The sequence below is a fragment of the Vicia villosa genome, linkage group LG1 (genome assembly GCF_029867415.1).
Source record: "Vicia villosa cultivar HV-30 ecotype Madison, WI linkage group LG1, Vvil1.0, whole genome shotgun sequence".
In the NCBI taxonomy this organism is placed as follows: Eukaryota; Viridiplantae; Streptophyta; class Magnoliopsida; order Fabales; family Fabaceae; genus Vicia; species Vicia villosa.
In genome coordinates this window covers 87,400,016-87,472,104 of record NC_081180.1, presented here as the reverse complement: position 1 = coordinate 87,472,104, position 72,089 = coordinate 87,400,016, and the positions used below count along the sequence as shown (strand labels likewise).

Genomic DNA, 72,089 nt, shown 5'->3' with positions numbered 1-72,089 from the left:
GAATGGTTCACCATTGAATTCCATTTGTCTGATCCAACATAGTTTGCTAAATGTAGAAGTATTCGGGATGCTTTACTTAACCCAAACTTATTTTTACGATATTTGGCCCCAAAGAAGGTGTGAAACTTCTATGTTACCAGCCTAACTTGGTGTCGCGCCAATTTGTTTTATGCCCAATTATGCCCCGCTGCTTTTACATTTGAAAACTTGGCTTTTGTCTTTGGTCAGCTACCTTCGACGAGGATTAATGTGGTGATCATATTGCACAGCATGTCAGCAATGTGCCCATTCTCACCCCTCTTACTTTCCATCCATCCTTCTTATGTACTCATGAATTCAATACATGGTAGCTCAAATATTATTCAAAATCATTTGGTTCAGTCACCTCGTTGACCCAACCATTACTATAAATAACGCTTCTAACATCGGACGCAAAACGCGTTTTACCTCGCCATTAGAAGCGAGGTAAACAAGGTCTTCATAAAAAGTAAAGACTTATCACCTTGGTGTTTAAAACATCGAAGTCTAATTTTATTAGTGTATGGGTTCGAACCCCGACTTTTGCACTTTTATTATTTACAAAATCTCGCGCCTATTTTTATCTCGGTTTATTAAGAAAAACGAGGGGTTATTAGTTTTTATAATAAAACTCGTTACATTGCTTACACGGAAAATTAACAAAATGATCTGTTTACAAACTACAGTGTTTATCCAGAATATTACATTTTTTATACAGAAACAATTAATTGTCCATGAATATCATATGTTGGATATTCAATCCCTTGATATTCTCCAAACAAAAGAAAAGGTATTCGCTATGGCTTTTGCTTGCATTTGTTTCTGATATGAAGAAAAAGGGTTAGATATATAATTAAAAAATTTATGCTCAAATAAATACTAAAGAACACAAATCTTAAACCCAAATAGATTGCACAATCAACAATTTTAACAATTTGCAATTGAAAGTAAATGTGAGAGATAGAGAGAGAGGGAGGACACAAGGATTTATTTAGGAAGTTCACTAATTCGTCCTTGCTATGGCTACGACTTCCCCCCAATTCCTGAGATAATCAATCTTACTTTGCAAAAATCTTTTACAAGAAAATATAGCAATCCAACCCTACAAACCCTATATTTGTCGTCGATCCTAACTCTTTCTCTTCCCTTGATCTTGAGCTCGATGAAGTAACCCAATAATACCAATTGATCCTCCAGTTACCGCTACTTCTTTGACATAACCACTTTCTTTTAAGCTTTCACTCAACTAAATCCAATTGCGATTTATCGTGACCCAAAACTCCCAAACGATCCTCTAGTTATCGCCACTCCTTCGACAGAACCACCTTCTTCAAAGCTTTCACTCGGCTAAATCTGAATTGCGAAGTCTTGTGCAAAACCCCCAAACCAACACCTTGATCTTGGAGGATAAACCCTAACTGGTTTTTCCCAATTAAACCCCCAAAGTTTCTCAAGCCAATTTACAATTCAACAACCTAAATTGGATGTTATCAATTTAATCTACATGGCACCCAACAAGATTGATTATGTGTAATTGTTGTGTGTATGCATAGATGATTGAAGATGAAGAAAACTCTTTGTATGTTTATGGTTTCATCAATTTTGAAATGATAGAGGTATGCGGTATTTATATGTGTGCAAGTTGGAGGGAAAAAGGAAACATGAGGTTTAGAAATAAGAATGCAGATTTTTCAAATTTTCCCAACATGTGTCGACACATGTAAGTCATGTGCAGACTCATTTTGACACATGTGTTTACACATGAAGGTCATGAGTCGACTCATAGCAGTAAATTTGCTGTTATGTATTAACCAGAAGAGTCTCATGAGTCGACTCATATAAACAGAAGCTACAAGCTTTAAAATTGATCCACATGTGACGACTCATAAAAGAAAAATTTCTTCTATGTGTCGACACATGCATTACAAGGCCTACAGGCTTTAATATGCATCCACATGTGATAACTCATAAACTTGATTTTTTTCATGAAAACTAATTTTTATTATGTAGAATCATGTGGTATCTTTTCGAGACCATTTCTAAGATGTTTTTATGTTTCCTAATGTTAAGATGCACATCATGACTCAGATGATATCGTTCCATATACAAAAACGCTAAAGTATCCTAGTTTTGACATCTTGCAAAACATCTAATGGGAAAGTGCACTCACAAGAAACACCCCATAATTCATCGAGATACCAATTCTACTCAATAATAAGATCATTAAACTATTTCTTAAGCTTCCCCCTCTTTCAAAAAGACAATTCAGTAATAAGGCTTCCCCCCTGTCCGACAGCCTTAAACGCCAGAATGGATGATGCTCAACGAGTGTGGTAAGCTAACTCCCCCATTACACGTGTCAAGCTTCCTCTAAAATACCCAAGAAGTAAGTGTAGTCTTCTTTAGAAACCAGAGATTGAAACTCCATATTCGTCCTTGGGTCAGGATAAGCTAGCAACACATGATTTGACTCCTCTCGGATAAAAGTATGCTCTCTTATAGATTGAGGCTGAAGACATGTATTACGAGGCCTCTTAACCTGTAGGCGTACCACAAATAGATGCTTCCCTAGTGGAAGAGGTACATAGAATGTCGTCCCAGAGAAAAGCAACCCAAATATCCTATCTTAATCTCCATATTTCCTTTTTTCTCTTCGTCGTATTTGTACAATTAATAAATAAGATAGAAGAGAAAGGGTGATTCAAGAAAACAAACCTAGGGAAATAGGGCTTTGTACCACTTATAGAATATGAGTTTAAAGATAGTGCACTGTCAGTGTAAATCAGTTTTACACATACAACCAATCAAAATGTTTTAATTTGTCATGTAATTACAGTTTTTTAAAATTAAAATTGGACTTTATTCTGATACATGTCTCTCATTGGTTGACAGTGTAAAAATATTTACACTGTCTGTGCATTTCCTTTTTTCCCATAGAATATTCTCTTTTTCTCCCCCTTTGATTTGGTGTCTACCAACTAGTGGGTTTGAATGAGCCTCTTCATTTATTTCCTTAACAAAACGTCAGATGAAATGATGCCATCAATGTAGCCAAAATCCCTACAAAAGGCTACTGACTGGTTCTTTAGATAAAATTCTTCATGAGACAAGTCTCATTCCTTGTAAAGGTATGTGTCATACCCCAAAATTTGCCCATACATTTTCTCCTGCACAAAATCAAATCAAAACACAAAGCTCCAAAATACACTCTCCTATACAAGGCCCTGAATTAGGGTTTAGGTCATTCAAAAGAAAATCATTGAATCAATAGCTCAAGGTGGAATCCATAGGGTCACAGACATCCCAAAGTATCCCCATGTAAAGTTTCAAGTCAAACAGAGCAAATTTGGTCCCTCAAATCCTGATTAGGTCAACAGTCATTTCAAGTCAAAATACAGTCAAAGTTCAAGATACTTGGTCAACAACATCCTCATAACCCTAAAATCATCATTTGATCAAGGGTTGATCATGATGATGCAAGGAAAGATCAGAGAAGTCAAAAGTCAAGAGTTACTATTTTGGGCATGAACTGAAAAAGTCAACCAAACTTTGAAAATTCACCAAATATTCATACTTCATCAGAAAAATTCCCACCAAAGCTCATTTTGAAGGGAATTCATTCCTCTATCCAATGGTCCAAGAAACAGAGCTCATAGGTCAATGGTTTAAGAGATATGGCTTCATACATTATAGGTCCTTTTCAAAAGACAACAAAAAGACATTTTTTTTAAAGGTCATAAAAGGAGAATGGAAAATGATTTTGATACGAGACCAAAGACATTGGTTAGAGGATTCTCTAAGGTTTCCAAAATGTCTTAGAACACTTCCATACCTCAAAAATTGAGAGAGATAGACTTTGTCAAAGTCGGACCATTTTGGAGGGAAAAGTGTGAAGAAAAAAGATTCAAATTGAATTTTTTCTGCAAAGAGGCCCAATGTTTCTTGACCCAAACTTCATGCTTATGATACCCAAGGCCCTAAACTCATTTGCCACGATTTATTGATTAATATTGGATTTTTTATTGAATTTAATTCATGAAAAATATAATATAAATCATATAATTGAAGGAAATACAAGAAAATTTGATTTGGTGTTGATTTTAATTAGAATCAATTATCAAAATATGTCTTAATTATTGCCAAATTCGTGCAAGGGCAAATTGGTTGGAAAATATGGAATTTGGATCAATTTTAGAAACATATTTCAATCATATTTCCTAAAATTTTCAATCAAAGATTCACTTGGATTTTCTTCAAATTTGTTGCCCTAAATCATTCACATATAAGTACATAACTCATCAAAACCCTGGGGGGACGATTTTTCTACAGCTGCAAGAGACCCAAACCGAGTCCAAGAAATTCCAAGAAATCTCAAAGTCGTTCTCGGAGTTTGAGGACAACTCAAGGCATAACAAGTGTTCCAAACGACTCCCTGGACACTACTGAAGGTTCTCCATCCATTCTACAAGCCTGCAACGTTCCAGATCCTTCACAATTTGTCACGGTTTATCCTTTTAAATTTTTGATCGAATTCATACAAACATGCATGATTAATCTGTTTTGAATGTGTGTTTATGATTGTGAACATGTTTCGATGAATTCTGGGCAGTTTGATTAAGATTTTAGTACATGTACGAGTACTTGCCATTGTTAGGGTTAGTACTCTCGATTTGGGGTTTTCTTCTCTAAGTAAAATTAGCCCAAACTATGTAGTTTATCTTGTTCAGGGAGGTTGGACGAACACACCTATATATTCGCGATTTATTTCTTTTGCTTGTATGCAATTTTATGTGTTATAGGTGAATTGGCTACGGAGGAAAGCGCATGTAATTCGTAGCAAAATCATGGGAGGAATTGCAGATCTCGTGAGGAAGATGAAGACGTGTCCATGCGCTATTGGTTGATTCAAAATCCGCGCGCGTTTTCCTTAATAGCCAGGGTTTCTCTATTGTTTCAACGCGTTTAGTTATCAGCTTGGATAATTGGTTGGGTTGGCAAGGAGCGTTTTAAGTGACCCTGGGTGAGCCGGTTCGATCCCCAGGTTCTTTTCTTTTATTTTTCACGCAAATAGCCTACAGATCCAGTGTGTGCCATGCGTACGCCCTCTCCATACTGCCTCAAGCTGTCACCATCAGATCCTGCTATCACTGCAATCCAACGCGCCAGAAGTGAGGGTTCATCATGGTCCACACAGCTTAACCACACCGAATCAGACCAGCTAAGTTTTTAATTTTTTTTTTATTTATAATTACACAACCAATTTTATTTATGAATATATATATATATATACTTTATTTTATTTTGTTTTCTTCTAAAAATCTTTTCATAATAAATAAATAATTATTATTTTTATTATTTCTCTTTTACAATAATTAATTATTTACTTATTTTAATTAAATAGTTTATCTCATAATCCAAAATATTCAATTTAATTCATAAAAATCCATAAAAATTCATAAAAAATATTTTTGCGCTCGATTTTATTTTTCTTATCTTGATTAAATTAATTAGGTCATAAGACCAATAATTAATTTAAATCGTTGGCATTTTCTTATTTAAATTCGTACCCAAATCAGGGTTTACGAAGATCATGCCATACACTAAAAATCTTCTTCTTCTGTGCCTTTTTCAGGGTTATCTTTTCAAACGCCTTCCGACTACGCGCCTGATTCAAAAGCCAAAGTTAAGTACTCAGTTTAATTTAATTTAAATTATATTTGATTTATATTTTAAATTAGGGTTTGTCTCTCCTTCATCCCTTTTCTGCCTTGCCTTTCAGGGTTAACCTTAAAGGCGCCCTATTAACCATATCAGATCAAATCGAATCAAAGCTAAGTACCCTCGCCTATTTGATCACTGTTTTTATCTTTATTTATCTACTCTTTATTTTTTAGGGTTACCCCCGCCCGCCTTTGAATTAGTCATACACTCACCCAATTTTGTTATTTATTTGCCTTTTCAGGTTTATCAATTGCCAAAGCTACGTCATTGGTAACCCTAAACCTCATTTTATTTTATGCCTTTTATTATTATTACTTGTGTCAAACCCCATTGGGGATCCGCTGGTTTCATTGTCCCCTTCCCCTTTATTGCTTTATATTATTGCGTGGTTAGTAATCTTAGGGAGTGCAAGCCTTAAACTGAATTAGAATAACTAATTAAAAGATAAATATCTGAACATAACCACGTGATTGTTGCACACACGCACCCTTTTGGGATAACCTCTCTGTTGCCTGTTGCCTTGCCTGTTGCCTTGTGTTTTTTTGCAGAATAGCCATGTCCCTCGAATACGAGGATACCTCAGCCATGTTGCCTCGATACAAATAAAGGTCATAAGTCCCTAATAATGCTGCCTTCGATACACTGATATGACCTCGACCCTCGGAAGTTGCCCACGAATAAGGCTGAGGTATCTTCTGGTTGCCTACGAAAAAGGCTATTCTGATCCTTCCTCTTAGACTACCTGCCTCTCTATGGCATGGGTCAGTCTTTGGGCGAACGATAACTCGACGACCCTTCAACCTCCAAACGAAAGGCTTCCTGCCCTCTTATGGCAAGGATAGACCCTTTCATTCTGAAAGGCTAAAAAGAGACCTATCATCTGAGTTTAAGGTAATTGCCCCTAATTGCCTTGCAATGCTCAAACTTTTATTCTTTCTCATAATTTTTCAAAAGGGCAATGCTCATTTACGAGCTAAAGTCCCTATCTCTTTCATCTACATTTTCTAAACAAACGAGCAAGCAAAGCAATTAAGAGCCCATGGAAAACCATGGATGCAAAGGGTGCCTTACACCTTCCCTTTGCATAAATTACCCCCCGAACTCAGATTTTCTTTAAAAGGTTTTTTTTCTGTTTCTTTTTGCCTTTCCGAATTTGTTTGGATAAAATAAAAGTCGGTGGCGACTCTTGCTTAACCGCGACATTTCGATTAATAAAAAGTCAGTTCACCGTATTACAGTATGACCTTGCCACCTTCAAGAAATGGCTTTGGCTCCAATATTTGCGAAATAAATCTGTACACACATGTGGAGGATTGGGTTTTAATTTGGATATATTTGCATGAGCTTCCTCATTAAGACATGTGATTAAGAAGAAGCAATCCTTAAAACCTTTAGCGCTGTTTGAGTAAGTCTCAAAGTATTTAATGTCCCACCTCAAGGAAAGAAAACCTGAACCGTTTGCATAATTTGGATTTTTCTAAGTTTAAAAAGATGAAATAACAACGTTATTATTAGCGTTCCCCCTTGTACTCACATCAATGCTAAAAAAGCTTGATGAATGTCCTGCTCACGGAGTGATCTTAAGAGGGAGAAATCAACAAGTGGTTAACTACGCTAACTTTGAACTCATTGAAAATGGAGGCGAAAACCTATGAGACTGAATAAACATTCATGGAAAGGGATGTCACACTAATCATATTGACTACATATTCTCTTATCCTCATTAGGAGGGAACATTTCACATTCAGATGAAAGATGCACATCAATCGGAGTATGATCCAAAGTACCCTAACGGGCGAAGAATATGTGTTACAAACCCTTGTCCTGCAAAGCATAAATAAGGGCTTGGGGCAACTGTTTTGCACCGTCCACAAGACCCAAAGAGCAAAAGCCCAATAATGAACAACAGAGCATTGAATGCACAACAAATAGACTATTTCTTCTCATTGAACAGGTGATCCTTTGCATGAATGTCTTGCCAACCGTCCATATCAATTTAACGACTGACTACATCTCCTGCCTTATCACACACATTTAGTTGTCAATCATTTCTCGTATTTAAAGAAGGAAACACACAATTTCTCAATTATTTAAATTATATCTCATTCAAAGTCACTTTTTACTCTCATACTGATTTGAATATTGGAGTGCTCATATTGTGGGTCAGTCCCTCTCCACCGTATCGAAAGCTTAAAACCACCGCAACAAGTTCTCCATCCTCACTCTACGATCAACTCTGGTTCCACAAGATATTCTTTATATTTGTCATATAAATCTCTATGGCTCTAGCTTGAATAACTTCTTGCTTTTATTTAAAAAAAGATTACAAAAAGTGTGATGCACTATTTTAATTTGTTCTCCTTATAAAAAAAATTATATACTTTTTTTTTTTTAAAAACAAAATCTATATACTTTCATAGCAGCCGGCCTTCCAGCAGTGGAGTAATCCATATAAAAAACGTGGGCCCAAATAAAAATCAACAACCCAATAAACTAACCCCGTTGCAACATCCAAACAAAACTAGACCACATACATTTAACTCCGTCAATTTCTAACACCAACTAGCACCTTCCAAATTGCAATTTCTTAATTTCTAAGAATAACCGCCCCGAAATACTAAATTTCGCCGTGCATAACCAAACACGCCAACAACTTGCACCGAATGACCCGTCATCAAGACACGTGTCACAAATCTAGTGGTGAAGATTTCAACCCCTTTTGCTATAAAACGACCCCATCGCACATTCATCATATCACAGTTCAATCTCAAACGAACAAATTCAATTCATTTCTTCGTGACCTAACTTCTCTTCAAGGTACTTCCCGTTTCTTTCTTGATTTTCTCTATTCGATTTTGCGCTCTTTCTCAAGATCTTAGATAGATCTTTTAGAAATCGATGTAATAAGAGTTTTGTATACCTTAATTGTTCATGAATTTTTTTCAGATCTGATCTTAATTTGATGAATTTTGTTGTTTTACGAATCGAATAAATTGGTTTTTCTTTCGAAACTGTACGGATCTGATTGTTAGAAGATGTTTTTGTTCTGAATTTGTAAATTCAATTCGAAATTAAGCTTTGTATGAACGAAATTAATAGCGATTGTACGTAATTCTTCAGATCCGTTTGTTGAACGCTGGTTTTGATCTGTTACTTGTTATTCAAATCCTAATTATGATGTTTGGATTCTGATTTATTTGCTTCTGTTGGTTTTGACTTTCCAGATGCAAATATTCGTGAAAACCCTCACCGGAAAGACCATCACCCTCGAGGTCGAGAGCTCCGACACCATCGACAACGTCAAGGCTAAGATCCAGGATAAGGAAGGAATTCCCCCGGACCAGCAACGTCTGATCTTCGCCGGAAAGCAACTCGAGGACGGCCGTACTCTAGCTGACTACAACATCCAGAAGGAATCCACCCTTCATCTCGTCCTCCGTCTCCGTGGTGGTATGCAGATCTTTGTTAAGACTCTCACCGGAAAGACCATCACCCTCGAGGTTGAGAGCTCCGACACCATCGACAACGTCAAAGCTAAGATCCAGGACAAGGAGGGAATTCCCCCGGACCAGCAACGTCTGATCTTCGCCGGAAAGCAGCTTGAGGACGGCCGTACTCTAGCCGACTACAACATCCAGAAGGAATCCACCCTTCATCTTGTCCTTCGTCTCCGTGGAGGTATGCAGATATTCGTTAAGACTCTCACTGGAAAGACCATCACCCTTGAGGTCGAGAGTTCTGACACCATCGACAACGTGAAGGCTAAGATCCAGGATAAGGAAGGAATCCCTCCGGATCAGCAGAGGTTGATCTTCGCCGGAAAGCAGCTCGAGGATGGAAGGACCTTGGCCGACTACAACATCCAGAAGGAATCAACTCTTCACCTTGTGTTGCGTCTTCGTGGTGGTATGCAAATCTTTGTGAAGACTCTCACTGGTAAGACTATTACCCTTGAGGTGGAGAGCTCAGACACCATTGACAACGTTAAGGCTAAGATTCAGGATAAGGAGGGTATTCCCCCAGATCAGCAGAGGTTGATCTTTGCCGGAAAGCAGCTCGAGGATGGACGCACCCTTGCGGACTACAACATCCAGAAGGAGTCTACCCTTCACCTTGTGTTGCGTCTTCGTGGTGGTATGCAGATTTTTGTGAAGACTTTGACTGGCAAGACCATCACCTTGGAGGTGGAGAGTTCTGATACCATTGATAATGTTAAGGCTAAAATTCAGGACAAGGAAGGTATCCCACCGGACCAGCAGAGGTTGATCTTTGCCGGGAAGCAGTTGGAGGATGGAAGGACCCTTGCTGACTACAATATTCAGAAGGAGTCTACCCTTCACCTTGTGCTCCGTCTTCGTGGTGGCTTTTGAGATGTTGTTGGTGTCGTGTTTGTGATGTTGGGTTATTTTGAAATGGTATTTGTGAACTGTTGATCATATTAGGGTCCTATATTGAGGCCCGTTAGAATAAATTTGGTTTGATGTACTGTGATCTTCTTATGGCTTATGTGAATAATTAGTACTTTACTTTGATAATGGATTTGTGTAATGGGTGCTTTGTGTTTTTATTTTTATGATGTAACTCTTGTATGTTTGTTAATGTGGGAAGCATATAATATAAATTTCTATTAATGATAACTACTTCTATTTTGTTTTACGTATGCTGAGTCATACCTTGCTAGATGAAAATGAAAGATTAACAATTCTATGTTATCTATGGAAGCAGATATGAACTTGGATACTAGACAACTCTCATCATGAAAGTATTTATTTGATATACTTGTTGGCAAATAACCTTCCACAAGATTTGTAAAATTATAGTAAACCAACACAGCTAAAATGCACCGCCAATGGAGGGCTAAAAGTGAATTTTATTTATTTCAACAATATACTACCATACATATATATTTTCAAACAAACTAAAATTTGTGGAAGTAATAAAATTGTTTATTTGTGTTTGATCTATACCGGGCAAATGCAGCCAACGAAATAGATTGAAAACAATCATAAGATTCCTTTGAGTAATAAAGAAGCCCCCAAAATTGATTTATGCGACTTATAAAATTGTTGGACAATATAGTGGAGAGCTCTAGCCAATTAAAAACGGAAAAATAGCGAGCAAAAAACTGAAAAAATTAGTGGAGTCTGAGTGGAAGATACCCCAAGAGGCCAAATTGGTCCTACTGAGAAGTCTGTCCTTAAGAAGCCGCCAAGTGAAAAGGATGTTAGCAGAATTTCTAAGTTAAGTCTTAAAGTAATGAGCAATTGCTGACACTCGTTGATAGAGAAAATGATAAACACTTGCCCATCTACCAAGTCCACATGCCTAAAACATTAGTCTTGAAAAAAAAAATTAGCCATATAAGTGTTACAATCAATCAATGTCTCCAATTGAATGGGTTGCCTCTAAGTTTGTTCAGTTTTATGGTAAATGTTTACTCTAAAATTTCCCGATCGAATAAAGAGGTTATGTGAGCTGATCTTTGCTATTGTACACTTAAGTTTAGAGGGGATATTTGGTATGTCATGAGTGACTTTAACTCTGCTTCCTTTCCGGGTGAAAGATTAGGTTGTTTGGTTTTTTCTAATTCTCTCTCTCTATGATGGATTTGGTTAATCTTCCTCTTCTATACTGGAAGTTCACGTGGTTCAAATCCATGGTGGTGCTGCTAGTAGCTGGATAGGATTCTTGTGTCTTACAGATGGTGGAATCTTTAGGGAATGATTTTTCAGTGGGTTCTTTCTAGCCTCTAGGATGTGTCTGATCATTATCCATTCATCCTCAAGTATTTTAATCAATTCCGGGGTCGGCACCTTTTCGTTTTAACAATCATTGGTTAAGTCATGGTAGTTTTTCTGAGGTTGTTTTTGTGGAACTTTGTTTTGCAAATAATACGCTCTAAACAAAACATTTTTTTTGATGATGACAATTATGATAAGTCAAGTATGAACGAGCAAGCGGTTAAAGAGGCAAACCTAAGTATTATGGTTTGATGAACTTGACTATCCAATGAAGGCAAAATAAATGGAAATAATCTAAAATCTCATTTCAAGATATCTCAAGTAGTATCAACATAAAGAGAAGTCTTTGACAAAAATTTGTAAAAAAGGAGTAATCTTCTAATTTAGTAAGTGATTAAATATATGTAAAATAAAAGGACTTTTTGGTAAAAGCACAAGGTAAAAACACACACACTAAAACTAATTTTCAAAATGATTTATCAAAATAAAAATACTTTGAAAAAAATATGGAATTTGTATCAAACGAATTAGGAGCAGTCAAAATGTGGGAAATTTTTTAACTTTTCTAATCGATTAGAACATATGTCCAATTGATTAGAAATGCACAAACTTAAGGCTCGAGCTAGTTTGAACGTGCATTGATTCTGTGCAACGGCTATATATCTTAAACTTCTATTTTGAGAACTTACAAATGTAAATTTGCACCATCTAATCGATTATTAATATGGTATAACCGATAAGATAACGATAAAATGCATTGATTGCAAATTCCTTTTTGAGCCTATAAATAGAGGCTTTTTTTCTCATTCCAAACTATTCAGAATCGTGTTTTAACACTTTCATCTCTCTCACACTCTCTCTAAAGTTTTATTTAACTCTCTCTCACTAAATGTTTTAGCCAAATACTTTTGTGAGAAAAGTTCCTTTGTGAGTGAGGATATATTTATAATTTTGGAAAGGGTAGAATTGTAAAATTCACCAAATGAATCTATCTAGTGATTTATTTGTGTTATAAGCTCATCCTATAAAAAGTTTATGTTTGGAGATTATGTGATCAGTCCTAAGTTTGGTTGAAGATTTAGCAGTATTAAATCTTCACAAGTTCTTGGTCAACCCGATAAAAACCAAGATAGGTTGAAGCTCAATCCGGTATTAAAAACTTCATATGTTCGAGACCAGTCTGGTCAAAATCTCACAGGTTTTTGGTTAGTCCGATTAAAACCAAGGTATTAAGCTCAAAAATTTTGGAACTTGAAGGCTAACCGCTCCAAGGTCCGTGTTTGTGAAAAGAAGACTAACTGCTTTAATCCACCGTAGGGAAGGAATTTTGACCATTTCACTTTCAACAATATATTGAAGAAAAGACGCAAACTCCCACATCCATCGTCTTATAATAATTGGTTGAAGATCAACCATCATTTCTTTGTATAAGGGGGTTCATAAGTCTTTCCTACTAAAATATCTCAACTATTATTGGAAACTCTCAAGATTAATTCTTGGGACAGAAGTAGGTCCTTTTGATTTGACTGAACCTCGATAATTCTTGGTGTTCATCTCCTCTTGTGTGTGAAGTCTCAAGTTCAACAATTGACATCAGAGCCTAACTCTTATTTAAGGACTAATCGTCTCAGGAGAAAGATGACTTTCAACACAAAATATTTTTTAAATAAACCACCACTTTTTGAAAATAGTAGTTTTTATATTTTACAAGCTAAATTCAAAAATTTTCTCCAAAGTTTAAATAATAAATTGTGGAAAAACTCTATTTTTTTGGACCGAAGAAGAAAAAAGAGAAATATAGATATAAATCTCAAAACCAAGCATTTTATAATAATGTCTTTAGATGATAGTAAAAAAATTTATGTTCGCCATTGTAAAACCGCCAAGAAAATGTGGGATAATGTGGAAAAGATATATGAAGTTTATCCAAGTATCAAACAAGAGAAGATGAACACACGAGGCGAAAAAGATGTAGATATTAGTCATGGATGTTTTTATAAATTTATAAATATAAGAAATTTTGTTGGAAATTGTTTTACTGAGATATCTAAGCTTAAACTAGTAAATGAGAGTCTTCATGAATTTAAGCAAAAATCAAGAAAGAAAGAAATTATAGAGAAGATGGACGAGTTGATTCAACTAATCAAAGATGAGGGAATCCAAACTGAGGAGTCATCATCCCTATCTTGCTTCTATCATACAACTCATGTGCAATCCTTCAAAAGAACATGCTCATTAGTTGAACAATCTTTAGAATATTCAACATCAAATGAAGGATCCTCTTGTTTAAGGAACGATAAAAAAGATGAAGAAATTTCTTCAACATTTGAACAAATCAGAGGATGAGAGACACCAACCTCATGGAGAAACATTAAAGAATCTTCTTCTAATGAAGAAGATAAAATATGCTCAAAGTCATCCAACGAGGGAGATACTTTTTCAAGATTGGAAGGATCTACGAAAATAAAGATCTCATAGAAAAGAAGTTTCCAATATATAAATGCACTCACTATGGTATGGGCACTAAAGATGAAACCTTAAGTGCTTTGTGAAGGTTCAAGAAACACAAGAAAGGGGGTTTGAATTGAGTTTCTAATATAACAATTGTTTGCGTAGCCCAAAGACAAGATCAACAATGATAAAAATACTCAAGGATTTTTATACTAGTTCACTGTTAACTAAGTTAATCTTGAAATTTTGGTATTCATATCTCAGATTTCCTAAGAGATGTCGAGACACTGATCTCTGAAGAATACACAATGATAAGCTATACAATAAAATAGTGCAGAAACTTAAATGAACATGGGAAATTGTTCACCTAGTTTGGTGTATAACAACACCTACTCAGGGGGCTACCAAGCCAGGGATAAGTCCACTGTGATAGTATCAATTTTAAGTTTTATGCAAAAACCTCCAGTTCACACGTAAACAACCTCCGGTTTACAGCCTTCTCACCTAATCACTACCCAGGCTATGTTATACTTCTACCTAAGACTTACCTAGGTACGAGACCCTTCTCAATCCCCCTCAATCACAACTGTGATAATCAATTTCAAAACTTTAGAAGACACATTTCCAAGACACACAATCACTCAATGCTTAAAAGCTTATGAATGATCAACAAAACTTACAACTAAAAAAACGTGCAACTCTTCTATCAAGATGATAATAGAGAGGCTCACAACTCATAAGACTACACAAATACTAACACAAAATATAATGTAAGTTCCACGCAACAATTAGGTATGTTGCTTGCTGTTTAAGATAATCTTCTGGATTGGATTTGGGCTTCAAACTGCAGTAAGGAGACTGCTAAAAATTTGCAAAATCTTCTCCATAAAGATAGGGATTCAATTATTAGTTTCCTAAATATTCTCTGTATTTAGAAACTAATCATACATCTTGAAAACAGGCATAATCTTTTTATCCCTAAATAGCGCCACATAGGATTACACAATATTCCAAAATATTATGCACCTGTAACTAAATAAAAGTCTTCAAAGATCCAGCTGTACATATCAGTCATGTTGTCAGATGATCCTGCATAGGGCATCTTACTTGACATATCTCTTCAGTTGGATAGAACTTCTTGTTCAACATGTTCCCTCTATAAGTTAGTTTTACCAAACATAATGTCAACCATAAAAATAGATAATTAACAAATCTACTTCACTCGCTAGAGTGAGTTCACCTTCTCAATAAAGACTTAATCCACTAATCAATCAAATTACAACTTAAAGACCAACTTCCAATGACTTCTCTTGAGGCTAATGACTAAACCTAGTCCCCCAAGGAATACAATCTCAAAAAAAATTGTCAATGACTTATCGAGGCTACAGACTAAACTTAGTCCCCCAAGGAGTACAATTAGAGTCACAATACAAAGTTTGTGTGTTTACAATGATGCTTCTCAACAAGCTGATACACAATATGAAATTCAGACTTTACACTCAAAAATAATATACAATGAAAAGCTCTAAGTGTAGTGAGTATTGTATGATATCTCTCTCTTTCTCTTTGTTTCATATCGTTTCACACAGAGATTTTCTCAACGATTATTTTCTCACAAGTGTACACAATTTCTTTACAATACTTTGTTTTTCTTCAAATTTCATTTTCCTCTTTAAATATATGATGAATAATACTGCTGGAGAATGAAATTGAAAGATGATGAGTAGTACCGTTGATGAGTGGAAATGGAAACTTCATCAATTTTATAGTTGTAGTAGTGGTGCAGAGTTGAGCAACAAAACATGGATATCCGTTTGTAGTACAGTCCTTTAAGTATTCTCAGCATATTTGTCCTTTTATATAAACATTTGATTTTGCCGCTTGAATGTGCTATCACCAATAATATTCTTTCCCTAATTATTCTCCCAATCATTGGCTTCGTATTTGTGTTAATTTGAAGCTTGATCAGAGTTCAGAGCCTTGTAGATTTAGATGTCAGAGTCTAGAGAAAATGAGGCTTGAGATATCAGAGTGAATCTGGCTTGATGATTCAGATGTGTTGTCTTGATAATTTAGATGAACACTTTTTTATATTTAAACTTTGATTGTTCAGAGTCCAGAGTTTGCTTTACTCAGAGTTCATAATTTGTTTGACTATAGTCCAGAGTTTGCTTTGTCCAGCTTTCTCCAAAGTCCAGAGTCATTTTTTTCCAGTTTCAAATTCTGCACACTTAATGAAACGATTAATGTACAAAATTATTCTCCATACTTTGTTATCATCAAAACTTAAGGAATACAAATGTAGAATCAAACTTGTTCCAACATTTTGTAGGTATGCTTTGCAGGTTTTGTCGAGGTTATAATGGAGCTCCTTGCCGACTCTTTTAGCGACGAGGTATTAGTTTACGTGTCAGAATGCCTTAATGAACTCTGGATTCACAATTTTCGGGAGAAGTTGGACTTGTCAAACACCGGTGATAAGGATGAAGTCGTCTTGGAGCATTTTGTCTCGGGCGAGAAAGCCTGCATGCATCAACCTCCAGATGTCCCTCTAGCGAGTACTTTTATTTTTATCCCCGACTTTATTGAGGATTTTGACATAGGAATTCCTTTTACCATCTTCTAGTCCGATTTGGTGAAAGCGTTAAACGTCGCTCCCTCCCAAATTCACGGTAACTGTTGGACGTATGCATGTGCTTTTGAAGTATTATGTTGGGGTCTAGATATTATGCCTATTATTGGCATATTCTTTTCATTTCATAAATTATGGGATAGTTATAAAGGTGGATGGGTGTCAATTAACGCCACGTACGGTCGAGCTATGTTCTCGCCCTATACCTCTAACTATAAAGGTTGGAAAGACAAATTTCTCATGGTGAGAGGGGGCAATCACTGCCCTGAGGTTATGTATGACGAAGGCGATGTGCATCGCTTTCCTATTTATTAGACTGGAAATCATGTTCTGTCATGGGTATGATCAGGATAAACTGAGTGCCACTAATAAAGAGGCAATTGAATTCCTGGAAATTTTTCGTACCATGTGGGTCCGTGATATATTCAAGTATCAGGACGACCGAGATAAGTTTGTTAAGTTTTTCGGTATATGAGCATCCAACACTTTATTTATTTTTTCTTCCTCCCATCCTTGTTGCTTTATGCGGACAAAATGACTAAACTCATTGTTGCTGAGAAGAAAGCGCAAATGGATGAAGCTAAAGCTTGCTAAGGTTTGAACCTACCTGTGCACCACAACGCCTCTTTAGGCATTCAGACCCGGGTTGCCAAACAGAAAAAAGGCGCGAAGGAAAATCTAGCGAAGTCTACCCTTACAGGTGGGCAAACATATCCCAACGCTCCAAAGCCACCTCCCGCGAAGAAAAGAAAAAAGGATGCGGGAAAGAAAGTTCCCATTTCTAGCGCTTCAACATTTATTGATCTGGAAACCGTTGACTCAGTTAGAGACAAGGAGGGAAAGGCGAGTGAGGATTCCTCCATTGCTAAAGGGAATTCAAAGACAGACTTATAATATATGGGTTCCACCATTTCTTCAATCTTCTCGTATTATGAGAGAAATGAGAAAGAGTGTAATTTTTCCAACTTTACCCAATCATTATATTATTAACTTATATAATGGTGTAATAACTTTTTTAACTAAAAGATATTTTTGTCTTTTTAAAAATAATTACATTTCTTTCTCTTTTATTTCTCTCATACATCTCTTATATTAAATAATACATCAAATCTATTCTATTTTCCACATTCTTTGTCACATCTTTCTCTCTTTTCATTTTCATCTCACAACTAATCACACCCTAAGTATGTTAAGTCACATTCATACCGTTCAACTAGTAATGCAACTATTTTTACTTCATTTTACACATATGCCAAATCAAGGTATAAACCTGATAACTTTATACAATATAGAAGCTCATTGATCAATCATAACACTTTATCTTTCTTATCAAACATAATTAAACCTAATTATTTCTTCAATTATATAATGTATTTATAATACTTTAAGAAATTTCGCCTAATTATAACTAGATCAAAGGATACTAGACTTATGATAAGAATAAAAATGCTCATGCATTCATTTTAATGCTTTTTTTAGTAGAACTATAAAACATCATACACAAATTATATTTGAACACATCAATCACTTCATCAAACACCTCGTACACATGCAATTATACTCAAATATCTAAAAAATTATGATTTTGCAACAATCAAACTTTAACTTTAATAATTTAATTAAAATATCAAACAATATTTAATTTAAATAAACAACTACTCTATGGAAATATTAGATTATCTAAATTACAAATGTAAATTTTGTTTAGCAAATTAAACATCCAATTGGTTGAATTTTCTAAAAAAAAAACACATGTAGATACAAAAACAGGGCAAAAACTTTCATCAAATTTGTAACCAGAATTTTTACTACATTACTAAATCAAATTTACAAATTTTAATGTCTATCGTATAAATTAAGGGTGTTCAAAAATATAGTTAATTGATTATATACTTGAACTGAATTGCATTGCACCATAAAAAAACTGAACCATTTAAATGATTAATCAACTAAACTATTTGATTTAAACAATTCAACTTCAGTTTAAAACCGGTTCAGAACCAGTTTCAATTTATATATTGGTTTAATTATATAATTAGTTTCTCATGAAAAAAAATAAAAAAATCAATTAAGAGTAAAAATAAAATTCTGAAAATAAAAAAATAATTTTTTTCCAAAATGTTTAAAGAAAAAAAACTTTTTTTTTTGTTTTAAATAGAAAACTATTTTTCACTAAAAACAAAAATAAATTTTTGTGACAACTTATTACATTCAAGCCATCAATCCTAAGAGAATACTATTTTCTTAGATAACTATCAGAAAAAAAATCATTATCAAAAAATTAAGATATAGAGCAAAAAAGGTTTGATATATTGTAGTACTAGACTTGCGATTTAGAATATTAGTAGAAGAAAAGTTACGAACAGAAGTACCACAAAAGTCCAAGTAATGAAATTTGGACACATTAAAGAGGAGTATTCATTTTGCGCACCAAGTCTCTGAGGAAGAAAGAAAGAAAGTACTGAGAAAATGTCAAATAGAGAACAAGGGCCATATATTATTGGAATACATCATTATAATAAAATATACAGCAATGCTATACTTACACCGCCGCACTCCTACACTGTATTTGACACCGTATTACCGACAATATTATTTACCGTCCGTATATGAACAGTGACATATTAAATTAATATATATATATATATATATATATATATATATATATATTTTACATTTTTTTAAAAATTATTTTAAAACTTTTTTTTAAATATATTTTTTTAATAATTTTTTTTACTGTTTTAAAAAAATTATTTGACAATACCTGCAGATTTATTTCCGGATTTACCTGCATTTAACATTACTTGCGGATTTATCTAAATTCGTAGGTAAATTCGCAAGTAAATCCGCAGGTATTGTCAAATTCGTAGGTAAATCCGCAGGTATTGTCAAATCCGTATATAAATCCGCAGGTATTGTCAAATTCGTAGGTAAATCCGAAAGTAAATCCGCAGGTATTGTCAAATCCGTAGGTAAATCCGTCAAATATTTTTTAAAAAAACGTAAAAAAAAATATTAAAATTTTTTTTAAAAATAATATCAATTTAATATTTTACTATTTATGTACGGACGGTGAATAGTGTCGTCCGTACATGAATAGTACGTCCGTATCATACGGACATACAGTGTAGTGTATGTTTGGAGTGTAAGAATAGCATTTTTGTAAAATATATATATATATATATATATATATATATATATATATATATATATATATATATATATATATATATATATATATATATCGTTACTATAAAATATATATGTATCTCGTTACTGGAAAAAGAATGGGATGTGAGGGCGGTATATATTGAAAAAAATCTATCAAAAAGAAAACGTCTGAAAATTTCTTTTTAAAAATAAATCAAATTTTCAAATAATTTTTTTCCAGAATTTATTTTTTTTTGAAAATAAAAAAAGTTACATTTTGTTTTTAAATAAATATTTTGAAAATTTTGTTTTTTAATATATAAAGTTTAAATTTTTTATCAAATTAAAAAGTTTGGTTTTAAAAGAGTTCAAATTATAAAATTGGTTTAAAATTATAAACTGGTTTATAAATATAAACGGGTTCTAAACTGATTTTAAATTGAATTGAAATCATTTTAACAGTTAATTGAATTTTTATTAAAGTGGTTATTGCAAACTGAATTGAACTATAAATATGGTTTGATTCAATGCAGTTCATGAACCATGAACACCATAGTCTAGTTTCCATACAGGTAGTAGTGTAAGTCTCATTTCAATAGTACAATTTATGAATCAAACTTTATGGATAAAATACTGATAGGGTGTCCGATTACAAGTTTGAAGAAATCTAATATTTTTCATCTCTCCGTCACTTACCCAATTGATTTTACTCCTATATTTTTCAGTTCAACGCACAATCAACTAGGGGTGTTCGCGGTGCGGTTTGGGCGGTTTTTACTTAAAAAATCATCCGAACCGCGAGAGAAAAAAATGTGCGGTTCGGTTTGGTTCGGTTGGCTTTTAAAAATAAAACCGAACCAAACCAAGCCAAACTAATGCGGTTTGGATTGGTTCGGTTGGTTCGGTTTTTTTACAAAAAAATTATTGAGCCATACATACATATATAGATGACAACATAACTTTGTATTTAGTTATTTATGCGTTATCAAATAACAACAAAATTCATCATATTTGGATAACAGCTTTTCATGAAATATACAAAAATAAAATTAGATAAAAGTGAAATAAAAAACATAAAATAGTAGCATAAAATAATAGAAAAAATATTATAATGAAATAGAAAAAAAGAGGAGATGAAAAATTAAAGAAGATGAAAAAGAAAGAGCAGAAGAGATGAGAGATTAGATAAGAAGAGGAACATTAAAAACGTAATTCCAAGAGAGAACAGTAGAATAAAAATAATAAGATAAAAAAAAAGAGAACTTAAAAGATAAAAGACTAGAAAAGAAGAGGTGATATGTACTTGAAAAAGAAGATAAGAAGAAGACGCAATACCACTAGGAGAGATTTAAGAAGACTTAATCTGAAACTTTAAGTGTGAGGAAAATAAAATCATTTGTAATTGTAAGGCTAAGGCATAATAGGTTTAAGTTTGGGTTGGATATAAGTTAATTGAAGTTTGGGAGTTGTAGCATAATGCGGTTTGGTTTGGTTTGGTTCGGTTTGTAAAATACAAACCGCAAACCGAACCGAACCGTGCGGTTTGTTAAAAAATGGCCCAAACACATCCGAACCAAATGCGGTTTTTTGCAGTTTTGGTTTGGTTTGGTTCGGTTTTGCGGTTTTCTATTGGGCCGGTTTGGTTTTGAACACCCCTACAATCAACATAATTTTACAGTGGAAGGTTAACATTCGACTAGAAATAAAAACTTTAATATCACTAACCATATTCCATCAAAATCAAGTATACAAAAATAAATAACATGTATTAATATAAATTTTTAAGAATAAATATGCATAGGTCAGATGCTACGATATCTGTGTCCGGTCCATTGAATAAATATGATATTTATATCCGCTTCATATCCGTGTAAATATCTGTTAAACGGTAATTTGTGGGTTTTAAAATATTCACAGATATTTACTGATATCCTTAGATAACATTTTTTTCTAAACTGAGTAATGTGAAATATTTTCTTCAAAAAAGATTTCAAAAATAAAAATAAAAAGACAAGATGTAATAAATTAATAATTTTTAAATAATTTTTATAATTTATTAACGGATACAAATATTCGAGAACATGAGTGTCATTAAACCTGCAGGTATAGATTTTTATACATATTTTTATTCGTAGATATACGCAGGTACTGATTTTTTTATTAGTAGATATATGCAGGTACGGATTTTTTTTTCAATCCCTAGTTCTAATCTTCGTAATCCCTAGTTCTAATCTTCTTAAACAAAAATTCCTAAATTCTAATTTCACTGACTCTTACCCAATGCATGAGAAATGAGAGAAGGGAAATCCACCTTGATATATGATGAGCAAATTCCTATCTTCTCTTCAATTTCTCCTAATCTTCCTTAAGCCCTAATTTATTTGTATCTTTTTTTTATGGTTATCTTAACCCCAAAATGATTTAGCTAAATAAAATACTTTCATGCATGTAAATTAATTTGTCAACTTAGTAAAGAATTTGTAAGAACGAGTAGTTTGTGCCAATCCTTCAAACTTCTTTAATTTTTCTTTTATCACATACTAATGTGAACATTTTCCACCAAAATCAATACATTGTTCTTAATATATCTATGTCCCCCATGATAATAAAAACATGATTGAAGCTTAAAAAAAAGTCGTCAACAAAAACAAAATTAAGATTCCATAGAGTAAGAACTTCTCATAAAATGACAATCGAAATACAAAAGGAGAAACTCATTTCTTCAGACTCCCAAATAAATTCACAAAGAACTCTGGGATGCACACAATATCATGCATTTTCTCTCTAACCATATAATTTTATCCTTTCCTCTTTGCAATCTGAATCTGCCCAAACCTGTAAAATTATAATAGAGAAACTTCATTATGAACACGCAACATTTAGAGGAAGCCTAAAGATAAGCAATTAAAACAAGTCATCTTTAGGACAAAGCAAATCCTCCAACGTTGAAGTCTCATTCCCCGTATCTCAATATGCAATGTGAACAATTATTGCAATAGTATTAATTTTTTTCTCCTCTATACTTGATTTCCATAATATCCCTGAAATATCATGGAATGATCTAATGTCAGAAAATGTGTTGGGAGTTAATGCTCTAGTCGTTATGATAGGAGGTCCATACTTCTCTGTTGGATTCATACCCCAGAATAATAAAGTCCGAAAAATATCTATCAAAATAAATCAATTTTGACCAAAAGTCTCTCATTTGTTCTGGTCCAAGTTCAGTTGGTTTTAGCAAGATAATCAAATTCATAAACGCTCAAGGAAACAGGAATTTAGCGCTAAAGGCGCAGTGCTTTTAGATCCAGAGTTAACATTCAATCAGTAAATTACATATGGCACAGAAAATAGAAAACTAACAAATTCTCACAGTATTTATTTTTTACATCTTCAGTCAGTGTTAGCAACACGCCCAATTAGACTATATTGATACAAAGGGAATGCTATTATGCACCTAGAAGATGCAGAATGAAGCACAGACTCCCTCCCTACACATTGCTTTGCTTGTAAAACTTGGTGTCAAGAACTTGTTTGCCACACATCGCACAAACTCCTGCAAATACAAAACACATCCGGAATTGAGTTACGGACTTTCATGATACAGTATAGCAGCAAATTCAAAACATCTGAACATGAATCACCTTTTGAGTAGGCACAGGTGTGACAGTACTTGCCATCCTGGTGCATTTGCTGCTTGCAAATGATGCACTTGGTAGTTCCATAAGGGGTCCATCTGCAAGGAATTAATTTACAATAAGAACAATCTTCAAGTAATAAAAAATATGCAGAGTGTGTGACAAATAACAAGTTACAATTCACCGAGAAAAATGAGCCTTTTAAACAACAGGTCCAGTACAGTATATAATTGGACAAAAAACTTGCCAATGGTATCGAGAATCGTGTATTTAAGTACAAGAGTAAATGCCTATTCCACAACGTCACTCATTCTTAACCCACAATCTTGACAATTTAGACGGATGTTGAATACTGATAGTCATTATTACTTTGATATAAGTGCACAACTAGGAACAAGCTATGTGCACACATGCAGTAACAAAACATGGCATATAAAAAGATAAAAATGTATCCTAGCCATTCTAAAATTTGAGCCACGTAAATCATCAAAAATATTTTCCAAGATCCGACTCAATGTCTCAATCAAAATACAGATATCCAATTTTAAATATGCTCTAGTAACAACAAAAAGAAAACATAATGTTTGTAAGGAAAGAAAACTAAATTGTAGGGGGTAACATGAAGAGGGAAGTGACCATGGTGAAGTTATGGGAGAAATGTCAATCCTCGCAATGAAAAACGCATTATATAAAATGCATGGTAATAGCAGATATATAGTTGTATTAGCACACAGAAAATTTATTTACAGAACCAACTATCAAGTGCTAGTGACATCCAACAATTGATTAGCTTGTGCAAAATACTCAATCAAAATAGCTACCTAGCTCTCTATCACTAACTACCACCTAAAAACATTAGGTTTCTTTCATAACTTGTACAATACAATCAACCAAATCAAACCAACAAATAAAAAATATATTGTTCCAAAAAAGAAGTCAAAGGTGTTATGATACCAGTAGAGAAAATGCCAAGTCATCAAATCAAAGTAGAGTCAACAACTTGGTTAGAGAACAGGGACACATGTCAGCTGATTCAATCATGCACAGCTCCGTATAGCTTTATCGGTAATACTATAACCAATTCTATCATGGAACATGATGGTGCTATTGTTTACTTTAAATTCAGAATGCAGTTTGCAGGAGTCCCTTGCTATGAATGTTCAAAAATGGTTGACGTGTAAAATTAATTGGTCGAACAACTATTTTGTGCAAGCCTTTTTGTTGTTATCGATGACAAGCCTCATTAATATATCTTGTAAGGAGATGTGATTGTTTACATGTTCTTCTGTTTTGACTATCATTCATCTAATTAGCATATAGTTTGGGTTTCGAAACTATTGAAACTAACAAAATTTGAGCTTATATCAACCAGATGACAAAAAATTGCAACTTTATCACCAATTTGAAAGCTAAGATACAAATTTTAAAACAAATAAACAAAAAATTGAAGGTTTAAGTTAAAGGGAACCTGTTCTTCTTGGAGAGGAGTTTATTCTCGTTGATTTTGCGGCCACCGTTCTCAGTAGTATTGCTGGCTCCTTCTTTCCATTTGTCTGGTACTATCACCTTTGATAATTTCTTCTGACCTGCAACTCAGAATTCAAATTATCAAAACTCAATTGAATTTTCGACAGAGAAAAAAATATGAATGGATTGAGGAAAAGGATGAGAAATTTACATTTTTCGCAGACCATTGAAGTCGCTAATGGTTTAGATTACTGATTTGATTGTGAATTTTGTGATTGGAATATCAATATTTTGGATCCCAAATCGGAGAAAAACCCTATACCCTTTTCTGCTATTCCGTGTCGTTTAATCTGGAACCTTTGTGGGATTCCAAAACGACAAGGCTTTTGTAAATATGCAATATTTATTTATTTATTTATTTTGTAAAATCGGCGATTTATTGGATGAAGATTTTAAAATCTTTTACAAAACGTTTTATTATATATATATATATATATATATATATATATATATATATATATATATATATATATATATATGGGAACGACTCAAGTGAGAACACTTGGTTATTATGAGAAATGAGAACAATGAATCACGACCATTAAATTTTCATCCAGTCCAATAAAATCAATAGCTAAATTAATGTATTAACATTCTCTCTCTTGATGAATCCAATGGTTGATATTTCTTACTCTCATCTCTCATTATAAAATGCTTTCACTTGATATGTTCTATATATATATATATATATATATATATATATATATATATATATATATATATATATATATATATATATATATATATATATATATATATATATTTTAGCATATCAAGTGAGAGCAATTTTTTAATGAGAGATGAGAGGAACAAATATCAACCATTGAATTCATCAAGAGAGAGAAATTAATAGCCACATTAATGTATTAACATTCTCTCTCTTGATGAATTCAATGATTGATATTTGTTCCTCTCATCTCTCATTAAAAATTGCTCTCACTTGATATGTTATATATATATATATATATATATATATATATATATATATATATATATATATAGCATATCAAGTGAGAGCATTTTATAATGAGAGATGAGAGCAATAAATATCAACCATTGGATTCATCAAGAGAGAGAAATTAATAGTCACATTAATGTATTAACATTCTCTCTCTTGATGAATCCAATGGTTGATATTTATTGCTCTCATCTCTCATTATAAAATGCTCTCGGTTGATATGTTCCATATGTTAATGCATTAATGTGACAAGGATTTTCCAGTGAAAATCTAGGATGTTCGTATTTCCTTGAAGGCGACAAGGATTTTCTTGACAGGAGTCCAACGTATTCATATTGCCTTAAGAGATGGAAAGGATCTTCTTATGGAAATCCAACGCACTTGTATCTCTTTGAGAGACAATAAGGATATTCTAGCGGAAGTCCGTCGTATTTGTATTATCTCTAGAGGCGAAAAGGATATTCCCGTATAAGTCTAATGTATATGTATTTCCTTAAGAGGCGACAAGGATCTTCCTATAGAAGTACAATGTACATCACAATAAAAACCAAAACATTCTCATTGGACATAAATATTCAAAATTTTGTATATAGGTGGGCAAAGTGCCTCATGTGAATTCATAAGTAACTTAACTATAATAGTATTGCCACAACACCGTGTCGCCCTCTTGCATTTGTCTTAGCATTACCTTGAAGTTGTATCTCCTAACCGTTCTTTGCTTGGCGGTGAACTCTTAAATGTGGGCGACGTCTCTTGCTGTATTGATCAAATCAACAACGCACTTTAGCCCTACATAATTCACTTCCTAGTTGAAAGTAGAACGACTTTATGAAGGCATGTCGATCTCAACAAGTAGTATTGCGTCCTCCCCATATATCATGGTAAAGGGGTTTCTCTGGTAGTCGAGTGGGAAGTGGTATGATATTACCATAATATTTCATGGAGTAATTCATCCCACAATCCTTGGGTGTCATCAAGCTTCTTTTTTATCCCTTTTAGGATTACCTTGTTCGCCGACTTTTCTTTCCCATTGGCTTGTGGATGGACGACAGAGACGAACTTCCTTCGTACATCCAACTTGCAACAGAAGTCAATGACCAAGGTGCTGGAAATTTGTGTCCTGTTGTTGGAGACAATAATTCCTGGGTGCCCAAGCCTGCACATAATTTTGCACATAGGAAAAGAGAATCTTGATCCCATCACTATGGCAAATTTCTAAGAAAAAATGTGTCATACACTTAATATGCATGCTGTAATAATTAAGTGATATTTTAACTGTTTGAGTTCCCAATTTCTCAAGAAAATGATATATATATATATATATATATATATATATATATATATATATATATATATATATACACACACAGAGAAATGTAAATATATGGTAGTTTTTTCATGTAGATACAGTTAGAATCCATATAGTTTTCTGATATAAATAATAGAGAAATACATTGAAAACCATTAAACTTAATAACATGAATATTAACAAAACAACCGATGACAATCATGCATGAAAAAAATACAACACTGATGACAAAAATTTAAAATAAATAACATTAAGGCAATGATTCATTTCATGATTTCAACAATTAAATGTTGTAAAATGTATTTAAGATACAATAAACATGATTAACACAATAGTTAAAGTTGAAAACATTAAAAATTGATATTTCCAACTACAATCAATTCAACAATGAAAAATAAATTGAAATAAATCAGGTTCGTAATCATTCATTAGTAATCTATGTCTTTATCTTCTTGGGCGGTTTGGTTCTTGATAATTGAGTAACTCCAAGTATGTCTCGATCTATATCTTCATTGCTAGACACAACTGATACCGATTTTGCTGGAGTTGAACCACTGTTATCATCAGGGTCATTTTCTCCACATGCAGAAATAGAATGCTACAAAAGATGCATAAATACAAAAGGTCGTAATGGCAAAAATATATATACTAAATAATTGTAAAAAAGTATTATACAAAAAAAAAACAACTTACAGATGAGAAATCAACATTGTCATCACTTGCATTGACATTTGCAGACTGGGATTTAGAATGATTCTGAAAAGCACTGGATGTAGTTATGATTTTAAAACTTGGATGAATAATTTTAATATTGGCAACAACTATAGACAAAAAACTACACTTACAGTTAATGATCCAAACCTATCTTCAATTTCATGAAGCTTTGAACTTTGCAGTTTAGATTGATTATTATGATATCCATTATAGCAATAAATTAATCACAATATTTGAAATAATAGTAATAATCAAAATAGATTACAAAATACATGTTTACTTATTATATCTCTCCAAGGATGAAATTATTTTCAACCTCATTAACAAAAGATTCCTCTAATTCGAGTTTAAAAACAAAAGCCTGGCTAAAAGTGGGCTGAACTTTAACTCTCAAAGCCATTCTTTTTTCAATAACAGATCCAATTCATCCATATATACCATTGGATCATCCTCTCATGCCTAAAGAGTTAATAGATTATAGTTCTTACTGTATGCTAAAGATATAAGTAGAGTGAAATACATAGATTTAACTTAGAATTTACATACCTCAAGCATTATCGTGTGCAGAGGCACAACAGTCTTCCCAATATTATTTGCACAGTTAGAATCCCAAAATACAAATCGATATTTTGAATCACCATGGTTGCACCATATCTCAACTTTGTACCTGGAGTAATAAAATCTTACATTATAAAAAAAACAATTTTCCTACATCTATAAAATCAATGAACAACTTTATTAACCTGGGAATTGGACGATCAACATTTATTCCACATCCACATTTAAAAGGATTGGTAGGATTATGAGCCTTTAAGGAGCACTTGGTGCAACCATAGTAAAACCATTGGTATTTTGATATTGTAAATTTTAATGTGGTTGCTACGGTAACGTAAAAAGTGTCATAATGGAATACAGAAACTATGATTCAGTTAAAGGAAATTTTAATGATAAATTGTAAACGCAAATTATTTTAAATATACCTGTTTTAGTTTTGCAAAATCAGTCAAGTACATACATTTTGCGTTATATAGGAACTTCTCCATAGGTGAACATTGCTTGCCACCGGAGATATTAGAGAAAGACTTTGCAGACTGTGATGGTTTCTCATTCTTGTCAGATAGAGGCAACCTTAAACGACATAGGGAGACAAGCAAATTATAACAAATTTTTTAGAATGCATGATATAATTTGAAAAGGACAAAGAATACATACTTTGATAAAAACTCTTTTATGTCAGGAATGTCTTCATTGATAAGCAACTTCGATCCACTCCAACCATTTGAAACTGTGGAACATTTTAATATGTAATGTAAGAAAAAAGAATTATAAAAGAATTAATATGAATAACATATTAAAGGTTCTCCATGCAATTACCTTGGGAATACTTTATCATAGGATATGTTAAAATAATGACTATTCCTCCACTATTTATATCATTATTGTAATAACTTATAAACTTAGATCCATAAGTTTCCCAAAGACTACAATTTAGAACATTGCCACTACATCAAAATAACATGAAGGATTAATTTTTGATAAAGTTGAATCAACAGGAAATAAACAACATAACACAATACAATAAAGTTGAATTATATATTCACTTCAAGTCTCTCAGTTTCAACGGCACTAGGGGTGTTCAAAATCAAACCGGCCCAATAGAAAACCGCAAAACCGAACCAAACCAAACCAAAACCGCAAAAAACCGCATTTGGTTCGGATGTGTTTGGGCCATTTTTTAACAAACCGCACGGTTCGGTTCGGTTTGCGGTTTGTATTTTACAAACCGAACCAAACCAAACCAAACCGCATTATGCTACAACTCCCAAACTTCAATTAACTTATATCCAACCCAAACTTAAACCTATTATGCCTTAGCCTTACAATTACAAATGATTTTATTTTCCTCACACTTAAAGTTTCAGATTAAGTCTTCTTAAATCTCTCCTAGTGGTATTGCGTCTTCTTCTTATCTTCTTTTTCAAGTACATATCACCTCTTCTTTTCTAGTCTTTTATCTTTTAAGTTCTCTTTTTTTTTTATCTTATTATTTTTATTCTACTGTTCTCTCTTGGAATTACGTTTTTAATGTTCCTCTTCTTATCTAATCTCTCATCTCTTCTGCTCTTTCTTTTTCATCTTCTTTAATTTTTCATCTCCTCTTTTTTTCTATTTCATTATAATATTTTTTCTATTATTTTATGCTACTATTTTATGTTTTTTATTTCACTTTTATCTAATTTTATTTTTGTATATTTCATGAAAAGCTGTTATCCAAATATGATGAATTTTGTTGTTATTTGATAACGCATAAATAACTAAATACAAAGTTATGTTGTCATCTATATATGTATGTATGGCTCAATAATTTTTTTGTAAAAAAACCGAACCAATCCAAACCGCATTAGTTTGGCTTGGTTTGGTTCGGTTTTATTTTTAAAAGCCAACCGAACCAAACCGAACCGCACATTTTTTTCTCTCGCGGTTCGGATGATTTTTTAAGTAAAAACCGCCCAAACCGCACCGCGAACACCCCTAAACGGCACACCGACCTTTTTCCCGCTTGATTTATCCTGAATGCTATTAATCTCATAAACTTGACCAATCACATCTGATACATAAAAAATTAATATTAACAACAATTAAATCAGATACAAATTGAAAACAAAAAATGCAAGTCTATAATCACTTTTGAAGTTGCCTTTAAGGAAGTCGGCAAAATCTTTGAAATAAAACTTCATAGGCGGCATGTTGGCAATATCAACAGGTTTAATTGTTGTTCCACTAAAAAAATTGAATTTCTTCAAATGATCACTAAATTTCCATTGGAAATCATTATCATAGACATTGCCATTATTAATGACATAGGTCCTATTTTCCTTGAGCAGATCCTTCCACTTTTGTGTATGGTCATGACGAATCAAAATTTAAATACGACCACACTGCCAACATAATCAACAACAGATAGAACAAATTTCAAATGCATACTAATAGAATTAAAAGAAAAAATCAATTTTTGATATATACCTTTGCATCCATTTTAACCATTTCAATATGCTTTACACCCTTGCGTTAATTATTGTCCAAACGTCCAGGATTGGAACATCAAGATGCCATGTCTCTTTAGAATCATTTATATCATTAACGCAGTCGAGTCTTCGAGATATATTGGCATGCATACAAAAAATAATCAACAACAAAAATACTGTGAAAACTGATGGAAACGATTCTACTATAAAAACAGGAAATACTGATGAAAAACAATGAAAACTAATGAAGAAATCATCAACAACAAAAATACTGATGAAACTAAAACGATAAACTGGTGAAAATACCGAAAAAGAGTCTACAAAAAATCACCAACAACAAAAATACTTATGAAAACTGATGAAAAGTGTCGAAGAAATTAAATCCATAATAATGTGACCGAAAAAAAGAAACAAAAATCAATCTATAAGTTGTAGAGGAACCATGTAGATCATACAATCCAAATAACCGAAACAAAATATACAAACAACAATCATGTTATAAGTTGTTGTGTTTGTGTATTCCATGGATGAAACAACATGAAGAAGAAATACGAAAAAATGCATCGTACATAACTTATTGTTCAGCAATGGAGGTTGAGAAACTTCCTCATCTTGGTCATTCTTATAGCAGCCAGCATGAGCAAATGATGTGCACTGGTAAAAGATTGACTTTATATTTTACATGGCTGAATGATAATGATTTAGGGCCCGTTTGTTTTGGTTTTTTTTTTTTAAAAAAAATGATTTTTATAGTGTTACATAATTTTGTGAAAAAAAAAATTTACAAAAAACTTTTTATAAAAGTTTCAAATGAAAATTTTGTTTGAATAGTTATTCTTAAAATGTGATTTTAGGTATTTTATCTATTTATGGAAAAAAAATTGGATATCAAAATTTCAAAAAATCACTTAATTTTGAAGCTATTTCAAATAGATTTTCATAAAAATCATTTTTGAAATACAACTTTTTAAAAAAATTGCGATTTTGACTAAGTTTTGGTCTTCAATAATGTATGTTTATGTTTACGATGTCAAAATTAACATTTCATTTTAGAAAAAACTAATATATAAAAACTTGTAATATTTTGAAAAACAATTTTGAAAAAATCTATTTTCAAAAATATAAAGAAAAATCCATTTTTTTAAACCTGAAACAAACAGACCCATACTTTCACGCGTGATACAAAGTATTGGGTAAGCCAATACTAAAAAAATGCAAAATGAATATATAATTAATTACTCCCTCTGTCCCAAATTATAAGAGAAAATTACTTTTTAGATTCATTGAATAATTAATGTATTTGGTCTATATAAAGACCAGATACATTAATTTTTCAATGAATCTAAAAAGTGATTTTCTCTTATAATTTGGGACGGAGGGAGTATATTGCAACTTATAATAATTATCAATATAAAAATGAGTCAACTGTCTTTAAAAATCTTCTTATAATCAATTTTTAATTAGACATTAAGGGAAGAAAGATATGCATTAACTTTCTTACAATCAATAGAAGGCTTGTTTTGTAAAAAAAATAAAAATAACAAGGCTTGTCACGTCATTTTATTTTAGAGTTAAAAGGTAGTGCACTGACAGTGTAAAATTGTTTTACACTGTCATCCAATAGAAAACTATCAATTAGCCATATCATTAAATTATTTTTTAAATAAAAAAGTGGTTTAATTGAATACATGATGGTGATTGGTTGACAGTGTAAAAATATTTTACACTGTCAGTGCATCACCTCTTTTCTCTTTATGCAAAGTACAATTCTATGGCTACTACTACCATGTTTTTTTCTCTCCCTTAAATGCGAGATACTCCTTTAAATCCAATGTATTTATTGATATATGCGGGGAAATCACAAACAAATAATACCCATGTAAAAATAATACCCATGTAAAAGAAATGTCTCCGGATATTCTAAAATGAGTTTAATACGTATGTATTAATAATATAAAATAATTTTACACAATCATTTAAGATCATTTGTAATGGAGATGTTGAATATATTTTTCCATAGTTAAATGTTTGTAATGGATTGTTGAATGAGGTGTTGAAAGTAACGTGAATTAATTTGTGTTGAAAACATTCAATAAGTTGAATGAGAAATGAGTGTGCACTTACAATACTTTGCAAAATCTTATTAGTTCTTGTCATTGTTTATATTTTATTCCACCATAATTATTTGGAGTAAATTATTTTATAGAAATTAATTATTTTATTTATTTTTATTTTCACCAAAATTCATCATTTTTTCTTCTATAAATAGTGCATTGGTTCATTTGATTTGGACAAAGGAAAAAAAATCATTTTTTCTTTCTAATTTTCCTATTGTGCCTCCAATAAATTCTTGTTTATGAGTTGAGTCTATTGTAGTGATTAAGTTATGTGTTTAATTTTAGGTGTGTTGTGCGTTTAGTGTATTGTATTATATTTTAAGTTTTTTGTATTTTTATTTGTTTTAATAATGACTATCTCTAAATCTCGTCTTTTATTACTTGCAAATAAAAAAATTAATTAAGAATATAAAATTAGAAAAAAAATATTAAATTAGAAGAAAAAAAATTAAAATAAAATATTTAAGTCTTAATTATTTTAATTTAATTTCAATCAATTTAATTTCAATCAACAATTGTTATTAATATGTAATCACAAAAACATAAAAGAAAATAAAAATATGAAATAAAAGTGGTGGGGTACAGGGATGTGAATAGGCTGGGCCGAGTTAGGCTTTGCTAAGCCTGAGTCTGACCTACTAAAAACTTCAAAGCCTAACCCTGACATGTGGCCTATCATAGGCTTATTTTTTCGGCTTGAGCCTGACCTTAGGCATGGCAACGGAGCAGGTCGGGGACGGTTTTTACCTCCCCCAAACCCAAACCTGAATCTCCAATCAATCCCCGTTACCCGCCCCAAACCCATACGGGGATGGGGAATTAAAACCCAAACCCGACCTTAACGGGTTCAGATTGGGTTTGGGTATCCCCGCCCCGCCACCATGTATTTCGTAAAATTAATTTTTTAATAAAAATATTTACTTTTTCAAAAATCAAATTACATTACAAATAACAAAATAAAACAATCTCAAAAAATTTCATACATATATTTCAAATATTTAAAATAATAAATACAAATCAAATTATTAAAACATTAGCCACATATTTAATAATATAAATTATGAAATATAAATAATAATGTGCATATTGAAATAAACGGGGCGGGTTCGGGGACGGGTTCGGGGTGGGTACTAGTATCCCCATTACCCGACCCATCCTCATGTTTTCTAACCGGGGAAAACCCAAACCCAAACCTAGTCAAAGCGGGTTTTCCTCGTCAACTTCGGGGCGGGTTCGGGTGGATACCCGTGGGTCTGGGTTTTATTGCCATGTCTACCTGACCTAGGTTAGCCTATTAGCTTGGCCTATATCATTTGAACACATGTAAATAAATAATTCAACTAATGTTTAAATATACTAGATAATCAAAATTACAATGAAGCTAAATGATTGTTTACATTGACTTATTCGAGATTACATAATAGCATAAGTTTTGTGAGCTTATTTATTTATGAGAACTTATGAAAATAACTTATGACATTATTCATAAGGGTTTTTCGACTTATTTTCACAAGTTTTTCAAGATAAGTAAATTTACTTTTGTATTTTAATATAAAGTACAAAATACAATATAAAAAAATTATTCGCATTTATTAACATAAGTCAGCTTGATAGACTTAAAAGGTTTTTTTTATGGCCTGCGGCCCAACCTACTTAACTAAATAGGCTTATAAAAAAGCTTAGGCCTTTTCTACTTAAAAAAATCCTGGTATGGCATTGGTCTATGTAAGCTAAGCCGTAGTCCTCTGTTAGTTGACGTGGCATATCCCCATCCCTAGGTAGGATGTTGAATTTTATTAAACAAAAATCATTGTAGTGGGTAAAAGTTGAACGAGTGTTGAATTATTAGGTGGAAGAGAGAGAAAATAATGTGGAGTGTGATGAATGCAAAGAGATGTAAAATTTATTTAAAACTTTTGATACTTTAATTATACGAATGAATAATTATTTTCATATTATTTTATTTATTGTTCAACAAGAGTAATTTAAACTTTTTGCTTATTTTTCAAGGTAACAAGTACAGGTAAATTAACTGATATAAGTAAATGCATATTTAGTAGTACTCAATATGATTTAATATCTAACGGACTTCTTATTTTGACAGAATGACAATGAGTTAATATAAAAAAAAATAAAAAATGACAATGACTATTATAAACACATATTCAAACACTAGCGACTATATTCGGTTAACAATATGGTTATTTTGAACTAATTTTAATTAGAGGTTATCTATCTTTTTTTTCAAAAATAATTGTATACATTTAAAATAACAATACGAAATTAAATATTAAAAGATTGTGATAAAAATTTAACATCAAAATGTTAAAAATATTTGATCTACAATAAAATTCCTACCAAAGTGGGCCTCATCAGCATAGGAGATGAAGGAACCCATATTATTATATCGAGATTGAAAGAGCAGCTCATTAGGCTTAGAATCCCTAAACTCACTGACTTAATCTTTTGGAAAAGATGCTAGAAGCAGCAGCAGCGGCCATTCCATTGCCTGTCTTGCCGGAAGAACTCATCGCCGAGATCCTCCTGAGGCTTCCGGTGAGGTCCCTCCTTCAATTCAAGTGCGTGTGCAAATCATGGAAAATTCTAATCTCCGGTTCCCACTTCATTAAAAGCCATGCTCGAATCTCAACCTCGGATCCAATCATGACCAACCAACAATTGATGTATTCCTTTGGGAAACTACATTGGGAAATCGTATCTTATCCATTGAAGACATTATTCGAAAGTCCATCAACCCTTATTAAACATGGTACCTTCGGCTACTCGGAGAAGGACTTTTATCGTATTATAGGTTCATGCAATGGACTCTTGTGTGTGATTGATGGCTTTCCATTGAGTGTCAGACTGTACAATCCTTCTCTCCGGTTCATATCCAAAAACTCTTCGGCGGCATATGTTTCACATGATTGGTTCATCATGAGTTATGGCTTTGGATATGATCAAGTTAATGACAAGTACAAGGCGCTCCTAGTTATAAGATGTATACACTATTATCAAATTTTGACCAAACTATACACCTTTGGTCAAGATGATTCCTGGAAAACAATTCCAAATTTCCACTATGACGATCCTCTATGTATTGGGAAATTTGTGAGTGGCACTCTGAATTGGATAGTTTCTAGTAAAAACACCATTATTTCCTTTGATATCGAGAAGGAGACTTGCATGAAAATGTTGTTACCTCAAAACAACAGTGACAACAACGCGTGCACATATCGCGCGCTGTCTGTTTTGAGCGATTGCCTGTGTGTGTCTGAATATAACTCTAAAAATTTCCATTTGGTCGTCTGGATGATGAAAGAGTATGGAGTTGTTGAGTCCTGGACTAAATTTATGGTCATCCCTAATGAAAAGTTCATCCAGAATCAACCTTGTTTGATTCAGCCTTTCTTCGTTTCAGAAAATGGTGTTCTAATGGTAATAATTGATTCCGAGCTTATTCTATATAACTCAAATACTGGTGTTGCCTTGAATCCATTGATAACTATGGAACTTGGTAGGGATCCTCATATTTACTGTGAGAGTTTGGTATCACTGCCATGTTAATGGTAAATCACATTTCCTCAATCTTTCTAGTTTTACTTTATTTACTTTGATTCATGTTTTATTTGGGCGATACATGAACAACATAGAAATATGTGTGAAATGCGACATCTCTTGATTTTTTATCAGTAATGTATGGATGGATAAATATCACTGGATTTGTTTCAAAATAATGTTTCTTTTTATGCTATTTTTAGTAGAACTTAGAAACACAATATCTTCTTTTTATTATACTTAGTACAAGCTGTATTATGTGGACTTCATCTATTATAGGATGTGCTTTTTTACAGTACTGAAAATATTGCAAATGAATAAAAATAAAAACTCCACTAACTAATGTTTTTTTTCAAGAAATGAGATTTAATTAATTAACTACTTGAAGTAAAACTGACATTTTCCCCCTTTATATATTACTCCCATGGACTTAACTAGTACTCTTTAGGCAAAATTGAAAAAGTTCAGAATCATTGTTTCAATGCTAGAAGGTGGAAATTGGACTTTTGTTTCAACCTTAAAAGCTCATTACAAATCTTATTTAATATGAAAAAGAATATGAGTTTAGTCATCTTAGATTTTAGATAAATAAAGGCAAAAAGATAAAAAAAAGAATGTATATAAATAAAGGCATAAGAAATACCTCACACGAATATAACAAAGTTTATGCTAGACAAACCACCGCAGCAGAAAGAGCATAAAGATACCACTGCTAGAGCTTGTATCAATCAATAAAATACAATTCACCCGAAACACCAGAACACTTGAAACAAATAAAATATGCAAAAATCCCTATTTCACCTATCCAACCTTAAAATAGCATAACTACACCATACCACAAAAGTACTAGAACCCCCTCGATCGAAAGAACTGCTATGGATGCTAACTTAGAAAGATATGAGCAGATTCCAATTTATCAGAGAGAGATGTTGCCACCAAACACTTTCCAACCGCCAAACTGCTTCCAGTTGAAAACACCGGCATTTCGACCGGATACAAGCACATAACATTGATGCTCCTACAAATGAGAGCATCAAGTTGCTAAAAAATGATTCCAGCCAAAACCTGTAGAGAAGATCAAGATTGCATCGAACGACATAAATTACCAACAACTCAACCTCAGCCTTCAGACTACTTGATTCAAAAGAATTCATTTACGACATGACTACTAATCTGACAAGAAACCAGCAACACACGGAAAAAGCAACACACCAGCACTAATAGGGGTAATAATTATAAACCAAGGCTCTTATAAATAAAAAAAAATCTTGGCTCAATAAAGGTTTGCGACATAACACAGTATCCGAAGCCTCCAGCCCAATGAATTGCTGCACAATTTGGCATTGCATCTGCACTGCGACAAGGACAACTCTAAGCCACCACACACCAAAGCCCGACATTATAGAAAAAGACCCTGAATCGAACTCTGAGAATAGCTCCTTGAAACTCCATTCTGACCTTTTAGGCTAGGAAGATATTAGGGGTCAAGTACTATTGAGACACACAACTGAATAATTGACTAGAATTGTTCTTAGCCAAATCCATGCACACCTTTGAGTTGATTCAAAAACTTGATCTATTGTCACCTCTTTGTTCTTGAAGATTTTATCGTTTCTTGCTTTTTAAAGGTTCCAAAAACAAGCAAGCCATATTATTCTTAATTTGTTGCAACAAGATTTTCCGCTTCCAAGTAAGGTTTCAAACTGATCAAGATGAGGCACACAATCTCTTTGGATAACAGTGGACACACCTAGCCATCTGCAAATAGCATACCATAACTTGCTATTGTGAAAACGATGTCAAGAACAAAGTATAATAGGGTATTAGAGAAACAAGAAGAACAACAAGGATTGGTTATAACTGTTATTCTTTCCTTTCTCTTAAAACAATATTACAAGTTACAAGAATAACAAATAACCCACTCGCCCTAAATTAGGATTTGCAGTATGCAATGACGAGAGACTAGTATGCTATTTATAATAAAAACTAACTTACTAACTAATGAGCCTTTTCCACAAGGCCCATTACACAAGCTAACTTAATATACAAGCTAATTTAACAAATTAGGGTTTAAACACTAAACCGAATTTAAAATGCTAACAACCTTAACATCTTCGATACCAGCATGTGAACAACCTTCGGCTTCATGCTTAATCCTATCGAATCAAGAAGCTACCCTTCGACCATACTAGAGTTTGATCCAATATGTCACAAATTTCCACCTTGGACCTAACTCTACAACATCAAGGGAACAAACTAGCTTTCTTCATGCAGCTTTATCAACTACATACAGTAGAAAATTTTGCAACTTGACAATGTCTTCATTCGAAACTTTCAGCACTTGGACTTCTCCATGCTCGATTACTTCTCTGATGAAATGCAGCCTCACATCAATGTGGTTAGTTCGCTCATGATAAGCTGAATTCTTCGACACGTGTATTGCACTTTGACTATCACATTTAACAGTGATACCTCGCCCTTGAAGTTTCATCTCCATTGCAAAACCTTCAAGCCATAATGATGTAATATACTCCGCTTCAGTGGTTGATAGAGCAATAACCTTTTGAAGTGTTGCTTTCCAACTAATTGTTGTGCCAAACATAGTGAAAACATATCCAGAAATAGATTTTCTAGAATCCATACAACCTGCATAATTAGAGTCGACATATCCTTCGATTACTGCTTTACTATCTTCACCCAAGGCTCCACCATAAATTAGGACTCTATTTAGAGACTCATTTATGTACCTTAAAACCCACTTCAATGCTTGCCAGTGAGTCTTTCCAGGATTCGCCATGTACCTGCTTACAAGACTTACTGCATATGCTATATCGGGTCTAGTACAGACCATAGAATACAACAATGAACCAACTATATTAGCATATGGAATGCTATTCATATAGGCTCTTTCACCATCAGTACTGGGACACTGATCTATACTCAGCTTGAATTGAGGGTTTGTCGGAGTCACATCTGGCTTTGAATTCGACATACCAAACTTTTTGAGAATCTTTCGTAGATATGCCTCTTGAGATAAGCATAACTTCGACTTCTTTCTATCTCTTCGAATATCAATTCCAAGAATTCACAATTGGCTTCGAATTCGACATACCAAAATTTTCGAGAATCTTTCGTTGATATGCCTCTTGAGATAAGCATAACTTCGACTTCTTTCTATCTCTTCGAATGTCAATTCCAAGAATCCTGGAAGCATCTCCTATATCCTTCATATCAAACTCCTTATTGAATTCAGCCTTCACCCACATCACATCTTCGATATTGTTGCTTGCTATGAGAATATCATCCACATAAAGCAACAACATAACAAATGAATTACTAGGTCGAAATCGAAAGTAAACACAATGGTCGAACTGGCTTCTAATGAAACTTATGCATGCCATGAACTTGTCGAATCTCTTATTCCAATATCGAGGAGATTATTTCAGCCCATATAAAGACCTCTTTAGCTTGCACACATAATCTTCCTTCCCCTTTTCGACATACCCTTCAGGTTGCCTCATCAGGATCGTTTCATCTAGATCACCATACAAGAACGCAGTCTTCACATCCATATATTCCAGTTCAAGATCGAACTGTGCCACCGTGGCAAACAACATTCGAATGGACATATGCTTCACAACAGGAGAAAACATATAATTGAAGTCGATACCTTCTTTCTGAGTGAAAAACTTGCGACCAACCTTGCCTTCTATCTTTTCGACGCCACTCCTTTGATTCCTTCCTTAACTTTGAAAATCCATTTACAGCTGATTAACCTGGCTCCAACATGTTTCTTGATCAATTCCCAAGTGAGGTTATCATGAAGAGATTTCATCTCATCATCCATGGCTTTCAGCCATTCAGTCTTATTTCGACTCCTCATAACTTCCTTGTAGTCTCTAGGTTCTTCGTCTAGAACCTCACTTGCAGAGATTAAGGCATAAGCTATAAGATCTGCATAACCAAGTCTTTGAGGTGGCTTAATGACTCTTGTCGACCTATCTCTTGACTGTCTCTTGACAGCAGGTAGTCGTCAACAACTTCCTCAGTTTCATCAGCATCTTCTGCTCCTTCTTCGACTTCATCTGGGTTATGCACTTCAGCATCAATATGCTCCACCTCAACAGGAATCTCTTAATGTTCCATCTTTTCTGCACTTCGACCATCATCATCATCAGTTTTCTTAAAATCCATTTCAGCTTCATTGAAAACTACATCTCGACTGGTGATACTCTTCCATTAACAATTGTGCAGCGAAATCATCTTGCAACTAAGGTTGGTTGATTCATTCGAGTGAAGAATGAAGAATAAGAGGAAATTCAATTTTATAGAAAATCAATTATTTATTTAATTTTATTTTCACTAAAATTCATCATTTTTTTGGTCTATAAATAGAGTCTTGATTCATTTGATTTGGACAAAGGAAAAAAAATCCATTTTCTCTCTCTGATTTTTCTATTGCGCCTCCAATAAATTCTTGTTTGTGAGTTGAGTCTATTGTATTGATTAAGTTATGTGTTTCATTTTAGGTGTGTTGTGTGTTTAGTGTATTGTGTTATATTTTAAGTTTTTTGTAATTTTATTTATTTTAATAATGATCATCCCTATATCTCGTCTTTATTACTTGCAAATAAAAAAATTAATTAAGAATATAAAATAAGAAAAATAAAATATTAAATTAAAAAAATTAAAATAAATATTTAAGTCTTAATTATTTTAATTTAGTTTCAATCGACAATTGTTATTAATATGTAATTGTCATACCCCAAAATTGGCCCTCTCATTTTTTAAGACAAAAATTTTCAAATTCAAAAATAATTAAAGAGGACATTCTAAGCTTTCCAAAAATTTCAAAATTATTCTCAAATAATGAAAACTGAGAAAATTATGGCTAGTGAAAGTTGAGAAATTTTGACCTAGTGCATAAAGTCCAAACTGAACAAATTCATTATTGGGCCACAGTTTTAATTCAAGCGGGCATTACATTCATACACCCCTTAAATTATTTTATTTCAATTGTTTAAATTTATTTCATTTAAATAATTAAAAATAAGGAAAATAAAGTAAATTAAGCTCTTAGTGAGGTCCAAGCCCATTTGTACTTTTAACCTAATATTTTCTTATAAATAGTCACTAACAATTACCAATTTTTGAATACTCACACAACTAAACCCTTTTTTTTTAACCAGTTGAAAGATCAAAAGGAACAAGAATATTTTTTTAAGCAAAACGGAGCCACGATGTCATCCTCTCCTAATTCTCCTTCCTCAGCATGGTGATAAATTTTCCAGCCTATCAGCCGAATTCTAAAATTACTGTTTCAATTTGCTCCGAATTTTTTCCAGAAGTTCAAAAAAAATTGAGGAACAATACTCCTTTAGAATTGAATTCTAAAGTATTTCGACGCTCAAAATTGCAAATTCCTCGTGTTTCTATTTTATTTGATTTAATTTCTATTTTCATATTTTTAAAAAATTCTCAAAAAATTTGTAGGTTCGTGATCTTATTTTATTTAATTTATAATCAGGTTTTTATATTTTTTTTATTTTATTTTAATCACTTTTCTATTTTTCCATTTGTTTTCTTAACCGGAATATTGCAGTGGTTTATCAACAGATTTCCTATGGATTGGCCAAGTGGATGGAGCTTTACCCCTTGACCTCAAGGGGTACCCCAATTGTTTTTTTTGGCCAAAAGCTTTTTTGCTTTTGATAAAATAAGGTTATTCATATTTGGCCAAATATCCTTTGGTTTTTGGCCAAATCAAGGTTATTCAAATTTGGCCAAAAACCTTTTGGTATTTGACCAAATCAAGATTATTCTAATTTTGGCCATAATTAAATTTTCTAAACCCCTATTCTTGTGTTATTATTATTATTATTATTATTATTATTATTATTATTATTATTATTATTATTATTATTATTATTATTATTATTATTATTATTATTATTATTATTATTATTATTATTATTATTATTATTATTATTATTATTATTATTATTATTATTATTATTATTATTATTATTATTATTATTATTATTATTATCCTACTTTTACAAGTACTTTCTTTGGCCAAAAGGGAGCAGATTGCACGTACACCATGGAATTGCATATCCCTTCCACATTGGATTACAGTTTGGACCCAATTAAGGTGTTGGGCTTAGTGGGCTCCTGACCTATGTTTTCTCTGGCTGATTGCACCCCCTTTGGTTTGTTTTGGCTAACCCTTTTTTATCCTCCTTTTAATTAAGTCAAGGTTTTTTTTAATTAATTTAATTAATTAGGTTTTTTAATCAATTAGGTTTTTAGCCATGATAATTAATTTGATTAATTAGGTTTTTTTAGCCAATTAGGTTTTTAGCCATGATAATTAATTTGCTCAATTAGGTTTTTAGCCAATTAGGTTTTTAACCGATTTAATTAATTAGGTTTTAACCAATAATTAATTAGATGACTTAGGTTTACAATCTTAGGTTTATTTTCACTTATTTTCAAACCTTAAATTTCAATTCGCGATCTTCTCTTCTCATCTCATACTCTATGATTGTCGCATGTTTGTTTAATTTCTGTATTTTATTTAATTATTCATTTATCTATTTATTTAAATTCTAGAAGGTGTATAGGTTGTCAATTTTTGTGATGTAATAGTTTAATTAGGGATTTTATTTTCCGCTCCTATAATTGTGTAACTGCCCCAAAGCCATGTAATAGTTTAGGGTTTACTTTCTGCATTTATTTTCTGCTGATATAACTGTTTAGATGTATGTTAATAGAATTGTATGGCAAGACTAAAATCAACCTAGAATAACCCTAATTTTCAGGATTATTAATCAATAACTTTTTGTTCACACACTCACCTTTAAGGTAATCTCTCTCATGTTGCCTTTCGATTAAATAGTCAAGTCCCTCAGATGTAGGGATACCTTAGCCTGTTGCCTTCGATTCAAAAATCATCATAAAGATCACAGTCCCTTCGATGTTGCCTACGATATAAAATGATCTCGTCCCTCGATGTTGCCTTCGATTACATGATGATAGTCCATTCGAATGCTAAGGTATCCTTACTTGCTGCCTTTATGACTATTCCCATCCAATGCGTAGGACTTCCTACCCTCTTAATGGTGTGGATAGCTCTATGACTACACGATGACCCTCAATGTCCCTAATACATCCAATGAAAGGACTTCTCACTAACTAATGGTGTGGATAGTCTCTTTCCCTTAAACGGAAGACTTTAAGAACAAGAAAGACCTTGCGAACTTAGGGTAGGTAACTCCTAATTGCTTGCTCAAATCAAAATTTCAAATTACTTCATACACCTCTTTTCAAAACAATTTCAAAGGCTACACTTTATTTACAAAGTTAAAGTCCTTTTTCAAAATGTTTTTCTAAACACACACACTACACTCTTTCAAACAATTAAAAAACAAATCAAAGTGAGTTAAGCAATTAAGAGCCCATGGATAACCATGGATACAAAGAGTGCTCATACCTTCCCTTTGTATAACCTATCCCCCGAACTCAATCACTTTTAAAGGTCTTTCCTGTTATTTTAACCTTTCTTAATTGGATAAAATAAAAGTCGGTGGTGACTCTAGCTATGCGCAACATTTAAAAGTCAGTTCTCCCACCGTGCTACAGTAATAAAAAAACATAAAAGAAAATAAAAATATCAAATAAAAGTGGTGGGGTACAAGGATGTGAATAGGATGAGCCGAGTTAGACTTTGCTAAGCCTGAGTCTGATCTGCTAAAAACTTCAAAGCCTAACCCTGGCCTGTGGCCTATTATAGGCTTATTTTTTCGGTCTAAGGCTGACCTAGGTGAGCCTATTAGCTTTGCCTATATCACTTAAACATATGTAAATAAACAATTCAAATATTGTTTAAATATATTAGATAATCAAAATTACAATGAAGCTAAATGTTTGTTTACATTGACTTATTCGAGATTACATAGTAGCATAAGTTTTGTGAGCTTATTTGTTTATGAGAACTTATGAAAATAACTTATGACATTATTCATAAGGGATTTTCGACTTATTTTTACAAGTTCTTAAGTAAATTTACTTTTGTATTTTAATATAAAGTACAAAATACAATATAGAAAAATAATAAATTTATTCGCATTTATTAAAATAAGTCGGCCTGATAGGCTCAAAAGACTTTTTATGGCCTGCGGCCCAGCCTACTTAATTAAATAGGCTTATAAAAAAGTCTAGGCCTTTTCTACTTAAAAAAAGTCTGGCCTGGCCTTGACCTGTGTAGCCTAGGCCGTAGACCCCTGTTAGTTGACGTGGCCTATCTCCACCTTTAGGGGTGTTGAATTTTATTAAATAAAAATTATTGTAGTGAATAAAAGTTGAATGAGTGTTGAATTATTAGGTGGAAGAGAGAAAAAATGATGTGAAATATAAAAAGTGAAAAAAGTGAGTGTTGAATATGTAAACCATTGCAGATAGTCTAATAGAAAACCAACGGTCCGTCATATTATTAAAATAATTTTAAAATATAAATGTGATATGACGGAATGGATGATCGTTATTCCTTGAAAATTAATTTACACGGTCAACTTATCACCCTTTTCTCTTTTAAAATACGTAAATGTGATTAAATTATAAAATGTAAAAAAAAACATATTTTACTGTATTTGAATGCAAAGAGATGTAAAATTTATTTAAAATTTTTGATAACATTAATTATACGAATGAATAATTATTTTAATATATTTTATTTATTGTTCAACAAGAGTAATTTAAACTTTTTGCTTATTTTTCAAGGTAACAACTTACAAGTACAGGTAAATTAACTGATATAAGTAAGTAAATCTGTAAATGCATATTTAGTAGTACTCAATATGATTTAATATCTAAAAGTCCTCTTATTTTGACATAATGACAGTGACTTAATATAAAAAAATAAAATAAAAGATGACCATGACTAGTATAAACACATATTCAAACACTAGCGACTATATTCAATTAACAATATGGTAGCTTGAAATGCAATGTAGATGCGGGTTTTAACATTAGAAGGGGAACTACTAATAGAGGTTGGTGTTTTAGAGACCATGTGGGGAATTTTGTTCATGCTGGAGTCAGTTGGGATTTTGGGTCTTTTCCAATCATTGAAGCTGAAGCTTTGGCTCTCAAAGAAGCTATCCAAGTTGCCATTGAGCTTCGGGCGGAGAATGTTATTTTCGAAAGTGATTCTCAAATTACGGTTCAAGCTACTAGGACGGGTCTCATTGGTTCTTCTGAATTTTCTTCTATTATTTCTTATATTCGTAATTTATTGCTTAATTTCCCCAACTTTAGGGTAAAGTTTGTAAAGCGCCAAACGAATTCGGTTGCTCATGCCTTAGCTAAGGCGGCCGATTCTTGGATTAGGTGTAACATTTTTTATTTTCCACCTCTTTGTATTGAATCATTGCTTATAAATGATATGAGTTAAGTTTCTTTTGATAAAAAAAAACAATATGGTTATTTTGAACTAATTTTAATTAGAGGTTATCTATCTTTTTTTTCAAAGATAATTGTATACATTTAAAATAACAATAAGAAATTAAATATTACTAAAAGATTGTGATAAAAATTTAATACTAAAATTTTAAAAATATTTGATCTACAATAAAATTCCTACCAAAGTGGGCCTCATCAGCATAGGAGATGAAGGAACCCATATTATTATTATATAGAGATTAAAAGAGCAGCTCATTAGGCTTAGAATCCCTAAACTCACTGACTTAATCTTTTGGAAAAGATGCTAGAAGCAGCAGCGGCCATTCCATTGTCTGTCTTGCCAGAAGAACTCATCGCCGAGATCCTCCTGAGGCTTCCGGTGAGGTCCCTCCTCCAATTCAAGTGCGTGTGCAAATCATGGAAAATTCTAATCTCCGATTCCCACTTCATTAAAAGCCATGTTCGAATCTCAACCTCGGATCCAACCATGACCAACCAACAATTGGTGTTTTCCTTTGGTAAACAACAGTGGGAAATCGTATCTTATCCATTGAAGACATTATTCGAAAGCCCATCAACCCCTATTAAACATGGTACCTTCGGCCACTCGAAGGAGAGCTTTTATCGTATTATAGGTTCATGCAATGGACTCTTGTGTGTGATTGATGGCTTTCCATTTCGTGTCAGACTGTGCAATCCTTCTATCCGGTTCATATCCAAAAACTCTTCGGCGGCACATGTTTCACAAGATTGGTTCATCGTGAATTATGGCTTTGGATATGATCAAGTTAATGACAAGTACAAGGCGCTACTAGTTATAAGATGTAAGATACATGATTATCAAATTTTGACAAAACTATACACCTTTGGTCAAGATGATTCCTGGAAAACAATTCCAAATTTCCCCTATGACGATCCTGTAAGTATTGGGAAATTTGTGAGTGGCACTCTGAATTGGATAGTTTCTTATGAAAACACTATTATTTCCTTTGATATGGAGAAGGAGACTTGCATGAAACTGTTGTTACCTCGAAACGACAATGACAATAATGTGTGCACGTATCGCGTGCTGTCTGTTTTGAGCAACTGCCTTTGTGTGTCGGAATATTTCGACTCTAAAAATTTTCATTTGGTCATGTGGATGATGAAAGAATATGGAGTTGTTGAGTCGTGGACTAAATTTATGGTCATCCCTTTTGACAAGTTCATCCGGAATCAACCTTATTTGATTAAGCCTTTCTTCATTTCAAAAAATGGTGTTCTAATGGTGATAATAAATGGCAAACTTATCCTGTATAACTCAAATACTGGTGTTGCCTTGGATCCATTGATAACTATGGAACTTGGTAGGGATCCTCATATTTACCGTGAGAGTTTGGTATCACTACCATGTTATTGGTAAATCACATTTCCTCAATCTTTATAGTTTTACTTAATTTACTTTGAGTCATGTTTTATTTGGGCTGTACATGAACAACATAGAAATATGCTGTGAAATGCGACATCTCTTTATATTTATCAGTAATGTTGATGGTTGAATAAATATCACTGGGTTTGTTTCAAAATAATGTTTCTTTTTATGTTATTTAGTAGAACTTATATTTAGTACAAGCTGTATTATGTGGACTTCATCTATGATGGGATGTGCTTTTTTACAGTACTGAAACATTGCAAATGAATAAAAAATAAACCCCACTAACTAATTTTTTTTTACAAGAAATGAGGTTCAATTAATTAACTACTTAAAATAAAACTGTCATTTCCCCCTTCATATATTACTCCCATGGACTTAATTAGTACTCTTTAGGTAAAATTGAAAAAGTTCAAAACCATCGTTACAATGCTGAAAGGTGGAAATTGGACTTTTGTTTCAACCTTAAAAGTTCATTATAAATCTTATTTAATATGAAAAAAGACAAGAGTTTAGTTGTCTTATATTTTAGATAATTACTGGTAACTAGGGGTGGAAATAAGCTAGGCTAGGCTAGGCTTTAGAAGGCCTGAGTCTGACCTACGATAAACTTTAAAGGCCTAAGGCCTGTCATAGGCTCAGTTTTTTGGCCTGATCTGGCCTTTTTAAAAGCTTGGCCTGACCTGAAAGCCTATTTAAAAAGCCTGTATCTCATTAAAGTTTTCAATTAATCTATATAACTTAAGAAGTCTTGTACGTCGGCCTATATGTACATATATAAATGAACCTATTTAGCATTTGTTATATATATATATATATATATATATATATATATATATATATATATATATATATATATATATATATATATATATACTACCTCCGTTCCTTTTTATAAGAGACAACTCATTTTTTAGGTTCGTAGAATAATCAATGTATCTAGTCTATAAACAGACCAAATATATTGGTTATTCAATGAACCTAAAAAGTGACTTTTCTCTTATAAAAAGGAACGGAGGTAGTATATATATATATATATATATATATATATATATATATATATATATATATATATATATATATATATATATATATATATATATATATATATATATATATATATATATATATATATATATATATATATATATATATATATATATATGGGGACGACTCAAGTGAGAACACTTGGTTATTATGAGAAATGAGAACAATGAATCACGGCCATTAAATTTTGATTTTGTTGATTTTAATGGATTGGATTGGTTTCTCTGTCTATGTTGATTTAAAATAAATATTAAGGATCATAGAAAGAGAAACCAATCCAATCCATTAAAATCAACAAAATCAAAATTTAATGGACGTGATTCATTGTTCTCATTTCTCATAATAACCAAGTGTTCTCACTTGAATCGTCCCATATATATATATATATATATATATATATATATATATATATATATATATATATATATATATATATATATATATATATATATATATATATATATATATATATATATATAGGGTAGCCTATTTAGTTTTTTTTTAATATATATGCATACATGAACCAACTTATTTAACATATCTCTAATATATATGAAAATATAGGCCGGCCTATAAGGCTTCATAGGCTTTTTTAATAGCCTAAGTCTGGCCTATTTAATAAAATAGGCTTTTAAAAAAGCCTAAGTCTGACCTCTTTATTAAATAGGCCTGGCCTGGCCTAGGCCTATGTAGGCTGGGCCGTAGGCCCCTGTAGGCCGGTCTGGCCTATTCCCACCCCTACTGGTAACTGACACTCATGCATTCGCACAAGTTCGCACGATAATTTTCTTTATTGATCGTTGAAAGTTTTTATTTTAATAGTAATCGATTCAATTAAAAAACAGATATTGCCGTAAAGATATTAGAGAGGGGTGATCGTATCCGAACCAATCCAAAAGGAAAACTGCAAACCGAACCAATCCAAACCGAAAACCGCAAAAACCGCGTTTGGTTTGGATGGTTTTGGATGATTTTTGGGCCAAACCGCACGGTTCGGTTCGGTTTGCGGTTTTCATTTCACAAAACCGAACCAAACCGAACCAAACCGCATATTTAACTAAACTTTTGAATTTCTATAATTAATTTATTATATTTTCAATCCAATTGCAATATTGTACACTCACGTCACGTGACTCACTATTCCTTCATTCTTCCTTCCTATTCAACATTTCAACTTCATTCTCTGATTTCTCTCTCACTCATTATAGAGAAGCATTTGGTGTATATGTAGTACTGATAATATTTAGTCCTGAAGTTGTAATGTTGTATTAATATTTAGAACTGAAGTTATCTGATATTTGTATATGTAGTATGTAGTTTATTAGTTAGTATGTAGTTTATTAGTATGAAAAACTGTATATAGTATGTAGTATGAATAACTGAAGTTATATTAGTAATTTAGTATGTAGTATATGTAAAGTACATAGTATGGTACTGTAAAATACATGATACACTTATATGGTACTCCGTCCGTCCCAAATTATAAGAGAAATTTACTTTTTAGATTCATTAAATATTTAATGTATCTGGTATGTATATAGACCAGATACATTAATTATTCAATGAATCAAAAAAGTAAATTTCTCTTATAATTTGGGACAGAGGGAGTAGTAATTTTGGTGTAAAATACATATATGGAAGAATGAATTATTTTGGTGTAATTAGTATGAAAAACTTCTTTTTAATGGTACTGTAATATATGTATGGAATAATGAATTATTTTCCTTTTTTTTTATTTCAGTACATTTTTATTTTATGGTGTAAACCGCAACCCACCGAACCGAACCTAACCGCATTAGTTTGGTTTGGTTTGGTTTGGATGACTTCTTAAAAATTAACCGAACCAAACCGAACCGCATGCATTTTTATCTCGCGGTTAGGATGACTTTTATGCTCAAAACCGAACCAAACCGCACCGCGAACACCCCTATATAAGAGGAAATATGGGCAAAGATGGTAATTGAAATTAATCAAAATTAAAAGACAAAAATATTAATAAAGATGACAAAGATAAAGATCAATAACATAATTAATTAAAGGCTAATATTTAAACATGAAATTTGTTGTTTGTTAGGTAACATCAAATCTGAATCGAAATTTGTCTTCAGATGTGAATAAACTAGATTTACAAAACTCGTTCCATTTGTATGTTAATTTTGTTATATACAGATCTTTACACTACAGGAAAAAATGCCTCCTGCCACGCCCAGAAAACCGAGGCTATATGCAAAATAACCGTGGCGTAACGCTGAGGCCACGGTTTGGCCACGGAAATCCAACTGTGGAGTATACGGCCGTGGCCTAAAGTAAAGTCCACGGTTTTTTGGTATAGACCACGCCTTTTTTACAACCGTGGCTCTTTTAGGCCACGATTTAGGTAGCTTAATTAAGGCCGCGGTTTGTATTTGCCATGACTTAAAAACTGTGGCTATATGGTAAAGCCACGGTTTCAATTTAACATTTAGCATTCAGGTTTGGTTATGACCACAGATTTAAAACCGTAGTTATATTTTATGCATTCTATACCATTAATCTTGCCACGGTTTATATATATATATATATATATATATATATATATATATATATATATATATATATATATATATATATATATATATATATATATATATATATATATATATATATATATATATATATATATATATATATATATATATATATATATATATATATATATATATATATATATATATATATGCCATTATTTGAAGAAAGCTAAAGTTCTCTATATAAGAATCATTCCCTATGACAAAATTATATTAAATCATCAAATTAAGATGCTTTGCAATATTCTTTCATAAATTTCCTGAAACCACCCTTTCAATTCAAACCATTCCTAAACCATAACACATTAGTGTCTTATCTATATACACTACATGCATATCATAATCTATATACATTACATGCATATCAGAAGTCAATATTCAATTTCAAGAAAACTGAAATTGTCAAGAAGAGTGACAAAATGATGCTATAGTCCTTATGTTGGTTGTCGACTCAGATGCAAAAGCGACAAGGTCTGAATGATGCTATAGCAGAGTAGTTGCCTGAAAATCCTTTGGCAGACTTGGCTTGAATGAGACCACCTATGAATTGGCCTGAAAATCCTTGGAATGGCTTGAATGAGACCTAAAAATATAGGGAAAAAGTGATGTTAAAAATACAAGGTAAGTTACCACTACAATGAATAATAAACTTCCCTAAGCAATACTAGAATGCCATCGTATTCATAATTAATAAAATAAATATTTTCACTTTCATCTAGATCACTATACTAACAGCAATATTTCACCACATTAAACAGTAACTTTACCTTACGGAGCATCTTTTTTGGAAAAGGGCCCTTCAATTCCATGTGAAGCCGTAGCATGTCGTTGTTAGTGAGCCCTGGAAAAAAACCTTCCCTATATAGAGTTCATACAAACTACATCCTACAGACCAAATATCCAATGGATGATCATACTGCAAGCCAAGAACAACAAAGAAACATTCAAAAGCCCAGTTGGAAATATAAGTGTTTAAGAAAAAGTTGGGAGTAATGCAATAAAAAGTATAATATACAATACTTACTTATTTCAGAGGCACGATAACAGCGACTCACGATAAAAACAATTTAAACACAGCAGCATTTTAGCCATACCAACATATTGCCAGGCTTTATATCACAATGCAGAGCACCACAGTTACGGAGACGCTTCAGTGCAATAAATAGTTGTTTTGCATATGCCCTCACAACAGTTAGCCTAAGGCTAATATTACAACCAAACTTCTTTAAAACTTCACTCAGATTCATATTTAGAGATTCAAAAACTAAACATAGATAATTTCTATACTTAAAGCTTGAAAGGAAACGAATAAAATGAAGCTTATCATCCGGATTTAGACCTACTAATTTCTTTTAAATGACCAACTAATCCAAACCATCCTTGTACCTATTCCACACATCAGACATATAACAATGTGTAAGAGACTTTACTACCCAAAAATGCAAAAAAGATTAATTAAGGATAGCCTGTGAAAAAATCACTCACATGGTGTCATTATTGCGGATAATTTTTATTGCTACTTCATATGGCTCACCCTTACCAGCTTTAAGAATCTTAGCTCGTACAACTGTTTAAAAGACACGGTTCCCGTGTGCAGCAGTACCTAATTCAAAGTCAGAAAGAATGCATCAGGAAAATAGCATAATAAAATGCTAACTGAACACTACAACTTTGGTTCAATACCTGCAATTTGAAACCAAAAGAGGACCGGAGCTGCAATTAAACCGTGCCTGCAATTAAATCCGAAACGACTCAACCAAATTCACTTTCCATCCTATAACAGACAGCCATAACTGAAACAACAGAAAAAAAAAGATATCAGAGCAGGGTAATGTTGAATACAACTATCATACAAAGCAGGGTAATGTTGAATACAACTATCCTGCATCCTTGCAAGCTCCTTAGCCAAAGGGTAACTTATAGCAAATCCTCCACCTCCATAAGCCATACCATAAGAGAAATGTATGTTCTGAATATGACTCTCCGAGGGGCTTCCAACATAATAAAATTGATTATGGTCATACTTAGAAAGAACTCTAACCACATTATCAACTATAAAAACAGTGTCATCATCTCCCATCATGAACCATCTCACATCTTCCAACCCAATGTTTTCTTGTCCCGCTCACTTGATGAAGGACAGTCTAATAGTTATAGGTAGAGCAGAGGGAGATCAAGAAAGACTGTAACTCAAACCATTTAGAGAGATCTTGATGCCCTCTCAAGAAAATAGAGATTTCTGTTTGGTGATTTACTTCTTTAGAAAGTAGAAAAATTGCTTCCCTTAAGAAAAAAAATAGTCGACCAAAGTTAACAATCAATGGATATCTGTAGTGTACATCATATTTACCATATAAAAAACTTCTTTTGAAACAAAAAAACTTGTTACATACCTGGACACCACCTCGTAAAGCCTCGATAACCAGGTATTTTAATTGTTCTTTGCTAATAGTAACTTCCATGAGATACTCTCTAGCCGAGATGATCTGCATTTCATAAATATTAAGTCATATCAATGTTTCTGTCAATCTACTCAGCAAAGCCTACATTGCAGAAAGAAGAAAAAACTCAATTATCACTTTAAAAAAATTGTAGAAATGAAATTATGAATGTGAACCTATGCATGATTGTTACAATCATATTTGCAGTTCAATTCATACAACAGCTTGTAACTCTTGAGACCAAGTAACTTTATTTATTGCATGCATAGCTTAGGCTATAGGTTATTCTTCTTTACTCTGTTTTCTTGTTGGCAGAACCCAGATTAAAAAAGTGTTTCTTTGGAAGAATAAGGGTGAGTAGAGGGGAATAGAATTTTGGATAGTTTCTATAGTGAAAACCAGGGCCAGTTCAAGTTACGGCTGTTTTAACAGTTAAAGATCACAATCAAATTAGAAGAAATACAGAAACAACAACAAATAAGTAGTGAGTGGAAATAACAGAGATTCGATTGGATTAGGTGCAGAGTTTGCAAGGGAGTGTTGGGACTCCCAAATTTCCCGGGGTTATGTGTACATAAATAAAAAAGAATTCTGAAGGGGGAAATTGTAGATTACAGCAGTACCTCAAATTAATTACAATACGGTCTAGCATATGTTCCCGAACAGAACCCTCGTCAGGATTATAGGTAGCAATCAGAAGGGGCCTGCATGGGTGCCTAAAGCTGATTCCCTCTCTTTCAATAATATTTACTCCTTCAGTCAGTACATTAAGGAGCAAATTACTGATACCCTCGTCCAAAATATTAATTTCATCAACATATAAAACACCTCTATGAGCTTCAGCAAGTAGGCCTGGTTGGAAAACAGTCGTGCCTGTCTTCACAGACTCCTCAACATCAACTGACCCAATGAGTCTGTCCTCCGTAACTCCAAGAGGAATCTGAACCATAAACAAATATACAATGGTTTATAGGAAAAAGGTATCTTCAAAATAATTATCAGGATGAATCTTGGATGATAGAATTAATTAGAACTTAATCACATACATGAAAAGCTTATTTTCTGAACAGTACCTGAACAAAAGGAGACTTGATGATATGAGTTTTAACAATTCCATCAGAATCATATTCCACGCGTTTGTAAAGATCATCTTCCCACCTACAAATATTAACTCCTGCTCAATGAACTTAAAAAAGGGCAAAAGAATAATCTAAAACAGCTTTTGAAACAAAGACTAAACAAATGCAACTCAATCAATTCCCAAACTAAATGCCATTCAACAAAACCAACTGCACTCTCACACCATACCATACCTGCATCAATATAAATAGAAACAGCCACTAATCTTTCAGAAACAGCCAAAGACCACTTGCCATAAGCAGCTGTCAATCCTTCAGGATTGGTATCAGTCTTACCATCAATAGGAGACTCTCCAAATCTGCCACACCAATCAACAATAACAATACTTACGGATCTAAAGACATGTTTGGATTAACTTATTTGAACTTATCTACTAACATAATCACTAGCATGAATGATCAAAAGAGCTCACGAGAACAACTTGAAAACATCTTATAACTTGTATGAAAGTAAAAACAGTTGGATATACTTTACTGTATCTATTGTTAGAAAAATAGCTTATGCAAGCTATTTCATAAGTGCTTATTTTGATAAGCAAGTTTCAAATAAGCTGTTTACCCAAACAGGCCTTTCCAACTCTTTCGCCGCTGACAATGACGACGGGGACTATTTTGTGGTTGTGACGGTGGAAACCATGGCAGAGACTTTGAATCTGAAAGAGGGAAGAGTGGAAAAGCTAGAGATAGTTTTGAGACATTGGTGTTATTGAGTGGAAAAGTGACAACAATGGGACGAGGAAGTGCCGTGGATCTGTACTTCTTCGTCAAACCGAGAAGATTTAGGGAAATTGATTTAGGGTTTACAATGCAAAGAAGCAGAGAAGATTTTGGGAGAAAGGGGGAAGGTTTAGGGTTTAAGAATGCAGAGAGTTGATTAACGGAGATGACTTTTGGATTTTTCGAGGAAGAAACGGCGAGACGGAGCTGTGCGCGAGAGGAGAGGAAGAAGAAAGGTCACTGAATCAGAAACGTGTTTGATGAATGAGGGAAAAGTGTTTGATGTTTTAATGTTTTAGTTTTTTTTTAATCTTAAAAAAAAAATAGAAAACAAAATAAGATATGTTTTTGTGTTTTAAATTTTTTTTTTAATTTAAAAAAAATATAGAAAACAAAATAATCAAGAGAGGGAAAGTGAATAGAAGAGGGAAAATTTGGCGGGGTATAATTTTTTGGGCTTGCGCCACAGTTTGAAGTCAAAATTATAGGCCGCGGTTTTACTTTGTGGCTTAAAATATCTGCAGTTAAATAACCGTGGGTAGTTGAAGGAAAGGCCACAGTTTCGCAGTCTGGATTCAATGTTTTCAAACATTAGTCTACGCTTATAAAACCCTGGCCAAATCATATATATGGCCACAGTTTCTGAGCTGTGGAAAATTTTAGCGTGGCCGTAGGCCAAATTTCTAGTAGTGTTAATGTCCAATAGAGTAAGTATCAGTTTTTTTCGGTTATCACCACCAAGTAGAACAAAGTGATAATCTTAATCTGTTAATATAGTTGCAAATTCGATCTGCAATTTTTATATAACAAAACATTAAAAAAATTAGTTAAATAATACATAATGTGATGAAATTTTTTAATTTGATACAATAAAAAAATAAAGAATGTTGTCTGAACTCAACTAATTTCAGAAATGAAATGTTAATTGGTGTTAGCGTAACATTAAACGGATAAACGTTATGGTGGAAGATGTTGAAAATTATGAACAATAATTGTCATGGGTGTTGTCCAAAATGACAAAATGTGTAATTGAGTTAATTACAATAAATGCATTGTAAATAGTCCCACATAGAAAGTGGGACAAATTTTAAAAGCATTTATAAAGTCTTTGAAATAATAAACTCACCAAATGAGCCAAAGAGGATAAGGTGCCTCATGAACATATGTGGTAGTCCTAAGCATTATGTCATTTGTCACAACCAAACAATTCTTCGTCGGTGTCGCCACCGGCGAGACCAGGTCCAAAGGAATGGGTGTAGACGCGTTCTTGTTCTTGTAGACGACATTTGAGCACTTAGGCAAAGTAGGCATGTGCCTAAAAGTGACAACGGCATCTAATTAATACCTATTTATATTTTTTAATGTTTGTTCTATATATAAAGAAAAAATAAAAAACCTTTTTCATTTACTATCAATTTGTGTCGTGTGCTTTAAAGAAAGTTACATTAAAAAGAACCTATATTGTTTGGTTCTATGAATACTTCTTTGTTTATTATATTATATTATAATATTAGTATTGTTAATTGAAGCAAATATCCATTCATCAAAAGGAGGATCTCTTTTCTTTTTCAATTTTGAAATGTTAAAAGAAATGTCTCAACAAAAATTAAATGGATTAACTTTATTATCGATTGAAAAAGAAATATTAAACGAAATTGATTAGAAAAATTTAATAAATAATTTTGCATATCAAAAAGTTCGAAAAATAAAATTTTAAATAAAATATATTTTTGAAAAAAATAAATTATAATAATATAAAAAACCTCATTTTTTTTTAATTTCGCCTTAAGCCCCAATATGTATTGGGCCGGTCCTACCTGTATACGGACTATCCGTCTGCAATAGAAATCTGGAAAGTGCTCGAATTTAAATTCAAGGCCGAAGAGGAAGGTACGAAGAAGTTTTTAATTTCTAAATATTTTGATTTTAAATTAATAGACTCCAAGCCCATCTTCCCCAAGTGCACGAATTGCAAGTCATTATAAATAAAATAAAGGAGGAATCGAAGGAGAGAGAAATCGGAATCAAGGAGGAATCGCACGAATCGAAGAGGAATCGAAGGAGAGAGAAATCAAAATCTGGGAGTCATTTCAAGGCCAGTGTTGTGACCACCAAAGGAAAGAAGAAACATGATGGCATGAAGAGTCATCTTGGACCAAAAAAGAACATAACAATTTCAATAACTCTGGCGGTCAGAAGGGTCCGAAAAGCAAATGTTATGTTTGTGGAAAACTTGGACACTGTGCTCGAGATTTCAGGCACAACAAATCAAAAACTGAGATCAATGCAGGTCATGCAAAGGATGACATAATTGTTGTAGTGAGCAAAGTTATGGCAATCAAATGCAAAGTTCAAGGTTGGGGGTATGATACATGTGCTACAGTGCATGGTTCTTATGACAAGGTTGTATTCAAAACCTATAATGAGACAAATGATGGACAAGAAGTACAAATGGGAAATGAAGTACGATCTAAAGTTGTTGGAACCGGATCAGTCGAACTCAACTTCATTTTCGGAAAGAAAGTCACCCTTGTCAACGTGCTTCATGTCCCCGACATGAATAGGAACCTTGTTAGTGGAGATTTATTGGAAAAATTGGATATTAAATCTATTTATGAATCAGGAAAACTTATATTGACCTGTAATGGTGTATTTGTTGGAAAATGATATTCTGCTGAGAGAATGATCAAACTATGTATTACCGACAATATTATTAATGAAATTTCTAATTCCGCTTACATGCTTGAATTTGTTTCTTTATGGCACAATATATTAGCACACTCTGGTATTAGTTCTATGAAGAGACTAATTAAATTTGGATTGATTTCATGTAATATAAATGATTTCACAAAATTTGAATTATGTGTTAAATCAAAAATGATTAAGAAACTTTTCAAATGTGTTGAAAGAAATACAAATCTACTTGATCTTGTACATTCAGATTTGTGCGACTTTAATGGCATGTTAACCCATGGGGAACACATATTTCATTACATTCATCGACGATTCCTCTAGATACACACATGTATATCTCTTAAAGCATAAAGATTATGTTTTTAACACCTTTAAAATTTATAAGGCAGAAATGAAAAATCAATTAAGTAGAAATATTAAAGTCCTTAGGAGTGATAGGGGTGGTGGATATTTTTCTATTGAATTTGATGCATTATGTGAAGAACACGACATAATACATGAATGTTCGGCACCATGCACACCGTAACAAAATGGCATGGCCGAAAGAAAGAATCGAACATATCAAGAAATGATGAATGCCATGTTGATGCATTATGAATTACCCCTAAATTTGTGGGGTGAGGCCTTAGTATCCGCTGTCCACATAATTAATAGAATTTCTTTAAAGAAAACCAGCATTTCTCCATATGAGGCATGGAAAGGCACGTAGCCTTGGGCCACTGGCCTGGCCTTGTTTATCGTTATCACACCATGTTCGTCATGTTTGTTCCTAAATACCCGTTGTGTGCCAATTACTTGATGATTTTGTGGGCGGGGGACAAGGTCTCAAACGCCATTTTGTTCAAATTGGATCAATTATTCTTGCATTGCTGAAAGTCAATGCTCATAAAGTAAGGCATCCTTAGAATTTTTAGGTTCCGCTTGTGATACGTACGCGTAGTGAAATTACTTTCCTTGGTTGCCATCTCCTTCCTTCTCAATTTCCACTGATTTAAGTTGATAACTCTCTTTTTTTCAGTTTCTTTGAGTATGTCTTCCGTAGATGCACCTACACCATGAAAAGAAATAACTTTCTCAACCATATTTGGGCAAGATTCATCAAAGGTAACATGAACTAACTCTTCAACAATAAGTAATCTTTTGTTATAGATTCTATATGCTTTACTAGATTGTGAGTAATCTTTTCGCATCGAATTTACCAAGATTATCATTTCCATTATTTAAGACAAAACATTTACTACATGAAGGTGTGACAAGTTTGGTTTTCTACCTCTTAGAAGCTCATAAGGAGTTTTGTTAAGAATATAGCGAATAAGTATCTGATTCAAAACATAACACGTCATATTAATAGCATCGGCCCAAAAGTATCTAGGTAGACCACAATCAATGAGCATTGTTCTTGCCAACTCTTCTAAAACACGATTTTTACGCTCCACAACACAATTTTATTGTGGAGTTTGAGGAGTTGAAAAGCTATGCTCAATACCAAACTCATTACAATATTCTTCAAAGAGGTGATTTTCAAACTCACCTCCATGATCACTTCGAATAGTAAAAATTTTAGCATTCAATTTATTTTGGAATAACTTGGCAAAACGTGTGAAAGCCGCGAATGTCTCATATTTGCTACACAAGAAAATAGTCCGAAAAAATCTCGAGTAATCATCCACAATTATAAAAACATAGTAATTTCCACCTATGCTTTTAGGCCTAAATGAGACTCTTGTTTGTTTCCCCTTTTGACATGCATTGCATAAATGGTCTTTTGAAAACTTTATTTTTGGTAGACCGATTACTAAATCTTTTACAACTATTTTATTAAGTAGATTAAACTTCACGTGTGCCAAACATCTATGCCAAAGCCATGAATCTTCACTCATGGTAACAAAGCATTCGGTATTTGTCAAGGATACATTTCTTAAGTCGAGCATACAAATATTCTTTATCCTCGGGCATTAAACATGCATTCCTTCTTCTCATTATTTGAAATTATGAAAACATCTTTGGCAAAAGTCATCTTATACCCGTTATCACATATTTGACTAATGCTAAGAAGACTATGTCTAAGGTCTTCTACTAACATAACATTTGAGATAGTAAAGGTTAAGATATTACCTATACTACCTTTTCCAAGTATAGCACCTTTGTTGTGATCACCATAGGACACAAATCCTTTCTTCTTCACCACGAAGTCGGAGAATAAAGATATGTCTCCCGTCATGTGTCTTGAACATCCACTATCGAGAATCCATTTCCCGAACATAGAGTAAAGACACTCAACATGCAAGCAAATCAGACAAAGGTGGTAGGTACTCATTTCTTATTGGGTCCTTGACAGTGAGTGAGCGGATCGTTACATTTGGGAAACTATTGAAAGATACCTTTAGGAACTAAGAAGCACCTAAATTTATATTTCTCAATTGTGTGACCCCCTTTGCAACAATTGTGACAAAACAGTTTATGATGAGATTTACTTTTGCTAGTTGAAATCTTTTTTATCAAATTTCATTTCTTATAAGGCTTTTCAACCTTTGAAGATTCAGTAGCAAATATACTACATGGTTGTGATACCTTGTCTATTTCGATTTCAAGAGTACTCACCTCTTGTTGTCTAATTTGGTAAGTTTCACAACCAAATCGACAAGATTCCTCATCCTTGATTTTATGTTTTTGACTATATACAATAGACGTCTTTAATGCTTCAAATTTCTTGTTGATTTATTTAACCTTAGCTTCCAAATATGTAAAGACTTTTTCATCTGAAACTATTGTAAGCATGTGAGACTTCTCAAAACTTTGTAAGATCGTTGGCTTCCTTGATGGCTGCGACCTTTGGTTGCCAATTACTAGTAAGACATCTCAAAACTTTGTTAGTATCAATAGCATTGGAAATAGGATTACCTAGAACGTTTAAATGATTAATAAGATGTAAGACCACCTTAGCATTTGAGAAATGGTTTCACCATGCTTCATGCGAAAGGTTCAAACTCTTGATTTAGTGTATTAATTCAGGATTGTTTTACCTTATTAGTTCCTTCAAAGGTAACTTTTAGAGCGTTCCATATTTCCTTCACGGTTTCACAATGGTAAATGCGATAAAAATCATATACACCAAGAGCAGATACGGTGATGTTTTTTGCTTTCCAATCGTATGACCACTTGTTATTATCTTCCTCCTTCCATTGTGCTCCGGGCTTAGGTAAGACAACACTATCAACAACATGTGTTACTGGTGTAGGGCCATTTTGAATGGCCTACCACGCACCTTTTTCAAATGAATTCACATGATTTGCATAAGCTTTCCAATAGCTATAATTTTCTCCCGTAAAAACTGGAGCTCTTTTATAATCCCCTTTTGGACTGTATGCCATTTTCTAATAAGAGTTTCGACACACAGAATGAACCGGGATCTTGATTTCATTTGTTAGATGACGACATCGTATCTAGCGGGTGAATAGATCACTACTATAAAATACACCCAATAAAATTCTGGTTTTTGAAAAGTAGTGCGAGCAGAAGATATCCCTATAGATCGAATGAATCATCTCTACGAACCAAACTATTGAAAGTCAGATATGCAATAAGAGAATGGAATGATTTAAAAAAATAAGATGAATTATGATACGCTTATTCAAGTATGACTTAATTATTCGTTTAAACAAAGGTGCACCAATGCTATTTCCAATACTAATGAGTGAAAAATAATAGGCTGCACAATTTATCGAACATTTGGTGTGCGAACGAGTTTTCAGAATTTTTCGATTGAATTATGTTGATGCTAAAGCCACTTATAATCAAAGTGATTACAAGTTGATCAACACACTTCCTTGACAAAACAGTTGCAGAACAATTCTTATGATTCGATTGTTTAAACAATGATACTTGATAAATTGCGTAATTGAATTAAATCAAGTTAAGATATAAGAGAGATAGAGAGAGAGACACGAGGATTTGTTTAGGCAGTTCCCCAATTTGTCCTCGCATGTGGGTATGTCACGCACGATCAATTGTACCTGTTGAAACACAAGACTCCCAATTCAATCCTCCGTTCTCGCGCTACTCCTATGCGTTATTTATCTCCAAATCTTTCATTAGGATGTGATTCCTTATTGGACCGTTTTGCATGAAACCCTCAAATCTACCAAAGATCTTAGAGGACAGACCTGTGGTTTTTCAGATTAAGCCTCCTTGATTCTCAACCTCAATCTTAGATTCCCATAAACCTAAATTGAGTGTTATCAACCAAGTCTATATGGAACCCCAACAAAAGATGGTTATGTGTGATTTGTCAGTGTGTATGCATTAGTTAAAAGTTGAAGATGAAGAGCAATTAAGAAAGTCAGTTATGGTTTCATCAAGTTGAAATGATGCATGAGTGATGTATTTATAGTTGTGGAAGTTTGGTGGCAAAAGGAGGAAATTCAGAATTAAGAGAACTAAAAGAAATTGAACCAACAAACAACATGTGTAGGCGTGTTCAATACATGTGCCGAACTGAAGATGTATATGTGCCGACCAAAACAGAACAGAAGCTACAACCTTTTTTAAGGAGGTATATGTGCCGACCTGTTTGACATATGTGTCAGCGCATAAAATAATTTCTTTCAGTATATGTTGGCATGTGTCAACCCAAATGATACAGAGGCTACATACTTCATTTCTGATTTGCGTGTGCTGATCTGAAGAATGAATGTGTCGACACATAATACTGAGCTTTCAGTATGTGTCGACCTAAAGGAACTTATGTGCTAGTCTAACCTTGACATAAGCCACGAGCTTCAACTTTGAGTTACATGTGCCATCCTAAAAAAGCGTATGTGCCGGCACATGCAATGCATTTTTATGCAAAAAGCTGTTTTTAATGATGTTGAACATATTCAAAGTGGTTCTTTAATGATTCCTAAGACCTCTAATGCAAGGCTTCCACACAAACTCAGAGATACCATTCGACATACATAAATGCTAGGCTTTTCTTTAGTTTTGACATCTAATGGTGAAGTTGCACTAAAAAATGGATGGTAATTATTGCTTCTGTAAGTGAATAAAATACTTTGTTTCAGTCAGTTGTCCTTTAAGTTGCAATATTTTGTTTTAGTCAGTTGCCCTTTAAGTTACAGTGTTGTTCCACATTGTAAGTTCTGTGAGTTTTATCTTGAACGCTAGGAAATTTGACTTTTATTTTAATTTTAATATTATGTGTAAAACAATGTAATATTCTTATGGGTAAACAATGTAACAACTTTTTTTATAAAAAATAATCATACCCCTCAGTTTTTTAAATAATTCGAGATAAAAGATACGCTAGTTTTGAAAATAATAAAAGTGTAGCTACTTTTGAAAATAATATTGAAGTTCGAACTCATGTACATATAATTATACCCCTGAGGTTTTTAATCACCGAGGTGTTAAGTGGAAATTTTTCATGACGCCCTTCGCGTCCGAAGTTAAATGTGTTATTTGTTGTAATGCTCTATCTTTTGTTCAAACTTATTTAACTTATACCTTGTTGTTTAACCTTGAATCCGTGACACAACTATCGTTATTGTCGTTTGCTCATGATTATTCACAAGTTTGCTCATTGATGAATCAATTTAAATTAATATAATCCCTATGGGAACGATACTCTTACTTTTTTTATCACTTTCTTAATTTCTTTTCATGTTTTTAATAAATGCATAGTTAAAATATTCATACAAGCGTTTTCACTTTTCATTGATAAATTAAAGATTTTTTCGTATAATTTAGTTTTGCATATTTTATAGGGGTAACAAGTACATAGGACCGACCCAAAGATAAGGAGGGCTGGACCGTTGCCTTTGGCTTCAGAAAAAAATATTTTTTCTTAAAGAATACTTAGACCTAATAAACAATTTTTTACTATATTTATGGATAGCGAAATTTTTATCAAATTGTTTGATTGACTCAACTGGTTAGTCAACAACTCCAACTTCGTAAATAGAATGTCCTATCTCCAAATATGATTGTGATATAAAAGCCCTATATTTACTATATTTTTCTATGAGTAATGATATTCTTACATCATATTTATACACCAATACTTACACCAAACACTGTTCACCGTATTTATACGGTGAACAGTATTTTTTAAAATAAAATAATAATATTTATAAAAAATATTTTTTTTTTAAAATTACGGAGAACACTGTTCATGTAGGGACGTGCATTAACCAACTTCATTATTGCATTAACCAAGTTTGATGACTGCTAAAAAATATTTTTAGTACCTGGATGTTGCATTAGCCAACTTCATTACTGCATTACCCAAGTTTTTACACTGCATTAACCAAGTTTGGTGACTGCTAAAAATTATTTTTAATACCTGAATGTTGCATTAACCAACTTCATTACTGCATTAACCAAGTTTTTACACTGCATTAACCAAATTTGAGTAATGCTATTCTTACACCCATGAACAGTACTTTACAGTAGTCACCAAATTTGGTTAATGCAGTCTAAGAATTTGGTCAATGCAGTAATGAAGTTAGTTAATGCAATATCCAGGTATTAAAAATAATTTTTAGTAGTCATCAAACTTGGTTAATGCAGTATAAAAACTTGATTAATGCAATAATGAAATTGGTTAATGCACGTCCGTACATGAACAGTGTTGTCCATAATTTTAAAAATAAAAAATATTTTTTATAAATATTATTATTTTATTTTGGGTTAAATAAGTTTTTGGTCCTTATAAAATTACCAAATTTCGTTTTAAGTCCCTTCAAATTTTTCCTTCAAATTTCAGTCCCTACAAAATTTTCCGTCTAAAAAAATGGTCCCTGACGTTAAAAGCCACTAACGGCTGCTGACGTGTCAAGACAGTTGGAAATTTTTTAAACCATTTGTTAATTGTTTTAATCCAGCGTGTACAGGGACAATCCACCCTTATCTTTTCCTCTTCTTCTTCTTCTGGTCCCTCTTCTCTCTCAAGACTTCATCGTGGTCCCTCTTCTCTCATCCTTTCTTTGCCTTTTCATTCAAGTGGTCCCAACAACGACAACTCCTGGTTTTGAGTGCTCCGGTCCCAAAAAACGACAAGGTAAGTCCCACTTTCTCATTCTATTGTTTAATAATTGCGAGATTTCTGTCTTGAATCTTGTTTAGGGTTGGTTGTTCCTTGCATGCCATATACCATTGTTTAGGGTTTTATTTTGTTGTCAACTCACTGTCTGATATACCATTGGTTAACTTGAAATGTGTAGGGAATGGGGTTATTTAAGGTTGTCTTTTTTACCAAAGGAAAATTTGTAAGAGATGAAGGGGTAACATATGAAGGGGGCGATGTTTTTGCTATAGCTGGTCAGGACCCAGATTTCTGGTCATATTTTGAAGCATGTGATTTACTTAAGGCTTTGGATGCTTCATTTATAAAGGAAGATGTGAAAATGTGGTGGAAGTCCGAACATGGCTCACTTGAAAATGATCTAAAACCACTTGTTAATGATGAGGATGCAACATTGTTAGCTATGTGTGCTGAGGAGACAAAGTCTGATATTGAGATATATACTGAGCCAAAAGAAAAAGAAAATGTTAATGTGGAGGAAAGTGAAGATGGTGAATCAAGTGAAGACTCTTTGGATGGCATACATTTTGAAGATAGTGAAGAGGAGAGGATGAATGATATTGATGAAGATGTAGGTGAAGAGATCAACAATTCTGGTGCAGGTGGAGTAGAAGATGGTGCAGGTGGAGTAGAAAATGGTGCAGGTGGAGTAGAAAATGGTGCAGGTGGGATACATACAGGAATGATGACAGAAGAGATGGAAAGGGAACATTTAATTGATGATGAATACTTAACAGATGAGCTTGATAGTGGGGCAGATGATGATAGTGATGATGGTAGGCCTTCAGTGATAAGGTTTAGGGATGATGAAAAACTTAGAAAGGAATTTAAGTTCAAGGTTGGAATGGAATTTTCATCTCTGAAGCAATTTAAAAAGGCTGTACTGGAACACAATGTGTTGAATGGTAGGGAAGTTAAGTTTGCCAAAAATGATGGGGAAAGGTGCAGGGTTATTTGTAAGGATAAACAACAATGTGGTTACACTGTTTTATGCAGTAGAGTTTTGAGAACTGAATCTTTCAGGATTAAGACTTTAATTCAGAAGCACAAATGTGGAAGAAAGTTCTTCAACAAGAATGCTAATGCTGATTGGGTGTCTAGAATAATTGTGGACAAGTTGAAGAACAATTCAGGTATGAAATTGAATGAGATTGTTTCTGATGTTAGATTGAGGTTTGCCACAGAAATTACTGGATGTAGGGCTTTCAAAGCAAGGCAAATAGCTAGAAGGGTTGTTGAAGGTGACTCAACCAAGCAGTATAGTATGTTATGGTCATATGGAGCTGAATTGAGAAAGGCATGTATAGGTAATACATTTAAGTTGAACATTTCTGGTTTGCCACCTAAGTTTGAAAGGTGCTACATGTGCTTTGATGGTACAAAGAGAGCATTCAAGAATGGTTGTAGACCTTTCATAGGATTGGATGGTTGTCACTTAAAGAACAAATATGGTGGAATATTGTTGATACGGTGGCAAAACATACCTGTTCTTGTAATTTTTGGGACTTGGTAGGGATCCCATGTAGACATGCTGTTGCAGCCATACATAGGAAGGTAGATAACCCCATTAACTATGTACACAAGTGTTATCATAAGTCTACCTATGTAACATGTTACAATGAAGTTATCAGTCCTATTAATGGCCAAAACAAATGGCCAAAGACCACTGACCCTGAAATCTTGCCACCTAGTTATAAGAGAGGTCCTGGCAGACCAAAGAAATTGAGAAGAAGAGAGCCTGATGAAGAAAGTCAAACAAGGTGGCAAAGGACTAACACAAGTCATAGGTGCAAGATTTGCTTTGAATATGGACATAACAAAAGGACTTGTAAGAAAAACAAACAGCTAGCAGTTGTTGTTGGTGAAGTACCAAGAGATGTACCAACAGATGTACCAACAGGTGTTGCACCCACCCAAGGAAGCCAAACACCTAATGTGGGAACTTCTGGAGTCAAAAAAAGGGTAAGTAATACAACTAAATTGGTTACAGTTATTTTGGTTGATTTTCTTACAATTAAATTGGTTGCAGGCTTCTGTGCAAGTAGGTGGGAAATCAAAGAAGTCAAAGTCTACTGCAAATGTAGGAGGGAAATCAAAGAAGTCAAAGTCTACTGCAAATGTAGGAGGGAACTCAAAGAATTCAAAGTCTACTGCAAATGCACCAACTTCTGTGCAAGCTAATGATGTGCCACAACATGAAGCTGTAAGTGAGAATCAATTTTGTGATGTGCAAGCTGAAGATGTGCCTCATAGCAATGAGAATCAAGCTAATGATGTGTGTCATACCCCAAAATTTGCCCACGCTTTTCAAAAATTCAAAACTATTTCAAAAATTGAGTTTTTATAAAATCTAGGTTTCATTTACATTGATATCCTGAATTTCATAAATATTCGATTTAAAGTCTATTTTAAAATATAATAGTTTACTCTTAAATTAATATATTTTAATAAATAGCAAAATGTTGACCGATGCTTCATACACTTTCAATTGATTTTTTTATTTTGAATAAATAATATAGCACAATTGGTAAGGAAGTAAGGTTTGCATGTACAAGGTCTTGGGTTCGAATCCCACTGCTAATTTTTTTTCCACTTTATTTGTTTCTAACTTTAGTTTTAATCTTATTACTAAAAATCACAAAAAAAAATTTTATATATATTAAATGTTATTTTCGTATTAATTTATTTATTATTTTTAAAATATAGTTTTTTCACTTTTTCCAATTTTATTCATAAAAAATATTTAAAAAAATCATAAAAAGAAAAATAGTAGTTTTTGATCCAAATCAATTAACATTAAAGTCTTTGATTTGATTTTCTCTACATATATAGAAAAAATCAAAACAAATATTTTTAATGTTAATTTTATCATAAATTCTGATTTTGATTTTAATTATTTACGTTTTATAGTTAACCTAATTTTTCCATATAAATAGACTAACAATGAATCCTATTGGGGGGCCGATTCTATACTCTCCACTCCCACGTACATCTCTCTCATACAGAAAACCAACCCTCATACATAAACCATTCCCAAAAACTAACAAACTCTTTACATGTACAGTGCACTAACAATCCTAAACCATTCTCTACCGCCAAACTCAATCCACTCTGCATATATTGCTAACTCTCTCCACACAAGAAAAACATCAAAAGTTCACCGATTTTTTTTTATCAGAATCCATTTTTTTTACTTAGCTTCTACACACAAAAACACCAATTCCATAAATCATGTTTCTACATCCAAATTAGCTATAAGAAACAACCCACTTCAAAATAGAAGTACAAAGGAAAAGGAGATTGGATCGGAAAGAGAAACTCTAGCATTGCCGTTACTGTGGTTGTAGCCTTTTTTTTTTTATTATTATTGTTCTTGTTTTTTTTCTCAATTTGTCTACAGGTTGAAAGCAGAATACGCAAGAGAATAGGAAGTGAGATCGGAGCTAGCCAGTAAAAATACCGCGATCCGCCGTGAAATCAATTCCCGACACTCCGATGCGGCCAGAACCACTTCCGACGAACCGGCGATGCATCTCCTCCATGTCGCAAAGCCAATCGCGACCTCACACCAAGAAGCCAACGACGTTACAATCCGCCTCCATCGTTAATCCGCGCGTAGCCGACAGAAATCCTCCGTTAACCACCGTGAAGCCCTCTCTCCGGTAATCTCCTGTCCTTGATTCATATACTTTGATTGTTGGTGTTGTTTGGGGATTCTTGGCTTTTTATTTTGTGTTGTATCTTGAAAGAAAGAAAGAATTTAAGTTGAAAATTGAAAGTGATATGATACCAAACACTGCTAGTCTGCTACTAATGGTGTGGTGTGTTTTTTTAATTCATTATAATCCGCCACTTGTCAACACCTTAGTTTATTTTTTATTTGTTCATTTGTTTCTTTCCTAAAAAAAATGTGAATTTATTTGTTTTTATGTTTATTTGTTTTTTTTTTTAAATTAAAAAAAATGTGAGTTTCACGTTGGAAACAATAGGGTCTGAAACCCCATCCATTCAATTTTTTTTCTTCTTTCCTCTAATTTTTTTTTAGTTTGTTATTTTTATTTTATTATTTTTAATTAGTAGTATTTTGATATTATGATTTTCCAATTTTCTCTTTTGGACCCAAGGGATTACTCTTTCACCTCTTTACTAATTTCTAACATTTTCATTTCAAAAAATACAAAATTCTCTTAATTAATTATTAAAAATACCAAAAATATTTTACTATGTGAGATTTGTTACTTTAATTTCTCATATTATAAAAAACACAAAAAGTAGTTTGTTTAATTTTAATTTCTTTTTAGAATTTATTATATTTAGTTTTGATATTTTCTATTGTTAATTGTAATTTTTTTTTTATGTTAGTAACAATCTTTATCATTTACTCATGCATCATTTTATATTTGAGATTAACACTTTCTTGATTTTTGCGAGGTACTACCATCTTTGAGCGGACTGTTTCTTATGGACATTTATAACTTTTTTTAGTTTTCGTATATATTTCATTTTCGTTTTAATTTTCATTCGGGTTTGTAATTTGTTAAAATGTAATCCCCATCCCCGAAGCCATGTAATAGTTTAGGACTTTTACTTTTCGGCCATTTACTTTCCGCACCATATAACTGCGATATACCCGTTTAGATGTATGCTTAGGATTGTATGGCAAGATTAATAATCAAACGTTAGCTCACTAACTTCAAAGATTAAATAATTGAACACAACACACGTGATTGTTGCACACACTCACCTCTAGGGTATCCCCTCTTGGTTGCCTTTCTCGATTTAAATGGTCAGTCCCTCGAACGTAGGGACGTCTTAGCAAGGTTGCCTCCGATTAATGTCATCATAGTCCCTTCGAGTTGCCTGCGATAAAATGATGACCGTCCCTTCAAATGCTGAGACGTCCTTACATGTTGCCTTCTATGACCATCCGATGACCCTTCGATGACCCGCACATCCAATGTATAGGACTACCTACCCTCATATGGTATGGATAGTACCATCGCCCAAGGAAAGCCTTAATGAATAGGAAAGACCTTACTGAAGGATAGAAAAACACTTAGAAAGGGGGGGTTTGAATAAGTGTAGCTTTAAAAACTTGACAGATAAAAATAAATTGCACAGTTATTTTTATCCTGGTTCGTTGTTAACTAAACTACTCCAGTCCACCCCCGCAGAGATGATTTACCTCAACTGAGGATTTAATCCACTAATCGCACGGATTACAATGGTTTTCCACTTAGTCAGCAACTAAGTCTTCCAGAGTCTTCTGATCACACACTGATCACTCCAGGAACAACTGCTTAGATACCCTCTAAGACTTTTCTAGAGTATACTGATCCACACGATCACTCTAGTTACAACCTGCTTAGATAACCTCTAAGACTTCTTAGAGTATTCTGATCCACACGATCACTCTAGTTCCTTACAACTTAATGTAATCAATTCTAAGAGTATTACAATTGCTTCTTAAAAGCTATAATCACAAACTGTGATATTTCTCTTAACGTTTAAGCTTAATCTCACTAATATATTACAACAGCAATGTAGTGAGCTTTGATGAAGATGAAGATTCTGAGCTTTGATTTGAACAGCGTTTCAGCAAGTTAATATTCACAGAATAGGTGTAGAATTTGTTAACCTTGCTTCTCATCAGAACTTCATATTTATAGGCGTTGGAGAAGATGACCGTTGAGTGCATTTAATGCTTTGCGTGTTCCGTACAGCATCGCATTTAATGTTATCCGCTTTTGTCAACTACCTCGAGCCTTGTTCACGCTGTGTCTACTGACGTAGCCTTTAATAGCTTTTAACGTTCCTTTTGTCAGTCAGCGTAGCCTGCCACTTGTACTTCCTTCTGATCTGATGTTTGTGAATACAACGTTTGAATATCATCAGAGTCAAACAGCTTGGTGCAAAGCATCTTCTGATCTTCTGACCTTGAAGTGCTTCTGAGCGTGATACCATCAGAACTTCAGTGCTTCTGTTCTCTTGTTCTTCTGATGCTTCCATAGACCCATGTTCTGATTCTGCTTCGACCATCTTCTGATGTCTTGCCAGACCATGTTCTGATGTTGCATGCTGAACCCTTGAGACAAAGCTTCTGAGCGCTGAATTATGCATACTCTTTATATATTTCCTGAAAAGGAAATTGCATTGGATTAGAGTACCATATTATCTTAAGCAAAATTCATATTATTGTTATCATCAAAACTAAGATAATTGATCAGAACAAATCTTGTTCTAACAATCTCCCCCTTTTTGATGATGACAAAAACATATATAAATGATATGAATTTGCGATCAGAAAGAACAGACGGCAAAAGACAAATTACACAGCTATAACATAAGCATATGAATATGTCTCCCCCTGAGATTAACAATCTCCCCCTGAGATAAATAATCTCCCCCTGAAATAAATACTCGAAGAACTTTAATAAAAGACTTCCCTGATTATTTCGGTAGAGACGATCACATAAGCTTCTGTCTTTAGAGAATTCATAGCTTCTGACTTCTGCTTCCATTGGACAGCTTCAGAACTAGAATTTCTTTTAGATCCCTAGAACACTCACAGCTTCTGATTCCTGCTTCCATCTAGGACAGCTTCAGAACTTGAATTTCTTTGATCTTCTGAACATTCACAGCTTCTGACTTCTGCTTCCATCTAGGACAGCTTCAGAACTTGAATTTCTTTGATCTTCTGAACATTCACAGCTTCTGATTTCTGCTTCCATTTAGGACAGCTTCAGAACTTGAGTTTTCTGGATCTTTAGAACATTCACAGCTTCTGATTTCTGCTTCCCTCGGATAGCTTCAAAGCTTTGAATTTCTACCAACATCACTTCATGCTAGATTTGTATCAGAACATTGTTGAATGTACCAGAGCATCATCAGAGCATCTCTACATCCTGAAATGTTACAGAACAAAAACTAAACGACAAAAGTCAGCATGAACGAGTCAGAACATAAAATGTAT

At 33.1% G+C, this 72,089-nt stretch overlaps 2 protein-coding genes and 2 long non-coding RNA genes across 6 annotated transcripts; 1 reads left to right on the top strand and 3 right to left on the bottom strand.

Moving 5' to 3' along the window:
• Positions 1-8,398: 8,398 nt before the first annotated feature.
• Positions 8,399-10,274, top strand: LOC131643449 (polyubiquitin). The gene is made up of 2 exons (XM_058913663.1): positions 8,399-8,556; positions 8,964-10,274. Exon 2 carries the CDS (start codon positions 8,964-8,966, stop codon positions 10,107-10,109), a length of 1,146 nt encoding a protein of 381 aa, XP_058769646.1. The 5' UTR covers positions 8,399-8,556; the 3' UTR covers positions 10,110-10,274.
• Positions 10,275-22,207: 11,933 nt separating this feature from the next.
• LOC131611541 (uncharacterized) lies at positions 22,208-25,197 on the bottom strand. 2 transcript variants are annotated; one of them, XM_058883526.1, is made up of 5 exons: positions 25,027-25,197; positions 24,817-24,934; positions 23,355-23,446; positions 23,168-23,266; positions 22,208-22,548 (listed from the first exon to the last, which is right to left on the bottom strand). In XM_058883526.1, exons 1-4 carry the CDS (start codon positions 25,040-25,042, stop codon positions 23,202-23,204), a joined length of 291 nt encoding a protein of 96 aa, XP_058739509.1. In that variant the 5' UTR covers positions 25,043-25,197; the 3' UTR covers positions 22,208-22,548; positions 23,168-23,201. The 2 variants fall into 2 exon arrangements, with proteins under 2 accessions (XP_058739509.1, XP_058739505.1); XM_058883522.1 differs by lacking the exon at positions 22,208-22,548 and having other exon boundaries at positions 22,988-23,266; positions 25,027-25,196.
• A 26,195-nt stretch (positions 25,198-51,392) lies between these two features.
• LOC131611534 (uncharacterized) lies at positions 51,393-52,815 on the bottom strand. The gene is made up of 4 exons (XR_009286971.1): positions 52,728-52,815; positions 52,530-52,647; positions 51,812-52,430; positions 51,393-51,627 (listed from the first exon to the last, which is right to left on the bottom strand). It is a non-coding gene; the product is annotated as an uncharacterized LOC131611534 (long non-coding RNA).
• A 540-nt stretch (positions 52,816-53,355) lies between these two features.
• On the bottom strand, positions 53,356-55,624 carry LOC131611521 (uncharacterized). 2 transcript variants are annotated; one of them, XR_009286958.1, is made up of 4 exons: positions 55,184-55,624; positions 54,559-54,923; positions 54,109-54,425; positions 53,356-53,530 (listed from the first exon to the last, which is right to left on the bottom strand). It is a non-coding gene; the product is annotated as an uncharacterized LOC131611521 (long non-coding RNA). The 2 variants fall into 2 exon arrangements; XR_009286956.1 differs by lacking the exon at positions 55,184-55,624 and having other exon boundaries at positions 53,363-53,530; positions 54,559-55,105.
• Positions 55,625-72,089: the final 16,465 nt, after the last annotated feature.

Excerpts from the sequence above, each read along its gene's own strand:
- LOC131643449 (XM_058913663.1), top strand. The coding sequence starts at position 8,964 with ATGCAAATATTCGTGAAAACCCTCACCGGAAAGACCATCACCCTCGAG.
- LOC131611541 (XM_058883526.1), bottom strand. Across the intron at positions 23,447-24,816 it reads CTCCTCTCCAAGAAGAACAG|ATGGACCCCTTATGGAACTA; the intron begins GTTCCCTTTAAC and ends AATTCCTTGCAG. Across the intron at positions 23,267-23,354 it reads CACCTGTGCCTACTCAAAAG|GAGTTTGTGCGATGTGTGGC; the intron begins GTGATTCATGTT and ends TTGTATTTGCAG.